A 60,948-nucleotide genomic window follows, 5' to 3' on the forward strand; every position below is an offset into this window, starting at 1 on the left:
AGTCCCTCCCTTGAATTCGGGGATCGTTGGTCCAGGTTCCTGCCAGAATCGCTGCTGGGAGAACCCTGGCCTACTGCGGCGGATGCTCGGCGTTGCTGCCGGGGAGAGAGGCTGGCCTTGCTCCCTGCTGACAGCAGAGCCGTGAAACCACCTTCCCGACACCAGTTCGCAGACAGCCCCAAGAAGAAGGTGCGTGAATGCTGGAAACTCTGATTTTCTTCTGTCTTATCAACAGGGAGGGGGAGAGGGACCTTCAGATACCTGGCATCTCTAAACATCTGGTCTAGCCTCCCCTGGGTACCGCAGTACTGCACCTACATCTGCCAGGTGCCCTGAAGCACCTTCAGGTGCACCCTAATGCACATCAATTGCCCTGACCAGCCTCACCTGGGACCCCACCCACACCCCTGCCCATGGACCCTGGGCTCTATTTAAGCTCAGCCCCAGGGCCCTCCTTTCCTACTTAGGCTGGGCTGGAAGGATGTCTCTTGCTCTGGGTTGATCTTGGCCATGTGCCAAAGGCCATCTCCAGTCCTCTTTGTGGCTAGTTTTGCTCCTGACTGGGCTCCCTGGATAGACCTTGGGCATGGCTCGTCGCTCCCTGGGGCTCTCAGTGCACCCTGTTACCAGCACCCAGCTCTTCCTGCTGTGTTTGGTGCCTGCAGGGTTAGACCCCATCAGTGCGGGTACCCCCTGTGCTGCCATCACCCTTGGCTCCTGGCTCATCCTCCACCCCAGTCCTGCTCTTGCTACTCCCTGACAACGGCATGGCTTCTTCCCTGATTGCTCATCTTGCTCCTGGATTTCACTCCTGGTAGGACAAGAGCTAATATTTTCTTTACTGTTGTGGTTTTTGCTGAAAACTATAATGTAAGTACAAATGAGCAGCAGTATTAGTGATAAAGTGGTACCCCTTAGCATTAAGGTTCCTGTCTACTTAAAGATGGGGTCAGATGTAGGACCAACCTTCTCTAAAGCTCGAGTTGGCATCCAAGTTTTGGAATCCTATCTTTGTTAGTGCAGCAGATCTTCTCCTGCTTCCCAAAAGGAAGCTCCAAAATGGACAGCAGACAGGTACCACACTGGTTAGGATTGTGTGTTGGAGTGATAACGCTGATGTGAGGAGTAAGCTATGCCTGTGCATTAGGGCATATGCTGGACTTGCTGGGCAGGTGTTGCGAGGCCACAGAAGATATAGTCTTGTGCTCTCAGGAGGTGTCTGACTCCCTGCATGGTGCCTTCAGCACATGGCTAAGATGGCTGGGAACACCAGACCCTCAGCAATGTTGGCCCCTTCACCCCAGCAGCATCCCCAGGAACATAAAGGCCATATAAACATGGCCATGGGATAACCCAGTGTTTGTGGGAATGAGCCCCACACCCAGCGCAGAGAGTCACTGCAGGCAGCCCTTCCAAAACCCTGCCCCAAGCCTGCCCAGGACATGTGGGAGGGAGCCAGCCTGGCACAAGTAGCACCTAAAGTCCCAGTGATCACACCTCAAACCCATCTGAGATGGGCACCATTACTTATTCAGAACAAGGGGCAGCAAATCAATGATGGACTTTCTTATGTGGACAAACACTTAAACCTCAGTGCATCTGCACTGAAAGGTCAGCAAGATGCTGCCAGGGAGCGAGGAATTCCCTCTTAACACCTCTGAAGAGCCTAGCAGGGAAGGCAGAGGGCCAAGCCAGCTTCTCAGCAGTGCTGGTAGGATGATCATGACTGCCAAAGCAATGGTCTGGCTACCTTATAGGACCTCCCTTTCCAAGGCATGGAAGGGAGCATGCATCAAAGTACCTTAGCCCTTGGGAGCGGGTGTGGGATTAAAACAAGGGCAGGAGGATCTGGCAGGCTGAGATTACTCCAGGAAAGCCAGTGGCTTTCTGGGTACTAAAATGAGCTGTGAAAGGAGAGCTGCCTGCCAGCCTTTGGGGAGGGCTGGGGTGCAGATGGGGAGCAGACAAGGAAGCGCTCTTGCTTGCATTACATCTCTGGGGCTGCTGTGAGCCCCTAGGTAAATAAACAGCTCCAGCTTCCTGCCAGGTCTTAAACCTTTGCAATAAGAAACTTTTTAAAATAAGCAAATACAGGGAATTCCTGCTGTTTGCTGTCTTACTGTGGGAAACGCTTGGCATAGGAAGGAGCAGTAACTGGTGCCAGGCCAAACGCTGCTGCAGCACGCATCTGGAGCTGCTCTGTTGAAAGGGCTGATGTTACTGCAGGGCAAAGGAGCTCACCACCTGGCTGCCATGCTCTGCTCTGCTTGTGTACAAGGTTTTAGACCCCAGGATTTCTCTCTTGTGCAAGCAGGAGGCCAGAAAGCAGAGGAGCAGAAGTATCTGACCCCAGCAGCCATCCAGCTGAACCTGCAGAGATGGGTTCCTGTGTTGGGACAGAAAGGAGCTTAAATGGGCTTTGGCCCAGCACCTCGCATCAATTCTCCCACTTGGAGCAATTTGATCTTGACCCACCACCGCAGATATGCTATAAAATTAGAGTGAGGGTGGAGGACAGCATCCCCTGAGCCCCACAGCATTTTCCTTCCAGAGCACAAACTCAGTTTGCCTTATTAGAGCTGGGGCTCTGAAAAATCAGTGGGAATAAGTCTGACCGACCTGCTGAGAGCCCAGCACCGCACCGGAGGAGCAGGAGCAAGCCCTCTTGGGACTGTGGGAACCTCTGTCCTGAGGCCAGTCTGATGGGGCATGGTGGTTTTTCTGCCCTTCAGAAACTGTCACCACTTAGGGCAACAGCCCAGTAAATGTCTCTTCTCACACAAGCCCCTTGGGGCACTAGCAGATTTGGATGGGGAGGGGGGGTCCTTGGGTTCTTGTTGGTTTTCATTGAGCTTGGTCAACTCGCACATGAGACAAGCAGCCCCGTGCAGCTGGAGTAACCCTGTTGATTTACATGAATTCTTCCAGACACACTGGGGTTTATGCTCTACTGGCATTTGCATTTCTACAGTCTGGACTCGGGCTGGGAACATTCATTGGGTGGATTCTAGCAAAACAGAAGGCAAGGAATAAAAATAACTCTTTTTCTGGGCTGGGTTGATTGCTCTTACACCGGCATAAATCCAGGCCAGCGCTATTGATTTTTAAGGAGTAACTGGGTTTATGCTGGTGTAACTATGTCCCCAGAGCTGCATGAAATGTTCACAATAAAACCTGAAATTATGTGGAACTAGCAGAGCTTCACTGTTTTGGGGTTTCATTATAAATTTGAATCTCAGACCGAGCTTGTCAAAAGATTCCTTAAGGTTCATGAACCTTTCAGTCAAGCCTTGGCCTAGAGTCAAGCCAAGCCTGAGCTGATTTATAGCTTTGCATGGAAATAATGTGAAATCAGTGGGTTTTGTTTGGTCTTGAAGCCGAAGCTCGATGCTTGCAGCCGAGCTTGGCTTTCGAGAGGTCAATTCTCTTTGAAAGTCGAGCTCAAACCTGAATCTGCAGTGGGAGCTGTAGGAGATGCTGTCTAGATTAAAAATACAGGCCAGATCTGCAAGGGTAATGAGGGTGGTGATTTTTTGCACAGCCCTCTGAGTATGAAAGCAGCAAGGTCTGAGCTGTGCTGCTGCTCCATGCTTGAGGAGCTGGGTGAAAAATCAGATGCGATTCATTAGGACATAAGGGCATGTAAGGATCATTTGATTCAGCTGGCTGCTGAAATGAGCTAAGTACTATTAGTCCTAATCTCTGACAGACCCTGTGACTGCCTCTCGGAGAGGCAGGAGATAGCAGTGTTCCTCTGATGTTCCACTTCGCACTTCAAAGATGGTGTAGTTCCTGCTGGTTCTATATTGCCTGTGGGATTAAGATTCACAGGCAGCAGCAAAGCAGTTGACAATGTGGTTTGGCAGCACTGAGCCGGCAGCACATGCCTCCTCCCTGGCCAGCGCCGAATGCAAAGCACTCGCGGCAGCCCCGGGAGGAGAGGGATATAAAGCTCCCTTAGTTGTGTGGGGCCATGCTTGGAGCTAGCCCAGTCTGCCTGGCTTGTTTCTTTTCGTGGCCAGTTTGGGGTGAAGAAGGCCAGGAGTGGTACCTTCCCCATCGTCCATAGCATTGATGTAGAAATGGCCACGGCTTGGTGGTATCTGGGTCCATGAAGTGCAGCGTGACCCGTGGCATGGGCCAAATCCTGCTGTGGCATGGCTCCACAGGAGCAAGGGCTTTGCCTGGGCTTGTGTTTGACCATCTGCATGAGAAGACCTGTGGTCTTTTGGCAGCAAGTGAAAGAGCCTGGTATGGGGCAGGGGAAGGAGGCATTTCTGCACCAGGAGGAGGACAACAGCAGCCCTGGACTCCATGCCACCATGCACCCCTTTCCTCAAAGGCTTGTGGGATGGGGAACACAGCGTCTCCTCTGAGAACCTCCCAGTCAGGTGGCTGGGTTTTCAGTGTGGTGTTGCTGTTATTTTAATGCGCCGGTGATGCCTGGAGCATCCAGATGCAACCAGAGCCTTGCATGTCCCAGCCCTTGCCAGAAAGAGCTGGCCTGGCTGTGTCCCTGAGCTTGCCACCACGGAGGCACTTCTCAAACTGACAATAAACCATGAGCTGAGGTCTGCTGGGAGGCCCTGCAGAAAGTACTGCAATACCCCAGGCAGGGTCTGAGGACCCCCCAGACAAGGGGCTGTAGTTGCAGAGCTGGGCCGTCCTTGCCTGCTCATGGAGCTATGACCTTAGCAACTGTCCTGCAGTGATGGAAAAGATCCCCAGAAATGGGACCCAACCTTAGGGCACTAAACCCAAACCCTCCAATTCCCCAATCTTGTTTGAGCAGCATCACTAGCCTTCTTCCTGCAGGGCTACTTAGTTGAACTTCTTGGATGGCTGGATAAGTGCTCAATAACAGCTTGTCAGGCTCTTTCTTTGAATAATGTGATCACCGTGTCCTGGCTGCTTAACGGCAGTCTTGTTCGAGCGTTTTGGGGACTGAGATTCACTGGCAAAACTGTGCTTATCTAATCTGAGACTAGAGAGCAACATGTAATCTTCCTGGGCAATCGCAGCTAATGAGTGCAGTTCAAATGTTAACTTTTGGCCAGCCATGCACAGAGTAAACAAGCCAAAATGAGATTAATTGAAAATCAATTGAAGGGACTTGACATGTGCTCACAGAGATGGCCCAAGCAAAACTAGAGGCTAAATTCAATGGATAAATAACTCATTGTGAGTTATTTGTTCGGCTCTACTTAAGTGGTTGATTATGTGGGTCTTTGGTTAATTGACTTATTGAGTGGCTGGCGTGGGTTTTTGGCTGCTCGCTCACTCCCTGCACGTTTTTGCTATTAACTCAGCTGTTTGATGGAACAAGTAGTCTATTGTCTATTTCTTGCTGGCTAGGTTGGTGTTTGGTTGGATATTGGCTCTTGGGCTAATTGAACACATCTGCTGCTGGCTGTACGGTGGCTTGCCGGGTTCATCACTGGCTCTTTGTTTCATTGCCTGTCTGATGTGTCAGTTGCCCAGTTTGTCACGGATCAGATGCTTGCCCACCTAATTGCCTACCTAATTTCTTGCTCCTTTGCACTTACAAACCAGGTTCTCACTTTTCTCAGTTGCCATTGCCTCTTCCATGATGCTTGGGCTACCGAGCTGCAGCGAGGACTCCTCCTCCTTGGCAAGCTGCGTGGGGTGTATCATCTCTAGGACACCTGAGGATTGTCACCAGGAAGGATGGACATTTTCTGGAAGTCCATTCCCAGCTGTAGCTGTGTTCTGCAGCCCTGGCATGGCTCCATCCTGACCTTTTTCCATTCAATTCTTCATCGCTTCTGCTGGGAAATGTGGCACAGGAGCTTTTGGGTTAGAAGCAGGTGGGATGCTGGCTCAGAGGGAGGCTTCAACTTGAGTGGGGAAAGGGGAGGGAAACAAGGGGAGTAGGGGAGAAGAGACCTGGGCAGGAAATGATCTCTGGAAGTCTATTAAAAAGCTCAGTTCATTTTGACAAGTGCTCTTCATGCTCCTTTGTTTGCTTTTGGCCCTGATCTAACTTTAATTTTGGGGTGAAGGAATACTTTTCCACTGTGGTAAGAACCATTCCTTAGAAACGCATGCTGGATAGCCTAGAAATCAGCATCATGCAGTGAAATGTATGTTTGAGAGCAGAGTCAGGAGCCAGCTGAGGTGACTTCATGAGGGACAAGGGTGGGAAGGAGGGAGAGCCTTCCCTGTGCTCTTCCTCCATGCCTTGCTGGAGCACCTGAAAGCCATTAGCACACTGGTCCCTCAGGGCAGCCTGGCTGGGCTCTGGCTGATGTGAGAGGTGTTGACTGGAGCTGAAGCTGACTTGACAAGGCCCCAGGGAGACACTCAGATTAGCTTGTTTACAGCTCTCCTGCTCTTTCATTTCATCTGCCATGCTTGTAAAACCCTCTCACAGAGGAGATGGCAGTGTGTGTGTCCTGCTGTGCTTCCCGCTTGTCTGGGGGAGCCCAGCAGGATGCTTGGCAGTGCTGGGCAGCTGTGGCATGTGCAGGCAATGCAGGTGTCCCCCACAGCCCCTCTGAGTGCCTTTGAGTGACCCTTTTGCAGTGTACCCTGTCCCTCAGGCTGAGCACAGGGAATGAATTGGCTCCTGCTGTATGAGTCCTCCAGGTCAAGGTTAAAGTCATGGCCAGGGTGAGAATGCAATACAATCTGCTCTGCGAGCATCTGTCCCTCAGATAGCCCTGCCCTGGACTTTGCACCCCTCGGAGACCTCATCCCCAGACAGACCAGCCATGACTCAGTGAACCATCCTGAGGGATGCTTGTTGCTCCTCTGACACATCATGAAACCATGGTGTCCTGGGCATTTTCTGTTGCCCCAGCCTCCTTCTGCAATGCCACATAGAAGATATCCTTTGACTTTTTTATCCTGTGCTCCAAATATGGGATTTTCCTGGTGAGCTGCAGCAGTGGTGCTGCAGAAGGAGCAGTCCTCTCTGTGCAGCACTGCTCTCTGGCTCAGTGACAGGAGACAAGTTTTTTGTCCTGTAATATCCAGGCCTGGTTCCCCAAAGGGGAGAAGAATGTCTGTGCCCTTGGGCAATTCCTTGGCAATGTGATGGAGGAAAGGGGTGGGATAATGAGGTACCACTGAGGTCAAGCCTTCTGTTTCAGACCTCGTCTTGGATATCTCCAGTGGCCGAAACCTCCTAAGTGAATACAGTGAATGCAAACCTAAAACTTAGGAGTCCCCTTGAGCAGCCAGACTCCCTTAGCAGCTGTGCATGCCCAAAGAGCAACAACTTGTGGCCCTGGAGAGTGTGAAGCTTCTGGCTTCCACTACAGACTTGTCAATAATGCTCGTCTTGGTGCATCTCTGCAGAGCCCTGGGCCAGGCAGGGTGGGAGCAGGGATGAGGAGCACACTTGGCACTGAAAGATCTTGCTCCAGCCATTTGGTTGCACAAGGAACGTGCATGGAAATAATTCTGACATTAGCAGTCAGCTCATCTTTTTCTCCCCACCTGTCTCATTCTTTCTCTTTTTCCATTTCTGTGGCTTGTTCCCCAGCAGACAGCCTGGGCTGGGCTGGCAGGAGCTGTCCTGGGGCACGCCGGGGAGCAAGGGAAGATGCTGCCTGTCTAAAGCTCCCTGAAGGTCACCAAAAGGTAAGGGAACAGAATAGGCCAAATTCTACACATTTTTGTTGCTGTCTGAAGTTTTTCCTGTCTTGGAAAACGCCTGCAGGGCCATCTTGCTGGAATCTGGCAGAAAAACATGGGGTTTTGGGAGGGCAGATGAAATGAAGGTGGTTCAGGGGGTTTGGATTTGTTTGTTTAGCTTCTTGGAGAGGCAGTGAGGAAGAAAAAGGTGAGTGATGGGGTGATTCCCACTTAATGTCAGCTAAAACAAGGGAGAGAAAGACAGGAGTAGAGAAAATGGGAAGAGGCTGGACCAGCAAGGGATTATGTGCCCCAGTCTCTGGACTTCAGTGGGCCAGAGATGCTTCCTGCAGACCTGGTCCTTGGCTCCCACTTGTAACCATGAGATGCAGCAGTACAGCATCCCCATAGGCTGCCCCATCGCTGTGATGTGAGAATAAGTCCTGGGAGTGATGCCCTTAGAAGAAAGCCCAGCCTGGGACTCAGGCCAATGCATGCCCATACCCTGTGGGACACCCAGCAGCTGCAGCAGGTTCTCCCTGCCCTTGCTGCGTGCCCTGGTCCTGCTGAGTTTGATGCAGATGCAATCCCTGCCATGTCCTGTCCCTTGCTGAGCTCACAGCTTGTTTTAGCCCCTCCATGGTAGCACTGGAAGAGGGGAAGGGAGTCTTCACCAGTCTGTTTTCCAAGCCAGGGGAGAAATATTTCATCTGCCAGCAAGGCTGCTGGTGGATTTTTGTCTCTCGGCAGCATGGGCTGGGGTGGCAGGTGAGGGTGGCTGTGCAGGTGCTGAAAGGCAAGAGGGTTCATGTACCGGCACCATTAATAGTTTAGATACTGAAGCAGTAAAACAGTGATGCTTGTCACGGATGCTACATCTGCGCTGGCCATGATGTGTCTATATTTATGCAGCCAGTTTCCTGGGGAGTACGTGGGTAACACAGAGCCTTCTGAAATGCTGCTGCAAGGGCTGGATTAGCTCCTCCTGGGCAGGTTTACTGTGATGGCTTGTGCAGATCAAATGACCAGTGATTAAAATCAGACAGGATCTGCCCAGAGAAAGGGCTTGAATTCACATTGCCAAGCCAGCACCCCAACCACTGGGCCAGCTGATATGCAGCAGCTGGATCAGCTCCACCATGCTTCTGCAAGCTGGTGGCACACAAGTTCCTCTGATGCTGGCACCTCTGTTCTTCCCTGGCTCCTGGCAGCCCCTGCCAGGATGTTTTCTTTAGCTGTTTCCCCAGCACAGCCAGCAGCATGTGGCTCTGCTCTACTGCAGACTGGCTGGACTGGTCTGAATTAAGCAGTGAGCTTCTTTACAAAGCTAAGAGCCATCCAGACAGATACTGTAAGGATGGGGATGCAGGAGGAGACCAAAGGAGCTCTGAGGTGTCCTGGAGCCAGCAGGGTTTGTGAGTGCTCAGCCGGCACAAATATCAGTTACCCTGGGCCTCCAAACTGAGCTTTTTAGCCCCAGTGAAGTGAGGACAAGTATTAATGTATGGATTCTTGTTCTATAGCAAGGAAGAATTTTCTGGATGAAAGCTTTAATTAGATTTGTTTGGACCATGTTCACATGCCTCCTGGGTTCGCTTTCTGTGAATACTTTAAATAAGAGTTCTATTGGCAGGAACATTTGTGCAAACTGCAAATTTGGGGTCAGCATCTCAGCTGATATAAATCAGTACGGGCCTCTCCAAGGCAGTGGAGGTACACCAATTTACACCCACAGAAAGGCAGACTCCCTAAATGAATATTGAGAAATTAGTCTTGGAACATAAACTTGGAGTGAAAACCTCTGAGTGTTTGTACTGGAAACCTTATCCTGAGGCTGCAGCAGCTTTCAAATTGCAGCAGTGAGCATCAACCACTGGTCGCAGGGATCCTGGCATCCTCCAGCATCTCCTCACCTCCTCTGTCTCCCAAGATTGCAGTGCTCTGCTCCCAGCCAGCCCTTCCCATACTGGTTACCCTCTTCTTACCACCATGCAGAGTGAGCTCCATGGTCTGGACTGGCTGCCCCAGGTGCATGCAGAGCCCTCGCCCTTCTGGGGCTTGATCCAGCCCAGCTCCTGGTGGGGGCTTTGGGGGTGTTGAGTTTGGAGGCCTTGAGGGATGGAAACTAGGGGGGATGGGGCTGAGCCTGGAGATGGCAGGAGAAAAAGGAGGTGAGGGGCCCTCTGATTGCTGTCTCCTGGAGGAACTGGAGCATGCCCAGAAACAATAAATGTCCAGCAATGATTTGATGTGAGTTAGGATGGAAAAGCATCACAGAGGGTGCATCTGAGACAAGCTCTCACTTGAAACTTCAGTGAACTCTTGAACAAATTCTTGTGCCTTTGCAAAGCTGTGCTCCATATGGGCCAGGGCTCCTTGGAGAGGGGGTTGTTCCCTCCCTGGGGATGCAGAACCTGCTCAGGACACCTTTGGCCAGTGCTGCAGATGGGGAGAGGTGAGGTCAGGGATAGCTGGGCTGATGCAGGAGCACAGGAGGGAGCAGAGGTGCTAGATGCTGTGCAGAGAGGATGTGCTGCCTCAGCTCCCTGTTATTCTGGGGGGCACTCAGGACCACACCTGGCAGGGAGCAGGTCCAGGCCTGGCATTGCTGGCAGGATGCTTCACTGAGTGCAACAGTCTTTGCACCCTAAATGTTCCCCAGAACATCTGTCTTGCATGACGAAGGCTGCAATATATTGTAAGAATGAGCTTTAAACCTAGAAGAAGAGGCAAAAAGCTACTCCCAGGTTACCACAGGTTAAACTGGAGACACCAACCATGTTCCAGGTCTTTGTGGACTCACCATCCATCACTTCTTTGGTCCCAGGCAGTGACGGGGACAGAGCTCCCTGTCCCAGCTGGCACAGCACAGGCTATGAGCAGGACTGGAAGGGGGCTCGGGTGGGATTTGGGGCACCTCCTGGGAGCATCAGCACTCGCAGCCTTTCAAAGTCCTGTTTGATTTCAGCACCCTTGGCTTGGCTGTGGGGCTGAGCCCTCCTGGGAAGCTCCAGCTCCCTCATGGATGGACAGCAGTGTGGCTTTGCCTGCGCAGAAGCAGACAGAGAAGTGGGGCCAGCTGGGACTGGAGCCCCTCGGCGCTATGCCTCCGTCTTAGGGGCATCACGGCTCACCAGTTCTCTCAGTCCTTTTTAGGCAAATGCTGCATGTCTGCCTGGAGCCCCCGGCTCCAAAACCCCCTCTGTGGGGCTGCAGGTGGACAGCTCAAAAGACCGAGAGAGGGTTTTAATCCTTCACTGACCTAAGCAGATTATTCTTGCTTCCCAAGCCAAGCATCTCGGAAAGGAAGGATGACATCGGGTGTGCAAAGCAGGCTGTGCGTGGTTGCAGGGCTCAGTGCACAGATGGATGGTGGCTCCTCAGCAGCGAGAGGAGCAGGAGGTGAGGACTGAAAGAATAACAGCAAAGCAGGAAAACCTCCTATGAAAATACATTTCCCAATGTCTGCATGGGTCAGACCTGGTGATTCCCTGCCTTGCCTGGCCCATTCAAGGCAGTAGTGGGGAAGGAGTTGGGGAGATGCTCTGAATTCCCATTCCCTGATCCACTGGACATCCCAAATACTTTCCAACCCAGCAAGTCTCACTCAGCCCAGTCATTTTTGGGGGCTAGAGACTGCTGGTCCCGAGGTGCTGGTGGGATAGGGCAAGATGTGCAGAGCATGCCTGGAGAACACAGGTCTTTGTGGAGGTGTTTGCACTGCTGGGGAGCCTCTGCCCCATCACAGATGTAGCAGCATGCAAAAAGCACCAGGGAGAACCGCTGGCATCTCAGGGCCTGACCTCCCCTGTGTTTGAGCCACCAGCACCACCCAGGGATTTTCTATCTTGGCACAAAAGTGCAGGGCTAAGCTGGGAGCCCTGATCCTACCTGCTCTCAGCAAACGGCGCAGGTGGCAGCCAGCTCTGGGCACAGAGTAGTGCTAAAATCAGCAAAATACCCCTATGCCCATAAATACCACCCAAACCAACTAATTACCTTGCTGATCACTGCTGCTCTGCACGTGGGGCCAAGGGGAGCTGCTCCCTGCCTCCCCCAGGCATCCAGAAACACAGGGAGTTATCTGGAGGAGGGAAACCCCCTCTTTTGCCGGGGGCTGGGGTGCAGGGGGACTGAGTGGGGCACTGGGAATCCAGGCCAGGACTTGCCTGTTGCTATCCATCCCCAGAGCATGGGAGCTGAGCCCCAGGGTCAGGCAGGTAAAGGGCTTGGGGTCTGCGCAGTCACCTGGAATAAGAGGGGGAGGAATGTGCAGGGACTGCGGCCTCGCTGGGGGGGTTTGGGGTGATGGGGGTTAAGAGAGGAGGGTGAGAGTACCTCCAGGGGCTTTATGGGGAGCAGTGCTCCTCTGGGAATGGGGTGTCAGTCCTCAAAATAATGATGCAGTGGAGGGAAGAAGCAGTATCCCTTTCCTCTGAGGCTTGCTCGACCTCGGGGCTCAGCGGGCAGCCCCTGATCAGCCCCAAAGTCACCTCACAGAGCAATTTTGCTCTTTCTCCTGTGGTTTCCATGCGAGATTGCCGCAGCACCGGGGGAGTGGGGGGGTCCTACACACAAGTATCTGTGTGCAGATGGTCCCTGCATGCACAGTGAAAAGTATCCTAAACAAACAGCACAAGCTCTCCAAATCCACTCCGGCATCGTTTTGGGGAGGGAGCGGAGGAAGGCCGGATGCGGGTAGCCCTGCCCTCACACCCAATAAAGTGTAGCTGTGTCTGGTTTGTATCTAAAGGGGAAAAGAGAGAGAGAGGAAAAAAGCCTCTCCGAAATGAGATTCCTTACATGACAGCGTGCTGACATGCTCTGGAGTGATTTTGGCAAGAAATGGGAAAGCTAAGCAGGAGCTGGGGTTTGCAGGATTGTGCAGGCACCCGGGGGGTTGGGGGGGGGTCTGCAGGGCTGCTGTGCTCCCTGGCCCCGCACCCTCCTGCCACCCCTTGCCCTGAAGCTGCCACGCGTCCTCGGTGCTGACCTTGCCGGGCACTGCCCTGCCGAAAAGGGAACTCTCTGTAATGCAGGTTTTTGGGGTTTTATTTTTTTCCCCCTCTCTCTCACCACTGTCCCTCCATCCCTGGCTAAGCCATCAGTGAGGGGGTGTCCAGCAGCCTGGAGCTTTGCAGATTTGATGCATGCTGGCGGTGCAGGTGTGTGTCCCCAGCTGGCGACAGCTTGAGCGGGCATGCGGGATCAGTAACTCTGCCTCTGTGGGGGAAAGGGAGCAGGGAAACATCAGCCTCCCCTGCAAAAAGCCTTCCTCTAACCCCATCACCCCCTGGGCTCTGGGGAACCCCTTGGGTTTCGCCCTCGGACAGCAGACTGGGAGGGAGCAGGCAGTGCATCACATCCCAGCGTGCTTGGGGAAGCAAGCGCACACAAAACCCCGATTCCCAGGGAGCAGCTGCATCCCCATCGCTCTCCGGGGATGTCCCTCCGGAGCCAGCCCTATGGTTTAGGGCATCAGTTCCCAGCCTGCACCCCTAAAGCTGTTTTGCATCACGTGCCTGGTACCTGCACACCGGGGGAGTGTGTTTTGGCGCAGGGCTTGTTTACAAGCTGTTGGCTTTGGCCGTGGGCTCTCTCCCGTGTGTTAGCCGTGGGGCTGGATCCCGGCGGGACAGGGCCAGGGGCTGCAGGCACTGCTCCTGCTGACACACGAGGGGCCGAGGGGATACGCAGGTGCTTTTTTCAAGCATCTGGCGATCGAATATTTATGAAGTAGGAAAGCAAACCAAACACTGGGAATCAAAGGAAACCGAACCTGATACTTGCAGTTGCTAAGAGTCAGGAACCAGTTTCTTCCCACTGGCTGCGGGGCAGGAGCAGTGTGTCCCTTGGGACAGCGGGGTGGGAGGCAGCAGACAAACTCATCAGCCAGCTCTGTCCCAGCAGGGCCAAGCCAGGCTGGTGTAACCTGGAGCGGCTGCACGGCAGCCACGCTGATTTATGCCCCCGCTGCTGCTCCAGCCCCAAAATATTCATCTCCTTCAGCAGGATCCTGCTCCTAAGGTCTTTTTGGAAAATTCAATGCTGTGCCTGCATGGGTCTGGTGCAAAAAAATAGCTGTTGCTCCCCTGCCTGCAGATGGCTGGAGCTTGGGAAGAGCTGCAGCCGCTGCTGCCAGGGGCATAGGTAAATCCCTGCCGTCCCGATCCAGCCAGGAGAGGAGGAAAATGCCGGGTGACTGTTCCCAAATGGGCTCAGCATTTCAGAAATGCTGGGAGCTCTGTGCTGCAGCCCCGGCTGCCTTGCCAGCAGCATCGGCACAGGCAGTGCAGGAGGCCAGGGCTCGTGCAGCCGGAGTTTATTTCTTCAGTCTCTCTGCATTTATTTATTTTGTTTTATTTTAATTATTTTTAATAGTTTCTCTGAGTGCTCCCTGGGGCCTTTTTTCTTATTTAGGGACTTGAGGAAAGCTGGAGCAGAAGGGAAATATTATCAGCCAAGCTGGGATTTCTACCACATGCGGGAGTTTTGTGGCAGGTCCTCCCCCGTGCCCGTCACCACCCTCCACCCACGCTCATACACTGCCAAAGCCAAGAAAAGGGTTTTCTCCAGTCACTCAGCCCTGGGGAGCACAGCAGCCCATCCTTTCCCTGGCCTGGCTGCTATCTCTGCGTGACCACCAAAGCTTTGCCAGTGACTTGCCCGTGTCCCTGCTCTGGGACCACCAAGAGGACACCGGTAAGGACCTGCCCACCCGTTGCAGGAGGCAGTGCAATGGGCATTACTGACTTTATTCTTTTCTACAACAGAGAGAGGACCTCAAGCTCAAATATCCCATATTTACTGGTGCTGTGGTGTCCTCCAGGCTTCTCCATGCTGATGACTTCAGACCCATCCTGCTAATGCCCTGCTATCCCCGAGGCTGACAAGCCTCACCTCCCAGTGATACAGCATCACTGTTGCCTTTGGACACAGAGCCCACGCTAAACCATCGCTGTCCGCCTCCCCTGCTTGCTGAGCAGGGCTTTCCAAAAGGCTTTTGGAGTCACTTAGGGATGCGCCAGAAAATCTCACCCTTGGGGATTTCATTACTGAAAAGTGCTGTAGTAGCAGGGAATATCTATTAACGTGCCTTGTCTCTGGCAGCATGGAGGATGGAGAGAAGCCTGGAGCCGCTCGGCAGTGGTACCCATGGCCCCAGCATGGCTGGGTGCTGGGCTCAGCTGGGATGCTGCATCTCAGCAGCTGCCGCTCCCAGAGTTTCAGTGGATCCAGCACGAACCCCAGCATTACCTCTTGGTGGGCTTTCCAGCTCCAAAGCCTCGGGATTTCCAGCCCATCTGGGGAGCATTTTGCTGGGACAAGTTTCCAACAGCGCCTGTGAGCCTGCCCAGCCGCAGATATTCCCCGTGCTGGGGGCACAGCTTTAGGCTGCTTGCACCATCACTGAAGAAAGCAATACCAAGAGTTTTGTGTGGCTCATCGTACCAGATATATGGGAAACATCTTCAGGCCTGGGGCGTGGGATACATCCCCAGGCAGCTGCCGGGGGCTGCCTGCAGCGGGGTCTTCCCTGGGGCCCAGGGGTGGCCGAGCTGGAGGTGCTGCTTTTGGGGCGAGCAGCTCCCAGCAGCTTTTCTCCCGTGGGCTTGCAGAGGCAGGACTTGCCATTCCATTTCCCCCTGCTTTCTATCTAAACAAGCTGTCAAGTGTTCAGCAGCCGCCTCTGCATGGGGCCAGTCCCACACGGGCGATGTGAGAGAAATGAGTCCCCCCCTTCCTGGGGGCCAGGTGGGGCAGGGCCACCCCATCCCCAAGCCCCATGGACAGGAATACCTCCAGAGCCACCCGGAGAGATGAGCTCTGGATAACCGGGAACATTTTGCAGACACGGCACCCTGGACCAAGGAGGTGGGGGGACCTGTGCCACCCCGCATGGCACCCCCCATGGTTAGGGTTCCCCCCCACCCCATCACTCCCTGGGGACCTCCAAAAGGCAAGGCTCCAATATAACCTGAGGGAGATGCCATGCTGGTGTATGCTGAGGAGCCCTCCATATCTACCTGCACTTGTCCATCCCCCCCCAACGCCAATGCCTCCCCAACCTCCAAGGCAAAGCCTGGCCATACTGGGGTCCCCACGCCACTCCCCATGGGAGCTGGGGCTTGCACAGACCCCCCGAGGCTGCAACAGGCTGAAGTGCCACAGAGGAGGAGGCGAGGAGGAGGCTCTGCCAGCTCCCCAGGGCGGCTCACCCCCCTCCAGCACAGCTCAAAGCCCAGGTGATGTTAAGGGGTAAAACACCCTGGTCCGAGCAGCCGCTGTGCTGCCAGTGGGGATGGGCACAGGCTAAGGCTGGGCAAATGCAGGGGGAAACCTGGGGGAGCATCTCCCAGGCAGGCAGGGTCCCCCGCTGCCCCCTCCCAGCCGCCTCCACCCACCCAGTGCCTCTGGATGGGTCGGGACACATTTTCCCTTCGATCACTCTAGACCCCCAGTTAGGTGGGGTTTACTGCTGGCTCCTTCAGCTGGGTTTTTATGAGCCCCCCCACCCTAGTGGGGTCTGCAGGGGGCTAAAGCCATCAGGAAAACGCCTGCTCTTGGCAAGCCGGAGCCAACGGGCGCTGGGAAAAGCAGCGGGTCGAGCAGCAGCATTTCACCTGTCTGCCTCATCCCATCTCTCATGCGATGGAGAGAGAGGTGTACAACCGCATGGGGTGTCCCGGCCAGATCCCTCCTTTTCCCCATGGCCTCCACTCCCACTCCCACCTCCTCTGCTCCATCTCCCTCTCCACAGCAGAGGGAATCTGGCTGAGGAGCCCAGATCTGACATCATCCCATGAAAACAGGAGAGTTTCAACATGTACGATGGGAATGGTGCAAACGCAACCCATCTGTTGGAGCCTTTCAATGAGTTCCCATCCCACTCCCAGCTCCCCATCCATCCTTCTGCCCAGGGCTGGGCAGTGCCGGAATGCGGGTCATATCGCTGGGGCAGCATGGAGCCGGGAGGGTCAGTAAATCACTTCGCTAACAGGAGACGATACTTCAGGGGCTCACATGGAGGCCATGCCCCGGAGATGCTGTCAGGAGGGTGTGGGATGCTGGAGGCACTGCCAGCCCCAGCCCCTGCCAGCTGCCTGCCAGTGTAGGGACTGGGCTAACTGGGAGAGCCCCACAGCGGGCAGTGCTGCCGGTGATGGGGTGCCCAGGGAGCCCACAGGTGTGACACCCAGTGGGAAGGGCCGGGTTAGGGTCCAGACAGGCTGGCAGCCCTTCATCCCCTCCTGCCAGGGAGTGGGTTGGGGAGGGGAGGATGAACGGCACTACAGAAAAATACATACCAACAATTTAATAAGACCCCAAAAAAATGTCTCCCAGCTGGGATTCATCAGGGAGAGCTTTCCGGGAGTAATAAGGAAAGCAGACCCCAGCCAGCGCAGTAATACCTTCGTGCTGGCCAGGGCGAGGTGTGCTCCTGGGAAAGCAGGTTGAGCAGCCGAGCTCCCGCAGAGCGGGGACCAGCGGTGCCTCTCCAGCGAGGCAGGAGCTGCCGGGGCAGGGAGCGCCCTGAAGAAGGGCTGTCTTGAAAAGCCATTTGCAGGCAGCCGGAGCACGGGCTGTAGCCCTGCAGGCAGCCCCTCCGCTCAGAGCCGCCCCGGCAGGCCTGGGGGCTGGGGAACGGGCTCCCGTTCCTTCCCAGGACTGGTGGTATTAAGCCTAAAAAAGGAATTGTTGGAGTCTTTACCAAAGAAGGAAGGCCGGCTGTGACGCCGGCAGGCAGAGCCAGGGGGAGAGACGCCACGGCACAGCCCACAGGTTTGGGGGCTCGCTCCCCTGCTTGCCCTGGGCTCCCCTTGAAATCACGGGGGCCAGATCCAGCCCAGAGGTGCTGCAGAGGCTGGTGCTGTGCACTGCCCTCCTCGGGGCTGCTGCAGGGACTAAGCCACACGGATCCTGTGCACTGCGTGCAGCGGGTGCGGGGAGGCAGTGGGGGACGAGACCTGCAGTCCCCCCCCGTAAATTCACCCCATTCCTTCCCTGCCTGCACCTGCACATGTTTAAGCAAGGCTCCCACAGGGGGAGAAGGAGCCATACCCCAGCTTCCCGATCCTCCCAGGGCCTTCCTCCATCCTCCACCTTCCATCCTCCATCTTCCATCCTCCATCCTCCACTCTCCATCCTTTGTCTTCCACTCTCCCTCATCCACACTCCATCCTCTGTCCTCCACCCTTCATTCTCCATCCTCCACCCTCCCTCCTCCAAGCCCCTTGGCACCAGGCAGGGCAGCAGAGGAGAGCTCTGCCCTGGGGCATGCAGACACCTTCCGCTGCCCTGCACCCCACGGACGGGTCCTGGCCCCTCTCCCCAAGCTGGCAGATTTATTTCACACCTCCTCATCCCTCTATCCTTGTCACCATCACCAACCAACAGAAGCTCAAATAGAGACAGGCAAAGCATCCTGTGGCTGGAGAGCTGCGCCACGAGGCCAAGTCCTGCCCCGAACAGCGAGTGCCTCTGCCGTGCAAAGACCCCAGCAAGGACCAGCCAGAGGCTCTGCCTGGGGCGAGGGCTCCCGAGCTATTTTGTAACGAGGGGTTGCAGCTCTTGATGGGCTACAGGTCAAATGCACGGTTATTAGAACTTAGTAAATGTGGTTTTAACAACCATCTGGCACTTCTTTTATATGCAATAACCATCCCATTACATCGAAATAAAATCCACATTTAAGGCACTTAATTGCACAAGTGGCCTTTAGCTTTTTCTCTCTCATCTCATAAAAAAAAAAAACCTTCCCATTTCCATCTGTCACAGCAGAAGAGCCTGGCTGCAGGTCTCCAGCTTCTTCTCGAAGCTGGGCTGATGCATGTGGGGTGTTTCAGCCCTGGAGGAAGGCTCCAGAGCTGGCCGGGCTCCCCGCGGCCCCCAAGAGGAGCCCAGCCAGCTCCGGCGCCTTCCCCTGGGGCAGTGGTGGGGTCCCCAGCATCCCTGGGGATTGCGTGGTCATCTCCTGATATGGACTAGAGCAGGGCTACGGCAAGGTCAGAGACTCATCTGATAGCTTGAATAGAAGAGAAATGCCATCTCACAAGGGATTTTGAGATCATCTGAGTTTGGCTTCGCTCCGGTCTCGGGCAAAAAATCTTCCCCTCAGCTCAGTTTCTCTCCAGGAAGGGCAATGGGATGGGAAATGCCATCGCAGCTGGCTGAAATGTGTCATTTGGTTACTGCAAAATGTAAGGTGATGCAAACCCAACTTGACAAAACAAAAGCCCTTTCTGGGACAGAATAACAAAATCAGACGCTCTGATGCAGAACATTTTTTCCTTCCCCCAGGAAAGCTACAGCGACAGGATTTTGTAACACACTTCAGAGGAGCTACATCTCCCAAGGGAAAAAGGGAGAGGAGTAACCCAGTGCAAGGGGGCATCCTCAGCATGGGAGATGCTCATGGCACAGAAGGGTGCCTGCATCCTCATCCCATCATGCCCATCCATGATGGATGGGTGCCTGTATTCTCATATGGGTACCCATCCGTGCCGTGAGCATCTGCCATGCTGAGGCGGTCAAACATGTTCAGGCTCAATAATTGGGGGATTTAGGTGAGATTGGTGGCTCGGCACTGTTGAAACAGAGCTGACGGGCAGCACATCTCGGCTGGGCTTTATAAGCCACCAGTGAAACCGTCCCAACCACACCTTGGTGTCACCCAAAGAGGAGCCGACATCACGTCACGGCTCCAGCGCAGAGGGAGAAGCAAGGGCATCTAGGCAGAGCGGGGAGCAGGCTGCCTTCTCGGTGGTGGCTTTCCACATTAAGCAGCTCCATGGCTCCTTGCTTTCCCCCAGCGAGGCCAAGAGCCTTGTCCACGTGACACGAAATGCCCCAAAACCCGGGGAGAGCAGAGGCGGAGGGGGAGTGGGACCGGTGTGTAAGCGGGAGCTGCACCGGCTCCAGGGGATCTTCCCTGGAAAGCAAAAAGCACAAGTTCCCAGTGCCCTCTGCAGGAGGAAGCACAGCCCTTTTCCCCAAATTTTTGGGCCTTCCAGGAGGGCAGTGAGCAGCGGGACGGGCGTCTGTCACACACGGCTTGCTGTGTCCCCTGTGGGACAGCTGAGCGTGGCGCAGGGACCCGGAGGCCCACCTGCCCGTCCCCAGGGGCTCGGGGGAAGAAGCCATTTTGCACATTGATGTGTGCGTTGCTTCGCTGCAGGAACTTGGGGTCCCCGATAGCATGGCCGTGGCTGTTCCCAAGAGTCACCTGCAATAATCAACATGCGGCAAATAGACGGTGCTATTTATTCCTGGGGGAAATCCAGCTTGGTTAACTGAGAGGTTTGGGTTTTGCACAGCAGAGCTGGGGCTTAACCTTACACTTGCTTTTTTGTCTCTGTTTTTATTTGGTGCTCAGGGAAAAACAAGGGGAAAAAAATGAAGAGATGGAAAACAAGGCTCCCCTAAAGCAGGGATCGCTGAAATGATCCCTTAAACCTCGCACGCCTCCATTGAGGAATCTGAGCAAGCAGCGTTGCACAGATGTACTTGTTCACTCACAAACGCCCTCCCTGAAGCCTCGCTGCTGGCCCGGGGAGCTCCCTCCCTCACCACGAACCCCACGCCAGGAACGAGGGCTCCGGTCCCGGGGTCTCGCTGATGAAGCTCACGAGAAATGCCCACTCCAGGCTGTCGGAGGTCGCCCACCCCCCTGGGGAAGCACGCAGCAAGGCACTGCCCCTTCTGCCCCTGCTTTGCTGGGAAGAGAAAGCTTTTTGGCAAGCAGCAGCCAAGGAGCCGGTGGCTTTGCCAGAAGCTGGCTGTGGCGGTCAGCTGTAATTAAGAGCAGGACGTTACTGCGGGGGGTGACGGGAGAGGCCGACACCCGCGGCCGGTCACTCAGGGGTGGCAGAGGTAACCGCATCCCGGGTGTATTAGCAGCCCCGCATTGCTCGGTGGCTGTTGAGTCCCGGGGCGTTTGGAGGTTTGCTGATGCCACGGGGGACCGCTGCCCTTCCCTCGGGGGTGTGAGCGCCTTCCCACCACGGCTGCAGGGAAGATGCTGGGACACGTGGAGCTGGTGGGACAGCGGGGAGATGGTGCACTGGGGCTCTGCCAGCAGTGGCGTGGGGAGCTCCCAAAGGCATGGGCTGGCATGGCACGACACGGCACTGCACGGCACGCGGCCCGTGGCACGGTATGGCACGGTATGGCACAGCAGGCACGGCACGGCGCAGCAACGTGAAACAGCATGGCGGGATGTCGCATGGCACGCCATGGCGTGGTGGGGCACAGCACCATGCAGCGTGACATGGTGTGACACAGCACGCTATGGCGTGGCACAGCTTGGCATGGCAGTATACGGCGTGATATAAAATGCCACGGCACGGCACGGCACGGCACGGCACGGCACGGCACGGCACGGCACGGCACGGGCACAGCACCCGGCGCGCCTTTACGCCGCTTCCCCTTTAAGGCGCCACGGCGCGCTGAGCGCCGCGGACGGCTCGGCCAATCAGCGCAGCCCACATCCTCGCCAGGGGCCGCCCCCGCCCGCCGCCGAAGGCCGCCGGGAGGCCCGTACCACTCTCGCCGCCCAGGGGAGCTGCTGCTGCCGCTTCTGGGCCAGCCGCGCCGCCGCCCGTTCCCCTCCGGTCTCCCGCCCGCCCCCCGCGGTTTGGTCCTCTTCACAGTTTCGCGGTGTCCGCAGCGGGCGCCCGTGGGGCTGAGGCCCCCTCGCAAAATACGCCGTCCCTCCCGCCTCCCCTGTGGCGCGGGCGCGATGGTGCGGACCGGGCCGGGGCGGGGCGCGGGGCGGAAGCGGCGCCGTGGCCCAGGCGGCGGGCGGCATCATGGCGGCGCCGGGTGAGGCGCGGGCCGCGGTGGGGAGGGGGCTGGGGGAGGGCGGCGCGGCGGGCGCGGCCCTCGGTACCGCGGGGAAGGGCCGCGAGTAACTCGCTTGTTTCTTCGCAGGCCCGCGGCTGCGTCTGGCGGCGGCCCTCAGCCTCCTCCTCCTCGCCGGTGCCCAGGCCCTGGCCCCCAGCCACCGCCTCACCGCCCGCGACCTGGCCCGGCTGAGGGCGGCGCTGGAGCGGCCCTTCGCCGACCTGCAGGCCGCTTTCTACTCCATCGTGGGACTCGGCAGCCTGGGGGTGCGGGTGGCGGACGAAAAGGTGAGCGGTTGAGGGCCCGGCGCGGCCGCGGGCGCTGCCGCTCCCCCAGCCCTCGCCCCGCGCTCCTCCGCCGCCGGGTGTCCTGCGCGCCCGAGGCCGTGCGGCTCCGCGCAAGGGCGCTTCGCTGGCCGAGGAGCTGTAGGCGCAGCACCGTAGCAAAAGATGAGGCATAATGAGTTTATCTAGCGAGGTCTGCCTTGACAAAACCGTGAGGAAAATGGAAAGCATACGTGCGTTCTGTGCTTAGCAAGTAGCGGAGCAAATCACTGCTAATTACTGACAGTCTTTCAAGTGTGCTGTTTGAATAAATTGTATCTTCGTCTGGGTAGTAACGTGCCACGGGCTCTCTTGCGCTTACTGCCTCTAAATGGTGGTTTCAGGGCTCGCTCCTCCGTAGCCTGTTGTGATATTACTGTAGCTGTCAATTTGTTTCACTGTTTTGTGAAAAGGAATTCTGCCCGTGGCATGTTTGCTTTGCTGTCCTGTTAAATAGAGCTCTCATTATTTCGTTTCAACACTGAGTTTAGCCAGGTCACATGATGTTGCTATTTTTGTATATAAAATATTGTCCCTTGTGTGCAGACTAGAAACAAAGGCTTGTGGTATCAGCGTGGTGCTTACTGACTGTCGTGGTTTAACCCCAGCTGGCAACTAAGCACCATGCAGCCGCTCGCTCACTCCCCTCCCCCCAGTGGGATGGGGGAGAGAATTGGAATAAAAAACCTCGTGGGCTGAGATAAAGACAGTTTAATAGGACAGAAAGGAATGAAAAAAAAAAATAATAATAATATGACAATAGTAATACTAAAAGCATTAGACCATACAAAGCAAGTGATGCACAATGCAATTGCTCACCACTTGCCGACCAATGCCCAGTTAGTTCCCGAGCTGCAATCCACCCCTCCCGGCCAACTCCCCCCAGTTTATATACTGGGCATGATGTCATATGGTATGGAGTATTCCTTTGGCCGGTTTGGGTCAGCTGTCCTGGCTGTGTCCCCTCTCAACTTCTTGTGCCCCTCCAGCCTTCTCGCTGGCTGGGCATGAGAAGCTGAAAAATCCTTGACTTAGTATAAGCACTACTTAGCAACAACTAAAAACATCAGTGTGTTATCAACATTATTCTCATACTAAATCCAAAACACAGCACTATACCAGCTACTAGGAAGAAAATTGACTCTGTCCTAGCCGAAACCAGGACACTGCCCTTTCATGTCTTTAAGCATTTCTAGTTTAAATGTTGCAGGTTGTCCTTGTGACAGCCTGCTTACATAGGCCTGCCTGCTTATGTGTGCACTTACCTATGCACCTGAGCTGTAAACATAAGTTTGTTCTTTCCTCAAACTCAGCTAGTTCAGTGGTTCTAAACCATTTGGACTTAGTTTCTCTTCGAGTGTTGTGTATTTGCACCACAAACTCTTAACTGTGAGGCTCCCACAGGTGTTGCGGTTCACCACACCACACACCTTGTTGTGGCTGGTTACTGGTCATCTGCGGGTTAGGCTGAGAATTGCTGCTTTCGTTTATGTCAGTGCGGCTGGGTTTTTTAATAGTTCCTAGTTTTGCAATGATAATACAGCCTTTGCTTCTGAAGGTAAACAGTAATTATTTATTTGTTCCTTGAGGTTTGTGATGAGACTTTTTTCTGGACAGTCTACCTCTTCACGGGGTGAGACTATTTAAAAGGTAGAAGTAGTAAAAATAATAGCTAGGCAAAACACTTGAACATGTATCAGTATTCCTAGGTAACTGTAGCATGAAAATCCTGTACTACTTGTAAAAGTCTATGCTCCACATACTCAAAAAACAGTGATTTATGTATGAGCAGTTAAATTCTTGGTTATTTTCTGCTTAAAATGGAATCTTAATGATCCATCTATCTAGTTGTCAGTTAATAATAAGCTGGCTACAGATTAATGAGCAGTCTCATTGCTTGGATTTATACTGTAGCTGCTTACCTGACTTTTCTTTCTGTATGCTTTGAAATTCTATATTCTGCATCCATTAATGATTGTGTGTGATACACAGCTGGGAAGGAAGCTCGCCCACAGAATTTCTGTTCATCTGTTCTCTGTCCTGGCAGATTTTCCCTACTAAATATACCCATGGGACTTATATTTTGATAGGTTTTATAATTATACTCAATTTAAAGTTGAATTCTGGTTGCAGTAGAGTTTATGTGAAAATCACTCATCTCTTTTAGCAGGAACCACCTTTGTTTCTGTGCAGCACTTAGCAGAGTAGGATCCGGGGGGTTCTAGGCTCTGCTGCATCACAAGTGTTACTAGGGATTTTGTTTGCCTTTTTTCAGTATAAAAATGCACAGCAACATACATGAAATTGTCATAGAGTATCATTTAAATCTCCTCTTGGTGGCTTAAGTCAAGACTGTTGCTGTAAGTTAACTTCTCTTTCTTCAAAGGCTGCATGCAATTTCATCAAATCTCATGTGGACTCCAGCAGTGTGGATTCCCTCTTCTATGCTGCACAGTCCATCCGGGTCCTGTCTGGCTGTGAGGTGAGTTTGGAGCCCTGAGCTCTGAAGACAGATGGACAGGCAAGAAGACAGACAAAGAAATATTTACCTTGATCTTTTTCTCGGTTTTATTTTATGCATAACTTTTACTTTCTTTTAGTGGGTTGTACTCTGTTGTGTCTTAGGTAAATAACTTATGAAGTGTCTGGGAGTACTCTATACAAGGCAAAGTGTAAAGATAGAAAGCAAGTATTTGGTCCAGAGTAATTCTGAGGGGATGTTTCTTGATTAAACATTGGTGGCTAAGAAAAAAGGAGCCAGCACATTTTAATAGAATTCACAGCAGCTGTGTCAATTAAAAACTCTTTGGGTGGATGAGAAGCTGTAAATCCTGTGTTGAAACACTGCAACGATACAAATGCAGGCCACCCTTGCTGAATTGTGGGTGGGTTATCCAAGCTCCATTTTTCATCAGTACCACTGGCTGCTGCACAATGATGTGATGGCAGATGAAAAGCAGTAGCAGGTTACCAGGATAAATCTGAATCGTGGATTATCCTGACTCATTGATAGTTGACAGCAAAACTTAGGGATTTAATTAATTAAACTAAAAGGTAATGAATGATAAAGGACTTTTTCCCAAAAGCTTATAGTAGTTCACCAATCAAGTGTGTTGCTCCAGGAAGAAATCAGTCGTGACTAGAAGGCCTTGTTTTTTCAAGTGTGAATCAGTGTGTTCCCTGTGTTCTTCCTCAGGTCACCATTTCAAATGAGACCAGGGAGCTGCTGCTTGCAGCTGTCAGTGAGGATTCCTCAATCACCCAGATCTTCCACGCTGTTGGGGCCCTGAGTGGCTTTGGCCTTCCTTTAGCATCTCAGGAAGCACTTAGTGCTCTTACTGCTCGTCTTAGCAAAGAAGAAAATGTGCTGGCGTAAGTCTTTCAGATGGAAATGATTCACTGTGGCATGTTTATCCTCTAGGCAGTTGGATTTTGGAGTAAAGGGCGTTTTAACGCTTAATTTTTGTGATATAGATGTAGCAGAGTAGGTACTGTGTTTTCATTTGATGTATTTGTCCAGTTCATTATTGTCCCTCGGGGGAATGAAAAATATGGTTTTGGGCTATTTTCTCTGTGATTTTGCAAATGAGCTTATGTATTTGGTTTAGTTCAAGAATAATGGTCAGTAAAGAGGACATATCCCAAAGAAGCCTCCTCTTTTGGAAAGATTCACAGCAAACTTTTGACTGAATACCCAGCCAAGGTTTTGTGTCATTTATGCTTGCAGTAGACTTGATGCTCTTCCTCAGCCCTGCTGTTTGTAGGTTGGGATGCCTGTACTGTGAGGTGGAAAAAACGTGCCAGTAACCATTATCACCAAAGAATTAAGTAATTTTACTGTGAAACGAGAGAATAGAGCTTTCCTTAAAAGCTGGGGAAGAAAGGGAGACTAAAATTTGCTGCTTTGACAAAAAAAATGGATTCCTGGAAGCCTCAGTAGCAAGTCTGGGGATCTGTGCTGTGCAGGGATCAAAGTTTGGTTTCTTCTCTGCCTTTGAATCTATGAGTTTATTGCAGCGCTGATGCAGCTAACGTGGCGTTCTGTAATGAATTCTAAGTTTCCACTAAATCACTTCAGATTCATTGTCTTGAGTCAGCTGAACGCAGTAACAGCTGTTTTACACTTCATTCAGAACAGAAACTGTAGTTGCTTTGATTTAAATGATGTTTGGCTTTTAAGGAAGGAAAAACCATACAGTTTGGTTTTGTTTGTTCTTGTTTAAGAACCATCCAGGCTTTGGAGACGGCATCTTACTTGTCCCAGCAGGCAGATCTAAGTGGCATTGTTGAGGAGATAGAGGTAGGAACACGCTATGCTCTCTAATTATTCAGGAATTTGTCAGACCTCTGTAGTACTAAAAGATGTATTAATGTGAAACACAAAATTAAAAACCAACCTGGCTAATTCCTTGCCTGCATGATGTGGGTTGGCTTGGCTCTTCCTTTCAAGCAGATATTTCTTCTGGACTTTTAACTGTTTCACAGTGGACTGAAACACAGAAAGTCATGACTTTTAAATATAATTAAATCCACTAAAGGCTGAAGGTTTCTTCTTCCTGTTTCTAAATGACTATTACAAAATACATCGGTGATCCCATACAGATACTCTTGATTACAGGCCTAACAGTAGAGTTAACTTCTGTGGATCTACTAGAATGCAATTTAAATTTTAATAACTCTTTCTGTCAGGATCTTGTTGCTCGCCTGGATGACTTGGGTGGAGTTTATCTACAGTTTGAAGAAGGAATTGAGACTACTGCACTGTTTGTTGCTGCTGCCTATAAGCTGTCGGACCACGTGGGTACGGAGCCAGCCATGAAGGAGGTCTGTATCTGTCTTTTCCTCCCTTGCACACTGTAGCTCACAAAAAGGATCTGCCTAGTCCCTGCTGTGCAGTGCAAGAGGCCGGTATAACTGGGTAGAATTTCTACTGGAAAAAACAGCACACTCAGTGAAAAGGGACATCTCGGAGGGAATGCTAAGTAACAGAATCTAGGAGGAAATTCCACCTTCAAGATCACAGGCTGAATTTGGTTTGTTTTCTTCTTTTTCAAATGTACAGAAGGAAATTGCAAGTGAGGCCTAGTTTTTCTTTGTTTACTGAGACAAGCTGTTGAAAAAAACCCTCTTGTTTCAGACTTTATTCTGGTATTTGGCACTTGTCTGGCACTTGTCTAGCACTTTCCAGCATTTCAAAGTGTTTTGCAAATGTTACTTACCCGTGAGGAAATGCAGGCACCCTAGTTTGGGGTGCCCAAAGGGGAGACAACATTAGTACCATACGCCTACAGGAATCCAGATGCAAAAACTTGTTGTCTAAAATGAAAGACTGTTGGAAATTCCTTTTGCACTTGATTAAGCTAGAAATCATTACTGCAAGCTATCCACTTAGTAATTTTTTTCCACAACAAGTTAACTGAGTTAGATGTACTTTTGATTGAGAATGGCAGCTCCCTAAAGCACAAGCCAAAGTGGCAGGGTTGAGACAGAAGCCAGTGTAAGACATCTGAGTTCATTCCTGGCTCTCTTCCATGCTGCTGCCAAACAGACTAATGCAAAGTAATTTTGATGTCATTTTTGAGGTGGTGATTCTGCTACACACAATTCAAACTGTCAGCATCCAAACAATGTTTAAAAAAAAGGACCAATTAAGGAAAATTGTTTAGTGTTGTTTCAGAATTGTGCTGTCAGAAGTGCTATTGTTGGGGCTTAAAGCTTTATCTCTTGTGAATGGTGAGAGTGCCTCCAGAATGCCACAAAACTCTCTTTAAAAACTAACATGTAGTATTTGAAAAAATAGCTCCCTTTTTTCTCCCACAGTTTAAATGAGTGTGTCAGTTGCTGATTAGGGTCTGGAGCTATGCCATGCCCTCCATATAAATGAAAAACACTGCAGGATTTGCACTGTGCAGGAGTTTTGTAGCATCTGTCTGGATGCTTTATCTAGTTGTGATGTACGTTGGTGTTCATTAATACAAGTAGGAGGGTGAAAATTTGAGATGCAGTGGATTTCATTTAAAAGTGTTCTTTGTAGGTTACTAAGTTGTATGCCTATTGCTTTATTTGGGATTCTCTTTGATTATTCTCATTTCTGATCAGAATTTAGCCCACAATACTTTGCTTGGATCAAATCCCTCTGTTTTCCAGACTAGCAGGGAGTGATGGAAGAATCTGAATAATATGGCATACCCTGCGGAGTGTGGCGCAGACGCACTAACCCTACAAAGTCAGACTGCAAAACCAGCTGGGGGATGCAGTCCCGCTCCTACTTTGGAGAGAACAAATTAGCTTTGGCACATCCCAGAGCCAGAGCTGGCTCTGTGCTCCCGGTGGTGCTGCTTTAAAGCTAATCCTCTTAGTTTGAGGACACTGCTGAGCCTAAGAGGATAAGCCTGCGTGGGCCTGGACTGGCTCCTTCCAGAGCCATTAGGATGCTTTGCATCACTGCTCTGTGGCCTTCCCAGCTTGGCAGGTAGCCAGGACATCTAGCCTAGTCTTCCTCCACTGTATGAAGACAGTTGTATGGCTCCTGGAGCCAAATTGTCTTTTTGCAGCTGCACGCAGTCTGGATAGTTGAGCTGACGGCGTCTTCCATTCTGAAACACATAGTTTGAAGAGGTAGATCCAAATTCTGGTTTTGCAAGTTTTTAGCACAATTACGGTGATTGTGGTTGGAACCTTGCAGCCAAGAATAAGAATGCTAATGTGACATTCAAAAGGTAGCTAATTTTGGGTTACCTCATAACTTGAGTTATTTTTAAAGCAAATGGGAAATTAAACAGTCTTTATGAATGATGTTTTTATTAATAACATTATACTGAGCCAGTTTGCAGTGTTGTGGTAAGCTGCTGGTGCTAATATGTGATTTGCTTTTCCTCTTTCAGGATCAAATTACCCAGCTGATGAATGCAATTTTTAGCAAGAAAAACTTTGAGACACTCTCAGAGGCCTTCAGCATTGCTTGTGCCGCAGGTTCTTTATCCCGGAACCGCTACCACTTGCCTGTCATTATTGTCCCCGATGGGCCTGCAGCTGTGTCTCACCATCAGCCCATACTCAGGGTGAGTCCTTAGCCCCAAATCTTAACGCATCTCTTGGCTCAGTCTTTAGTATTGTAGGTCTGGGCTGACTGAATGTGTAAGGTAATGTCTTTCATTTTTAGTTCCAGGACTCAGGTTCCAGTAGGTCTGGGGTTTTAGTGCTTTTATGAAGTGATTCTTGGGAACCTCTGCATACCCAGGGCTTACCAGACACTACCTCGAGAAGGCTAGGTGTGGAAGTCAGCTCTGCTGATCACAAACTTCAGCTTTCCCGGTTATGTTAGAAAGAACTAGGTGAATCTGGGATGCCGGGCAGGGGAGAATTCTGGGTGTATAATACAGAGGGGTAGTGAGTTGTCTGTGCTCCTGCATTCCTTGTGGGACAACGGATTTCATGGAAATTTTTTCTCTTGCAGCTACAAGTAACCGATGTTATGTCTCAGCCACTGACTCAAGCTTCTGTAAAGCTCGACTATGCCAAGTCTGCATCTAGCAAAGCCACTGTCCTTCAACAGACAGCATTTGCTCTGTCAGGGTAAGAAAATAATCTTATTTTTACAGTTTGTAAGGCAAGCAGGTGTTATTTAAACAGTGTTGGACTTACTTTCCTTATGTGTTCTTCCACCAGCGAAGTGTTTGTGTGATGGAAAACTCAAAATGCTGTAGTTGTGTTTTGTTGATAATGAGTGACTGAGCACATTTGGTAGTGATGGTGAATTTCTGTTGCTTTTTCTTTTGATTGGGAGTGAGAAATTGCAGTGTTCTTCTGACTTTAGGGGAACTTTGAAGAATTCTTTTCCTGCTGCACTTAGCAATGTTAGTTTTGTGCTGCGTTTGTCTGTTTGCCTGCTTAATCTAGCATATTTGGAGACTTCTTAGTAGCAAGATGTTATCTATTTGTAGGCTGCTGTTAGTGTCCTAGAGGATACTTAACACCTTGCTTTTTTTGTTATAGAGATGTCTTTGAGCTGAACTTCATGAATGTGAAACCTGCAAGTGGATATTATGATTTCTCTATCAGTGTTGATGGAGATAAGAGATTTATTGCTAACAAAGTTGAGGTGGGTGTGCTTTTTGATGGCATTTTAATTCTGTGCCTATTTGCTGAAATAGCTTTTTATTTATACTTGTTAAGGATGTTGCCAGTTGTATGGCATTTTTATCACATGTTTTTCTGTAATGCATTGGATTTTGACTCAGGATTATGACCAGTAACCAGATTAATATATGATCAAAAGAGATTTGTGTAAATTTCAAAACTGACTTACCACTTAGATGCTGATCTGACAGCATATGAACAAAGGCTAACAGTAGAAGTGTTTATCTAGCAGCCCAAAGTAGCTATGCAAAAACGATTACTAAGAATGTTAGTTCTTCAGAGCATTTAAGATTTGAGTCTGTATATCTCAAGAGTTTGCTAGCAGTTGTCTGGTGATTGCCTGATGTATGGAAGCTGAGCATTTGTTGTTGTCTGTATAAGTTCTAGAGCCCTAGAAAAGAGTCAAGGGGGTCTTTTGGCATATCCTAACTGTGTATGTGGTGATGCTTTTGTAGTGGAGAAACAGTGACCAAAGCAAATGCAAATGAAATCTTCATTTCATGCATACATACCCCCTTTTTGGTGGCAAAAGCTGTTATACCACACCTTTCTGAAGAGTTTTTATAGAAACACTCAGAGTTTTACTTTCCTCAAGTTTGTTACAGTGAGAAGAATGTGACCTCTGTGACTATTCATGTAGTCACCTGGGTGTCAACAGCTGAGACTGCTCTTCTCCAGTGATGTCTGTTCCCAGGGTTAGTTTTTGCCCTCAGTTGCCTGTTTAAGGAAAAGATTAGCTTTTAAAGTCTTCCAACATAGTCAGCTTGGAGTGGAGGAAGATGCTTATGTACAACTGCTGACCTTTACTCTGTGTATCAAATTGATGTTGTCATTGTAGTAATGGCACTTAGGAGTGTCAAAAGGGGATTGATTGGTCCTGCTTAAGCTTGCTGCTGGCACACAGAGGTACCGGTAGGAATGTATTAACGCTGGGGCGGCTTTGTGTGAACCGCTTCTAATAAGACACATTGTTATGGGGGAGGACTGCTGGGGGAACTGCTTTTTTTCCTTACTGTTATTAGCATTAATTGTCCTTAATGCACCATCGTTTTGACAGTAATGAGCTAAACCAGTGGGTTATTACTGCGGCAGAGACTACATTTCCTGGCATTAAAATATTTGAGAGATGTTTGTGTACTGTTCAGTTGGAGGGGCTGTGTGCAGCAGCTCTGAGTTGCCTTCACATAACTTTTTTAAAATTAATATTTCATTAGTCCATCTTTCTTTGCTTCCATCTTGGAACAAACTAAGGCTTTACTAAAGTTAGCCTGAATAGTCTACATGTCAATGGATCCATTTTCAGGGGTAACTTCTATCTTAAATTACGCTTTTTGTTGTAAAGGAACTGCCAAGATTGTTGTGTTTGAAGTCTGACCTGAATAGTTTGGTTAATGTTTTTACATATTTTTCCCACAGGTTCCCTGTGAATTATTTTTCAGAATGAGGGTGTGGGACTGTAATAACAAATTGTAGTTTATGATGAAAAATATCTTGGCAATGAAACTTTAATTCTCCAGGGGAGCATTTGTAAGCTGTGAGAACAAATGTGCTAATTAAAAACTACAGACTGCAGTAACTGCTTATGTTTGAGAGAAGGATTGAAATCAGTCAAACCCACCGAGGTTCGCTGCCTAGATCGTCTGTGGTTTGGGACTGGGGAGAGGGCAGGAAGTAATTTCTCTGCTTGGGGTTTATACTGCACTTAGCACAAAGGAGTGTGATAAATGGCAGGGCCTTATTGGCTGCCCTGCACTAAGTGATGAATGCTGTGACTCCGACGGAAAGCTTGCTGAACAAAGTGCAGGTCTGCAGGAATGCTTTGGCTTTTGCCTGCTGCTAATAAAATCAGCAGAAGCCTGTTAGGCTTTAGGAGCCAGCAAAGGCGTAATTGGTTGCTGTCCGGAGACCTCTCTCATCTCAAATTGCTATCCAGTAAGCAGAAGTACATATGCACGTGCGGTTTTAAGTTGCATTCTATGTGATGTAATCTTTAATAGCTAGTTTCTGCTAGTTCAAAAGCAAAACTAGTTGGATCTGGATAGTTGGACCGTTTCACTAAAAACGGTTCTCCAAAGGGCAGCTAAGTCCAGCATGACTGAGAAGCTCATGTCTTCAGAGCTGGCTGCTTGTGCAGGGAGGAAGGGGATGGGTTAGGGTTAGTGACTGATGCAGGAGCTTTGCCAGAAGGTAAATTGCTGTCGATCCTTCTGTTCAGGTTAGGTTCTGTCTTTGGCTTAGTGTAAGACCCTCTTTGGGGAAGGGGACAGAAGAGCTAAAGCTTCTGCGGTGAACTTGACCATAATTAGTATATGTAGAGTGCTCTGAGTAATTTTCTATTGTGTTTTGTTGCAGCTGAAAGTAAAAGTTTCCACGGAAGTTGGGATTACTAATGTAGATCTTTCTACTGTGGATAAAGATCAGAGCATTGCACCAAAAACAACCAGGTAAAACGACTCAGTGTGTGATCCTTTAAGGGGCAACTCTGGCTCTAGACTGGAGGTCTTCTGAGCTCTACCTACTTCAGCTAAACCAGAGGAATCTTGTATTGGAATAACTACAGAGTTATACCCATGCTGTTTCTCTTAAACCTGTGAGTTCATTGGGAGAATACTGATTATTTTTATAGGTGGTTTTCCATAATACTGAAGTAAGTACTAACAGAAGCCAGGCAACCTGAGTCTTCTGTTCCTTTGTTGGCACCTCTCCATAGCGAAAGCAAGTTAAAAGAATTGTGTTAATGTTTCTGGCATTATTGGGCTTCGGTAGAGATGCTCTAAAGCAACATGTACACTGTATTTGGGGGTGTGGCTGTACCATTGCTAGGTGTACTTGAACTTAATGTAATCGGTTTTTTAACTGACATCAGTTAGAATGTAATGTATGGAATTTAACTTAGGTTGCACAGCCTCACTGAGGCCCCTCTGTGTGTGTTGATACAGCCTTCCTGTGCTGAAGTTTGAGTGTCTGTTTTTTCTGTTCTGCTGCCATTACACCTTTGGTTGTAGCATAGCGTTGGCTAAATGGAATGTGGGGTGTAGTATTAGCAAAACCTTCTTCTGGTGTTCCTTTGAACCTTACAACAAACAATGGTTTTACCTGAAAATGGGCAAGGTGTGTAGCTCACAAAAATCCTACTAAAAAAATTCCATTTGTTGCTTTTCATTAAATTTATGGTGGAAGAGAAAGACATGTTAGTTGACCTGACTTTTTGATAAAATAGCTCATCTATGCTGAGTAGACTGCAGTACTGCTAGACAAGCTTGCGTGCCTCAGTTTCTTGGAACGCTAGGCCTTCTCGTGGAAAATCACGTCAATTCTGTTTGGTTTTTTTTTCCTCCTAGGGTAGCTTACCCAGCCAAAGCCAAGGGCTCATTCACTGCTGACAGCCATCAGAATTTTGCTTTATCCTTCCAGCTGATAGATGTGAACAGTGGAGCTGAACTCATCCCTCACCAGGTTAGGACAAATTTTTGTCATTGCTGTGTCACCGAGATGTTCCATCTTGAAGCATCTGAGGTGACAGTTGCTCTTGAAACGATTTGATAGGTTTTGAGAAGCCTTATGTTTATGACATGAACTGTGAAAGATCACTGATCTTGGGAGATGGGAAGTGGATTCAGTTCATTTGTTTTGGCTGTATGTTAAATGAAGCCTCTTCTGGCTCTGGTACTGTGTCTTATTTAACTCAACAAAATGAGTGCAGGTAGCCTGCACTGTAAAAGCACTCTTCTGATTTTTTAATATTGTTTGCTGAAAAAGTCCTTGAATGTCGACTTTTATTAAAATTTTATTTTTTCTTTATAAAATAGAAAAAAAGGGAAGAAAAACCCAACGAAAACCATGTATGCATACATCCCTGTTGTGTGCTGTTGATATACCCTGTCGAGTAACATTCAGTATATTGCCCTGTACCCCAAGTGGGCCACTGGACTGTCTTGGTCCTGTGTTAATGTAGTTACTTGAAGAGACACAGAACTTCACTGATTTGCAGGGATCTAGACACCCAGACTCCCAGTTTGTACTCCAACTTTTGTTAATGTTGCACTTTTTGATTTGGGGGTAAATCTCTCATTTTGCTGGCATTCGTAAATGCAGTATGAGATATTCCAGAAATGTTAACAATCTTTCCTTTCAGACTTTTGTCCGACTTCACAACCAAAAGACTGGCCAGGAGGTAGTGTTTGTTGCAGAACCAGATAGCAAGAACGTATACAAGTTTGAACTGGATACCTCTGAAAGAAAGACTGAATTTGACTCTGCCTCTGGTACCTATACTCTTTACCTGATAATTGGAGACGCCACTCTGGAAAATCCAATCCTGTGGAATGTGGTATGTAGCTGGAAGTGCGGTGATGTGGTTTTGAGATTACTGGCAGTCTAACAGGAGGGCATGGTACAGGCTTGGAAGAAAAAAGCTCAAATGTTTTGTTCTTTGTAGTGAACCAGAATCCTTTTGGCCATTTATGGGCTCTGAGGTTTGCCGCTCGTTTTGAGTTTTTAAGTAAGCATCAAAGCAAGACAGAGATGAGCATTCAGTTCATCATGTGGTGGAATAGAAACTTCAGAACTTTTATGGGTTTGCTTGTGATTTCACAGCAAGCATTTCAAGGTTTAGCCTTTCTGTGCTTGCTATGCTGGAAATAAGTCCAGTTCTTAGTGATGGGTGAATGGCATTACTGCCTCTGTTTAGGAGAAATTGCTTCTTAAAAAATCTGGTGGTTTTTTCTTAGTTTCCTTTAAAAATCATGTCAATCGTAGATTGACAAGTAAGGAAATAGGCCACAGTAATGGAATAGGCTTTATAAAACTTGTAATACATTAAGATCAAACTTCATGAAGCTGCATGATTTCATTTCAGGCTGATGTTGTGATCAAATTCCCAGAAGAGGATGCGCCATCCACAGTCCAGTCCAAGAACCTCTTTGTTCCCAAACCTGAAATCCAGGTACAGTCAAAAATAAAAATTATGTGCGGAGATGGGGGGCTAGTCCTACTAGTATTATTTGTTCTTATCGTAATTTATTTTTGAAAAGTCATCTCTCACTAAAAAAAATTAATACTGTGTAAGTAATGTAATTAAAGGAAGACCAGAGTTACTGCTTGATGGAAAGAAATTTGTTGCAGTCCTCTGGAGTATGAATAAATAAGCTGTGTGTTCTACCTGTGAGAGAGCAACTGGTGTCACTGAGAAGATTCAAACATGAAAATTTGACTAGGTGAGCACCACAGAAAGCTCTCTGCTCCTGAAGATTTCTCTTGCTTCGTTCCAGCCATCTGTGCTGATGACAAGCTAACAAGTGCTTCTGTGAGTGCAAGGAAAAGTTAACTGTGCAAGAGATCAAATGTGCAGAGACTGGAATAGACGCTATTTTAAAGAGTCAGTCTTTGCCTTAAGAGGAATGCTTATCATCCAACGGAACGTCTGGGAACAGCACCAGGGCTGCAGCTGGTCCTCTGGGGAGCCGAGAAGCTGCTCTGTTGGAATACTCTTACTTACGAGTTGGTTTTGTTTGTTTGCAGCACCTCTTTAGGGAACCTGAGAAGAGGCCTCCCACTGTGGTATCTAACACTTTCACAGCATTGATTCTCTCCCCCCTGCTTTTGCTGCTCATTCTGGTGAGTGAACTAGGCCACAGAAGAAGAAAAATTTTCCCATCCGGTCCAAAGTCACTTAGGAGGTTGGCCAGCTAAACTTCCTATTAAAACTCTTGGTTAATCATGACTGGCACAGCAGTGCTGGAGCCATAGCTAGCAAATGTCAGTGCAGAGCGTTGGTCTGGTATTCTCTCTTTCCTAAACTGTTTTTTTTGAGTTTAGAGTCAAAACAGAAAAACAGTGCTGCCAAGTAGAAGTAGGTGGGGTGAGTTTCTCCAGTGTGCGTCTGCTAGGGATGTTGAATAACAGTGGGCAGATTAAGTTATAACTAACATTAGACTTCCACAGGAAAAAAGCAGTGATTCTGCCTCGCACTTAATATATCCATCTGTCATGGTTTGACCCCAGCCAGCAGCTAAGCACCACGCTGCCGCTCACCCCTCCCCACTCCCAGTGGGATGGGGAGGAGGATTGGGGAAAGAAAGTAAAACTCGTGGGTTGAGAGAAGAGCAGTTTAATAGCTAAAGTAAAATAAAATATAGTACTGACTAATAATAATAAAAATATTATAGTAATAATTGTAATGAAAAGGAATATAACAAAAAAAGAGAGAAATAAAGCCCAAGAAAAGACAAGTGATGCCCAATGCAATTGCTCACCACCCGCTGACCGATGCCCCAGCAGCGATCCTCCCCTCCTGGCCAACTCCCCCCAGTTTATATACTGAGCATGATGTTCTATGGTATGGAATATCCCCTGGGCTAGTTGGGGTCAGCTGCCCTGGCCGTGCTCCCTCCCAGCTTCTTGCACGCCTGCTTGCTGGCAGAGCATGGGAAACTGAAAAGTCCTTAACTTAGGATAAGCGCTGCTTAGCAACAACTAAACCATCAGCGTGTTATCAACATTATTCTCTCACTAAATCCAAAACACGCACTGTACCAGCTACTAAGAAGAAAATTAACTCTATCCCAGCTGAAACCAGGACAGCATCACAAAATCTGCGTTACTTAATCCTATCAGATTGATTCCCATTTATGGACATAATTAGTATTTGTGTGTCTGTAGTTGAAACATCTACTGCAACTCACTGTATCATCAGATCAGTGTTTTGAACTTAATGCAATACAAAATCTCATATAGTCAAGTTAAATTACTCCTTATTCAGAGGATGAAACTGATCCCGTATTTGCTTGGCAGTAATTTCCCATTAGCTAGTCTCACTGAAAGCTGGCATTCAGATAGTCATGTGCACTGGTCTCTGGAGTTCACAATATACACGTTGATGACACTTTAATGAAAAATTTCATTGCTACTGCTCCTGTTTCCCATCCTTCATGCCTTTCTCTTTTGTATTCTAAAAACTGAAGTTGTTTTTATGAGCAAACATCTTGTATCTATAGCTGCTCTTTTCCTGAGTCCAAAACTAGAACCTTACCTTTTTTTGTCTTTTAATTGAAATTAATTCAGCTGGATAGAAATAGCAATGTTTATTTTTCTGGAAAATGTAGATTTGGAGCAATACCCTCTCATCAGTTTAAGAAAGATAATTGAACTGCATTTGGGCAGTCACAAGCAGCAGGAGAAATTTTCACTAAAGGAGCTCAACAGTGCTGTCTTTAGCAAAATTACCACTCTGTCCTCTTGTAGTAGTAAACAAGTGCTTCTGTAGAGAATACACTGTATTCATTGAAGAACTTAAACAGGCTTGAAAGATACTGAAGTTTAAAATAAAAGCTTGTGTTTACAAGGCTGTTGTAACTCAGGTTTTGTTTCTTTTCCTTTTAGTGGATAAAGATAGGTGCCAACATCTCCAACTTCAGCTTTGCTCCCAGCACCATTGTTTTTCACATGGGACATGCTGGTAAGTGTCAGAGGCTTTCTGCTTTGTTTGACCTTCTCACCTGGGAGTTACAGATGAGAGCCCTGGTGGTTAATGGGCTCGCGGTCTATTAACTGTAATGACATAATAGCATAACATTTGTTCTCTTGTTTTCATCTGCCTTCCTGCTTTTCATGATTGTTAATATGGTGATAAACCTGTTTTGGCCATCAGCTTATAACAGCCGTCATTATCCGGGCTCCTCTCTCTCACCATTTATCTGTACTTAACAGAACTTCTTATTTCCAGAGGTCACACTTTCTTTATTGCATGTTTATCCTTTGTAAGCAGGGAGTTTCTGTGGGGATTGAAACCTGCGGGACTGCCATCTGCAGTGAAAGACTATATCTTTTCTTTAAAGCTCTTCCTGTGAAAGCTGCTCTTGTTCTTTTGCTGGACCAATTTTTTTCATCAATTTTATTGTGCCCTTGGTTGCACAGTTATTTACTGTCTTGGTAGAATTTCAAAAACATAGCAGGTTGGGAGAACATTGGATCTACTGTTTCCCAAATGACAGTGTGTTGCTTAATCCAAGCCAGTTTCCTTGGAAGCTTTATAAAGCTGTAAGCTCCTACAGATGTGCAAAGGTTAATATCCTCTATTGAAATCCAGAGTATCCTCCTCCTTTTAATAGCCTTTAATGTCTACAATATGTCCATAATTCTGCCACAAGAGGGTTGGTTGCAAGCAGTCGGTGTCACATTTTTCTCCAGTATGGAGACCCAGATGCCTTCTTCCCCTGGCAATAATGTATAGTCTTTAGATCTGCCATTTCAGAGCTTCAGAGATGAGATAGAAACCAAATGCTTAGGCCTGGCAGTACAACATAACAATTGTTCTGAGGATAACGAGTGGTTGGTCTTTGAATTGCAATTTCAGCCATGGGCTCTGTCTTTTTTTCACAGCAATGTTGGGACTCATGTATGTCTACTGGACTCAGCTCAACATGTTCCAGACTCTGAAGTACTTGGCCATTTTGGGTGGCGTCACGTTCCTGGCAGGCAACAGGATGCTGGCTCAGAAAGCAGTAAAACGGTAAGCAAGGGACAGATGCATTGGTGGGAGCTGCTTTTCAAATCAGTGGGGAGGAGATCACATTGATGCTATCGTGTGTCAGTAACTGATACAGTAATGAACGCTGCTTTTGGTTCTTGGATCTTGTGTGTAGGGATAGGCTGCTCGGTCCCACTTTCATGCCTGTTTTCAGAGTAAGGGCTTGAACTGACTAGGGCAGTGAGCTGCTCTCACTCAGATACAGCTAACTGCTCCTTCAGAGAGAGCAGTCCACGTGGCCACTTGGTGAAGCAGTCAGACACATGGGGAAAGTAAAGGGTGGAAGTATGTGCCCTTTGACAGGGGGAAACCCACATTTGGCGAGATGCATTCACTGACAATTTGTTTTACTACATGGTATATCAAGATCTTACAATATTGTTAGATAATGAAAGCCACTATAAATGCAGAAGAGGCCCAACTCTTCTGTAGCTGTGCTTGTAACATAAGTTTTAAGAGGAGGAAGGTAAGGTGGGGGTATCTTAACTGCTGTCTTCCCCTACCTAAAGGGGGATTATAGAGAAGAGGGAAGCAGATGCTTATCGGAGGTGTGCAGCAACAGACAAAGGGCAACACATGCAAACAAAACCAGGGGAAATTCTGGTAAATGTTAGCGATACAACATTCATTTCTGTACTGGCATTGGACTGATTCTTCACACTTGTGTCTTCTGCCACGCAGTGTCTTGTGAATGTGCCATGGCTTAGGCAGCCTGCAGGCAGTTTGCTGACCCAAGCTGCCAATACAATGCATTAATTAGAGGTCGAACCATTCCCTCTCCTTCACTTCTGCCACATGGGGTTTCCATGTGAGACTTAAGTTTTAGCCCTTTTGTACGAATGCAGAGTTTGGCTTTGAAGATGATCTTATTGACCTGCTGTGCCATCTAACCTGTGCTTTTCTTACTTTCCCCTTTTTGAGCCACTAGGAGCTGTTTATCCTTGCATACCTCTTTGCATAGATATCCCTGGGTCCTCACTTTTTTGATTACACTGTATTAAAACCAGGACAAGAGCTGTAAAAAACCACAAGAATATAATTTCCAGGGGTTTTGCATTGATTTGTTGTCTTTAAAACTTCTCTACTTGCATGGCTGTAGCAGGGAGGATGATTATTGTAATCAACCCTTTCCATACCATCCTCCCAGCTTTCTCAGCTTTGCTCCCTTGGATGTCCAGCCCTCTCCACTGTGGCACTTTCTCTTGTTAGCATAACAGTTCCTACTGGGATTTTGTTGCCAACAGGGCTATGTTATGTCATTTAATAATGTTTCCTTTTTAATTTAAAGAGTAATGATAAAATCATTATTAATTACAGATTGCCTAGGATACAGGTTTGGGGAAAAAGAATACAATGAAGCTTACTTCTAAGTGTCTTTGCTCAACCAGGGCTTCTGTTAGCACATAAATGCGGGTGGTTGGTTCCTACTTCAAAACACTGCAGGGGGTGTCTGTATGCTTTTTCACTGTAAATGACATGAAGCTGCAACTACAATGGCAAATTTGAAAGTAAAACTTCTACCTTAGGCTAAAGTTAAACCCTTTGTACATGACTTTAAAGTTCAAAAAGACATCTTTTTGTTAACGCGCTGCTAGCCTGTCTCAGATGTTGAAGTGCAGTGATAATTAACTAGATTGCACTTTGAGGCAAAGCTGCTGTTCCATAATGGAGACCGCTGGCGGGCGTGGGAAGGGGACTGTACAAACCATCTTTTTACAGAAGTTACCAGAAGGCCTGGTTTTGCTTTTTGCATTTCTGTCACTGGCTCTGGTTCCTGGAGCAGGGCTGCTTTCCTCCTTCCTATCTTCTCTGAATCTTTCTTCCTCTCTCCTTTTGGCAGGATCGCTGCAGAGCAGAGCAGTAGGTTGGCAAAGTATAGAACGTTGCGGTAAAAGGGGGTTTTGCTAGTGACCAGCTCTTCTAGAAGTAAGGGCCTTTTTGGAATTTGCCTTTCCTGGGCATGCTGCCTGTTTCATTTCACTTCATCACTCACTCCTTGTACAAAAAGATCTGAGCTGAAGCTGCTTCCTTCCAGCATCGCTTATTTGGCTTTAAATCAGTCCTTGGGTGTCCTTGGCTACAGCTGGGTTTGCATATTAGCAGTACGTGTCCTCTGAGACTAAATTGCCTTTGTGTGATTTTCTTAATCATCTGAAGTCTGTATGGTAATATGTGCACACGTGAATATGCTGTCGTGGACACCAAGCAGCTATCAGGTGATGAAATAAACCTAGTTTAAGCAGTGTTGTTCCTGTGAATAAATTATTAGTAATGTCGGCTGGAGGAGAACATGATGAAAATGGCTGATATCTGGGCTGTTCCCATCCTGCTGTTGGTACTCCCTATCCCCATCTGCAGTATTCTGGTTATTCAGCTGCCAGGCACTCTGACTGCTGAATTATGTCCTCCCTTGGGGTGGCGAGAGCTCTGTGTGCAGCAGAGCCAGGTCAGCACCACCTCATTCAGCTGAGAACACAACCCAGTCCAGGGTTCACCCTCCTATTAGGCTGAACTGGTCATGATGGCTCAGTCAGCGGCAGCAGCAGTAGCCAGCCCCCTCTATTCAATACAATCATCTGATAGGTCTCCATGATCATTTACCAGTGCAAAGCCCTTCGTTTCCTTTCATTCTGAGCAGGTAAGGTCCCAGTTTGCTATATCCACAGTGGCATAGGAGGCAGGACTGCCTGCCGCTCTGCATGCTGCCCAATTCTGAATGTGCTTGTGTGGCTTCATTTCTTGTTCAGTGCACTGTTTTGTTTTGGGGAAGGGAGAGAGCATCTGGGACAAGTCCTGTGATAAGACTGAAATCACTGTACAACGTGCTGCACTGATACATCTCATGAACGTCTGCTTTCTCTCATGTTCATGGTCGGTGCTCCAGGCACACACACACACACAGTGCGTTGAATGGAGCTCAGTTTTTGTGGTGCGCACCAAAACCAGCGTGGGTGGCTGTGTCACAGAAACCATGTGCACTGTGGTATAAGCTCCTGTCTGCAGATCAGATAGTATGGAGGGTGGTTTCATGAAAATTACCTATGGAGAATTTGGCATCGTGTCCCATAGAAAAACACCCTGTTACTATCTCTTCTCTCCCTGGAGTGTTTTGAGGTATTTGGGCACAGAACAAGCTATGACAAGTAACTGGAGAGGAACAGGAGATGGCTGTCGCTTGTTCTAGTAGATGAATTCCGGCTGCATCCCGGCCGTGTTTGCTGGTGCTGTTCTGGTCCCTGGACACTTCTTTTTACCATAGCTTTGGGCCAGTGTTTTTCAGCTTTTTAGTGGCTTGTTACCAAATGCCTCACGAGTGTGTTCTCCACAGCTTGCATGTTTTCTGTTTCTCAGCCTGGTATTTTAACTGCTTAATTCCCTGTGGGCTGTGAGTAATCCTGGAAGATCTTGCAAATAACTTATTATCCACAAACGATAAGTTAGGTTTTGCTGCCATGTGCAGTCACAAGCATTTGTCCTTATTGCTGGGTTTTCTCATGCCCCGATAAGTCAGTTAAGACTGTATTGTTACCAACTTTTAGGGCTGGACTGTCACGTGCTCAGCATCCATAGCTATGCCTGTGTCTGGCATCTTGTAAGGGAAAAGGACCCCAAAAAGACGAGTCTGCTATGCCCACATTAGACTACTCCATCTTCTTGGGACATGAAGATCTTTTCTTTGTGTTTACATAGACCAGCTGATTCCAAGTGGATAGATTGGCCCTTTTTAAAGTAGAAGAGCAGTTAAGGTACCTGCGGGCTTTGCATTCAGCCCTGCTTTTTTGTTCAGTTCTGTAATTTACAAGGCTTATTCATCCCTTTTGCACCAGAAATTAACCTTCATTTTGTCTGACCATTTCCATCCTCCTTGAATTCAGTCCTCCGTTCCACTGCAGTACTGGTTTTATCACTCCAATAAGCTTCCTTTGAGGAGCTTATCTGACAAGCTTCCTTTGAGAGAGAATGAGGGATCTGGGGACACTTTTACTGTGCAAGGAAGTGCTTTGTTGCCTGGAAGAGTTAATTTTTTGGATTTTTCTTTCCAGGACACACTAGTACCAGAAGAATGGAAGAAATGGGGAAAAACAAAGCAAATGCCTTCAGAACAGAAGTGAATAACTGAAAGATCAGAAGAAGGAAGGCAGAAGCAGATTTTTTTATATATTAAGTCAAAAGGGTGCCAGTTTTACTTTTTTAAAAACCTGATTTTCGTCGTTGTGTTCATGCTACTTGAGTGCTTTTCATATGAATCTGGAAAATCCTTTCTTCCCTGGATCCTCCCCGCCTTTTTCTCCCAGGACGTTTGAATTTCCTTTAGAAAAAGAGGAAAAAGAAAATACAATTCTGCCTTTCCCCAGGTGCCCTCTCCTCATCCTAAACAATTTGTGAATAAAGAGGAAAGAATGGTCCTGAATTTTGTTTTTTGGCTCTCAGAGGCTGTGATTGGAAGTTGGGCTCACATGAGAATGAAAAGAGCTTTTTCTGGTGGGTAATTCTGTGTATGAGTCATTGCTGTGTGAAGCTTCCTGTTCTTTCATGTCCTTTCCCAGAGGGACACGTTTATTGGGGAGAACGTCCCACTCCTGCCAGTCCCTCGTGTGACGCTGTCATCTGCATTTCTCCGCTAACGGCTGTTCTCTCTGACTCCAGGATGGCGCCGGGCTGGGCTGTGCTGAGTTGCTGTGGGCCCTCGGGGCTCAGGCAGGAGGAGTCCTCAGGGCCTGGCCCTTGCGGGGAGCCAGCTGCGGTGCTGGTGTGCCTGGCTGTGTCTGACCCTGGCAGGTTTGGTGGGTCCCTTGAGTGGGTTCCCTTTCTTTCCAGCCTCTGGAAGTAACCTTCTCACTCCAAATACGAGTTTGATTGAGGTTATTGCCTCTGCTCTTCTGTGAAACCGAATGCCAGGAATCTGCTGGTTGCCATGTGGCCACGTTTGAGTTACTTGAGCTCTAACTTCTCAATTAATTACTACCTTCAAGACCACTAAGCAGTGTTGAGGCAGCAGACTTGGGCTTTATCAAAGGACACACTGATAGTAATAATCAAAGGCCAAAATCTCTTCCTGATGAGCAACTTCCACATGGGAAACTTAGCGGTTGCTCCCTCCCCTGCATCTATGTGTTGGCTCCTGTTTGTCCCGTGTCAGACTAGTTTCTTTAAAGGTCTTTTGGCAAAGGAACTTTATCAAATGTCTTTTGGAGGTCCAAGAAAATTGTATCAACCAGCAAGCATGTGGACAAAGGGTGTGGAGCTGAATCCTCCAAAGAACTTCACATGTGTGAGACATGACTCCACTTTATAAAAGCCATCTTGCCTCTTCCCCACTGCAGTTGTTCACACTTAGCTCACTGTTTCTGTTCTTTGTAATAGTTCCTACCCATTTGTTCCTTGTGAACATTATACTGGACGCCATAGAGGTTTAATGAACTATTCCTCTGACCTCCTGCACTCCTTCAAAAACCTGATCTCATGCTGCATTCAAGTCCTCTGGGACTAAAGGAGTGTTAAGCAAGAAATAGTTAAGCTACTATTTGTAGCGTGTTACCCTGGAATTTCTTTTCACCCTGGTGAGTTCTTTTTGAGCCTCGTATTTTGTTACTGCTCACTTACCAGCTTTGTTTTATAACTAGTTTTTTCTACTGATGCTTCATGCTAGGACAGTACTTTCCCTGTGCCTGTAGAGCTCTGGCACGTTATCCAAGGAGAGCAGAGATGCAAAAAGAAAACCATGGAGTGCTGCTGTGGTGTATCTTCTCTAAACTGTGTGCGTTGCTATTGATTTTTCTACCTCCTTGGCTATGCATTAGGAAAGGTTGTTTTTATTCTTTTGGCCTTTCATTCCTCAGATGTTTTCTGGTTTGCTTTATTTGTTTTTATATTTAACCTCCCAGAGTTTGAGCATTTGTTTCCTCATTTTGATGCAAACTGAACTTTCAAAGGAGTCCCTTTTATTCCAAATAGCTGCACTCACCCAGCTGTTTAATCATGCAGACTTAGGTCTTTCCAAAGTGTTTTTGATAGGTCTTTTGATTTTATTGGGAGTATCCAATCTAGAGTTTGCATATAGCTTTTATGCCACTTAACAGAATTTTAATTTTTTTTGCTACCATGTTTACTTACTACTTTAGGAAGCTGCTTTGTTTTTTATAATTCATTTCCTCGGAGCGAGTAAGTCCTAATGGCTTCAAGTGTGTTAGTTGTTACAGAACAGGTTTACAAACACATTTTGAACCAGGCCTACTCAGGTTCTTTTTTCTTTTGCGGGCTCTCTGTCCAGCTGTACTGTGAAGCAGAAGGATGGCTTATCTCTCACTGTGACAGCTGCCGGCCTGCGGAAGGGTAACAGATTACCCATTAGTGCTCTTGCTGCTCTCACAGCTTCACTGATCTCCCTCAACATCCCCTCGTTGCTTCCCATCCTGCCGGGCAGTTAGTAATATTTTCATAGTGCTGGAATTGTAAAACCTGAACAGGGAGAATGTAATTTGCAGGGATTCGGTGCAAGTGCGAACTGATTTCCATGCATACTGAAGCCTACTGTCCTAAAACGTGGTCACCTGAGGAAAAATGAGATAGTATCTACTGCAGACTATCAAGGAATTGTTCGGGCACAAGGAGGGATGATTTCAGAGGTCTTAATATATGTTTGCATGCCACTGTATTTCCAACCTGGTATTGAGTTATTGGTTCTGGACCTGGTGCCTTCGTTAGCACAGCTCTGAGTCATCCTCGGTGCGCTTGACTGCTGTCTTTGAGTGACATCTTCCATTCTGGGCCCAGAACCAAGAAACTAACGTCTCAACAGACAAAGAGCCATCTTGACCTGCTGTTGCACAGGTTTATTTAGAACAACTTTTATTTCCTGCTAATGATGGGAAAGCAGACCCCATCCTGATGTTATTTACATTTCTGAAGACATAATTATTACACAAACAATAGGAGAATTGGGGTGACAGGGAAGGAAGTAGCTGTATGAGATCACTAGATTAATAACTTCTTTGAAAACATTTGCAGTTGTAACTCTAGCCACAGTAGAGTTCAGAGCCACTGGATGGCACGTTGAATTAAAACATGGTGACAGCCCAATCTGATGCACAGTATCTCCTTTAACTCTTGCAGAGCAGAGCTGTAGCTTCGGTTTGAACACCTCAAGGCTGAGCAGTAACTGTAGCTGAGCTTTTTAGAGTTCAGTTTTGCTGCCAGGGCTCTGTATCAAGGAGCTAGACAGCAAGAGCCCACAGCAGTGTTTCTAATGGGTGGTAGACGTGTGGATTCATGTCTTGCCTCGCCCTGATCCGAGCTGAATGTGTGGTTGTGCCATCAGCATCTATTTAGAGGAGGCTGTAATCAATTTACTAAGTTGCCTAAAGGTGCCTTTTGGTGGCCTCATGTTTATTAATCAGGCCCTCAAACAGAATGATGACTTGGCAGAAATTTTGCTACACTTTGTGATTTGAAAGCCTTAATTAGTAGACAATATGTCCCCAGGATTACAAGTGTACTGCTTGTTTTAGTCTTTGTATGTAAAGCAGCCTGAGGTTAAACCACGAAGGTATTTTTTTTCTGATTCAGTACACAGACCAGTATTTAGAGAGGGGAGTTAAATTGTAAAGACTAAAGTAAATTAAGTAGTGCATCAGAACTGCATTCCTTTGAACAGATCTGAGGAGTGTATGCATCAGTTTCCAGCTGGTCATATCCGGGCATGTCTTCATTGCTGTGAAAGGCTTACTGTACAGTTAGATCCATGAGCTCTGAATTATTCTAGGCAGAAGCAGGAGGAAAAGAGAATTATGAGAAAACTTTGTGAGCACACGCAGAAGTTTTTTCATTCTTTGGAGGCTTTTCCTGGCTGACCTTCTTTGTGGAAAGGTAACCAAGTCAAGCACGGCAAGAGACATGCTGAAATGCCATGCTCTCTCAGCTGAATCCATAGGCACGATTTATGTGAAGTTCTGATCTTCCCCTCCCTCCCCAGCCCCCTTTTTGTTTAGTATGCACGCAGGTCTCTCCACACCCCTTTATATTGTGCTGGCTAGGGTTGGACAGGCTTCATATCTATGGGACAGAGGAGTAAGATGAGGTTGTTTCAAACAGGACAACTGGTGTTTGTACGAGTGAAGGTATTGCCAAGGATGGACTGTGTGCTGGCTCTCAGTCCCCCAGGGCTGGCAGTATTTAGAGTGTAATTCAAGTTCCAGGTGTCTACTTTCAGGAGTGAGGGGTACAGAAAACAGTAAGACTTCCTCTCCTGTTCAGTGTGGAGAAAACCTGAAATGTCCCAGGGATCTAGAGGCAGGTTCTGCTCCTGGGGGACAACTTTTGTCTGCCTTTAGCCTAGCTTAGACACTCGGGCACACAGTCTCAGACGGCTTTACAAGGCTGCTTTTGGTTGCTGCAAGCCTGTTCCCAGACATCCACATGCAGCTTCACAACACTCGTGGTCTATTTGTTCAGACTAACAGGACTTTAGGTACTTGACAAAATTGATCGGAGTTTTTTCCTCTTAAATTGCAGCAAGCACCCTTTTTCATGGACAGTAGTGGGAGTTGGTTTCGCTGAAGGAGAGCCTTCAAACTGCTTGAGCAGTGCAGAAGCAGTGTTGTGTACAGAATTGAGCAGGGAATGGTACTCACCAGAGCATGGGGAGATGAAGAAGGGAGAAGTATTTACATGAGCTTAGCCAGGGTGCTGGGAAAGCTTTCTAACCGACTGCTGTTGTCCTGAGGCCTGTGAAAGAAGAGAATAGGACAGTGATGGCATAATTGTCATTGAGAAAGAAATTATTCTTTTCCACTGCTATTTTACTGAATTATGGGGTTGAGAAGACAGTACAGTGATGTGCTACTGTGTGTGGTGCGGCTGGCTCAGGGCAGGCTGTTCCTTATCTGCACCTTACTTGCCCACGTAAGGGAAGGGCTGGGTTATGGGGTCAGGTAAGAGCTTTATTCTTCCTTGAGTGTACCTGAAAGATGATACTTAATCCAGTAGCTTCACATCTGGAAGCCAGACAGCAATAAGGACCTTGTCTTATTTCTGTGGTGAGCAGATAATGAACTGATTCCCACTTACCTTTGATTCTGCAGAATGGCTCCCAGGAAGTCCCTTAGTACCATCTGTTGGTGGTAGCGGCTGTCCATCAGGATGCTGTCAGACTGGCGCCTTGTCAGAAATCCATGCACCGCTTCTCCTGGGCTGCTCTCGCTGCTTCTGTTATGCCAAGATGAGAAACATCTTTGTTTCAGAGATGCTTTTTAGTCCCTTGCTCACAGTTTGGCTCAGGCTGAGCAGCACAGCAAGGGAACCCGCTGGGTCTGAGCCTAGGGCCATTCTGCTTAATTTCAGTAAGAAATTGGTTGGCTGTATTTGCTCCTGTGTTAGAAGAGGGATTGGAGCTGGCTCACGTCTGACTAGTTGGTCTTATTTAGGGGCAGTCACTGATCTATCTAGCCAAAGCTACACGAGTGGTAGTGGAGAGGCTGTTTTCTGTGTTCAAACCAGGCCAGGGATAACTGTTTCCTACCAGTGAATGATCATCCCAACTATTATTTGCAAATATTACTGCTTGTTGATATTATGGTAGAGCTGACACAGCCTTGGAGAAAAGGATTAATTAGGCTGCTTAATGATAGTTGTGATTAGGGGGATCCGAGACATAGGGATGCAGGATGCCCTTTGGGATGTGGAACAGCAGGAGAGATTGCTTCTGTTGCAGTGGAAGGCAGCTATTTCTGCTACGTGGATGAAAGAAACTGCCCAGTGTAACAGGCAAAACATTAGCCCTAGGAGAGCAAAACGCTGTGGCTTACCCAAGCCGCTTGCCAATGATGGTCTGTAAGAATTTGCGGGCGGAAATCTGTCCCAGGAATTTCCGGTAGTTGTCGGTGAATATGGCATCAGCATGGCGCTGCATCCTAGGGGCGAAAGACAAGCACAAGATGTGCTCTTGGAGCTAGCAGTGAACCTTCTAGGTGAGAAATGGGTGTTTCAGATGACAAAATACATCATCTGTAACACTGCTGGTGTCAGGGGCAGGTAACCATAGCAAACACCTTTTGGTATTGGACTGCGTTAGTGTTGGAGGGTAAAAGGATTTGAGAGAGCTCAGTCCTGACGCGGAGGCAGCAGGCAAAATAAAATGTCTGTTAATCAGTATCCACACTAAAACAAGTAAGGAGAAGTGCCTGCAAACCAAAGGTGAGGTCAGAGAACCAGTGGAAAGGAGGAGGAGAACCACAGGCTGGGAGAGGGCAGAGCTGGGGCCGGGACAGGGTGACAGGAGCCTCCAGCAGGTCTCTAGCCTGTCGTTGGGCACAGGCTCCTGAAAATCCACGGGTGAGGGAAGCAGAAGCCACTTGCCTGGTCCCACCGTTGTAAGGATGAGTCCTCTGTGCTTCAGACAGAAATAGCCATCCTCCATCTCCCGGCAGGGCTGGAAAGGAGAGGCTATAACAACCGTGCAGATGGATTCCCAGAGCTCGGTGGAAAATTATGTTCCCTGCAGGAGGCCTGGGCCTGTGACCCTGCCCCTGTCAGTACGTCCCTGCTGCTGGGGGACAGCAGGACGTGGCTCTAGACATGGGTGATGGTGAGAGCCGGCACGGTCCCAGCCTTCTGCTCTGATTGCAGGGCTTAGCTGGGTTCTCCCCCTGGAGCCTGGACTTTGTGGTGCTGGTGGGACTAAGTGACCTGCTGGTCTGCTCCTGGGCTGGGGGAAGATCACAGCCAGTGTACTCTTGCTGCGACAGGGCTGAGAGGTGAGGTACAAACCTTTTCTCAGTGGAGTCCGTTAACAAACCCTCCTCGTCCTCCTGTTCCTCTGCCGAGGGGTTATGACTCTGCAGTGGGCTGCTGTGCTGTAGCTGGAAGTTCACGGCTTTGCCAGCAACCGGCCCTGGACTGTACCTGCAAGACAAACCCAAGGCATACTGTGAGACGTGCTCAATTGCCAGTCGGGGATCAGTCTTCTTGACCACTGCTCCCTCTTCTCCTGCTTTTTCTTTCTCCTTTTGCCATCCCCATCTCATCAGTAACGCAAGTGTTGTCCGTCACTCTCCCCAGCTAGAAACTGCCCTGAAGCTATTATCAGCAGTGAAAAGATGGTTGATAGAGCTGCCTCAAACACACTTACCCCTCGCTGAGCTCCCAGCATCCTGAAGGAAAATTCCAGTGATTCTGGTATCGTTATGCCGTGGCTTTGGCACAAGGCTAAAGCATTTTCTATGGGACGTTGCAAATCCACATTATAGAACCCAATGCTCAATTTTGTGCTTCCATCAATTTGTAGTGGTAGGAAGTAATATTACAACTTCTAACAGTTGACAAGGAAATACTTGAAATATTAATAGGCAGCTGTTAAGTTCATGTACTAGAGTATCTGCAATTCTGACTTCAATGCAGGTGGCCTGCAGGCACAAATTTTCATCAGTGATGGAGCTGGAGGTGCTGCCTGCTCTGGAGATTGCCAGATTGTCCTTTATAGAACCCAGTATCCAATTTTAAAACCAACTGTTTGGGCTGAAATATTCCATCAGGTGCCTGCCTTCTTTGGAAACCACCCCTAGGCTAGCAGCGTACCCCAAAAATTAAGCCAGGGCAAAGAAATATGCTCACCAATGCACATACAGTTCATCTGGCTTTCAGAAGCGCTGGCAACCTTAACTTGGCACGTGCTTATTTTGCACAAGGTCAGAGATGAGGCAGGGAGTTACACCGTGGATAAAACACTCAGGAGCTTACCTGAGAGCTGGGTAGAGAGGAGAGGAGATGGAGCATGCGACTAAATGCAGGAACAGGAGCAGGGTGGCCTTATCCAGCATCTTCCACCCTTTGGAGTCACCTGAAACGCAGAACAGTCTGAGTCAGCGGCAGTGAGATGCTCAGGGCCAGGAGGGGAGGCCAAGTGCCACCTTTGTGTTCTCGGTCCCCCTGCTCGCTTACCGGCATGAAGGGACTGGAAACGTGCCTGCGTGGTTATGGTGTTTGCCAATGCAGGGATGTCTTGATGTGGCAAAGTCCTCCCCAGGGAGTGTGCTTCCTGGAGGCAGTGGCTGTGTGTGACCCCTCAGGGAGCTGGTGTCTCCCTTGGGCCGGGAGGCAGGGCTGATCAGCAGGGTTTCACGCTGTGGGACCCCTTATTGACCTGTCCCGCCGCTGTGGTTGAAGGAGAGCTCGCAGACTGGGGTGAGCACCAGGGAGCACTGCACGAGCTGTAAAAGCAGCTGATGCTGGAGGGCAGTACTTAGCAGGGGCTGCCAAAAGCAACCTCACTGCCTGCACAGGACCATCTGCGACCAGCCCATGGGACCTCTCCTGCCCTCCGCTCTCCCAGGGACGTGTGTCTGTTCACATGGCTGTATGGCACAGGTCCGTGCATAACAGCTGATTGGGCTGCCTCGCTGGCTGTCCAGAGATTGGGGAGAAACAGGGGAATCCAAATAAAATCCAGGGCAGAGGGGTAACACTGGCCCGGAGGTAACCCTGGCAAACCCATTTATCGAAGGCAACAGTGCTGAGCTTGGTTAGCCAAACAAAACGCAGACTGTTTCTTCAGTTGTCATGCTTGGGGAGAGGGGGGGCTGGACCGAAATACGTCCCTTCGGGAGAGCTGAACTGCTGCTGTGTCGAGAGGAGCCCCCTCCGCTGCTCAGCAAGGCGCCGACGCGGCTCTGAGCACCGGCTTCAGTGGCAGGTGAGATGGACTTGTGCCGTGTGTGTCTGCCCTCCGACAGACGCTGCGGTGCTTCGCGTCCTGGGGCTGACAAAGTGCTGCGAATGACTCAGGACAGAGTCGTCTGAGGTCGCACACCCTCGGGAGCCGAATGCAATGCTTTTGTCATTGGAAGCGAGGGACAGTAGGAAGGTATTTCAGTGAATGCTCTTCCTGAGTTTTGATTGAAAGCGATTGATCTTTTGCTCAAAAAAGATTCTTTAAGAATGTGGATAGAAATCTTTAAAATATCAAGTTTCCCTGTTCCCTGTCTTATTTTACACAAGAAAAGAGCAGAAAGATGTTTGATCTCCATAAGAGGAAAAAAACCCTTCCAAATGTATAACAGTACTTTCTTGCAAAAAGAGCAGTTTCCAGATGGAAAGGGTTTGGTTGGGCTTGTAATTGCCCAAGCGAACTTGCCAAGCAGTGGGTTTTACTGACGGTGGTGGTAGGAGGGGGCCCTTTCTGGTGGAAAACATCAGCAGTGAGCTCTGTTTTACTGCTTGGACGTAGCTGCCCGCTCTCCTGATTGCAGATCAACATAGTGAGGGGAAGGCTAATTAAGGACCGGTGGTCTTGCAAGTGGGTCCGATCTTGATACCATGAAAGTTAATAACAGAATTAGTGGCAGTGTCAGAAGAGCATGGACAGACATGGGAAAAAGCGGTGCACTAAGAAATGGGGTTTCTTATCACAAACTCATTCTCAGCCCAGTCCCTGTTTCCAGCTGCTCGTGTTCCCAGCCAAGGGACCAGCAGCTTCCCCATCTGTTCCCCTGGGAGCAGCGCCGTTGCTCCTGGCTCCAGCAGAGCTTCTTGTGAACTCATGGGTGGCATCCCTTACCTCCGATACCTGGTGTCTTACGGAATTGCTCTGGCCCCTCAGAGAGCCAAGGAATGCTCAGAAGAAGCAAAAAAGTGACTTTGAGAGACTTACAGGGCTTCTGGTTTTAGAGCAAATTTCTTGCTTGCCTTTCTTTTTCCCTTTTTCGTTTGAACTTGAAAAAGCATGCTCTTTTGTGCCTCCTCCTAAATATCTCCAAGAGAAATCTCAAATCAGATCTTTCTAGATGGAGGAAATGATCTAAAGCATCTGTCAGGGGGTACCAGGAGACTGTGGCACCAGCATCTATAGAAAGTGCCAACCAGGAGATTTAATCAGTACCAGGAAAGCTGCTATGTGAGCTGAGATGTTAAGTATCAATGTAAATTAAAACCTAGCCCAATGTTGTCTGCTTCCCTTTTTTCTTCCTAGGATACAGCCCTGATTACCACTTTCTTTCTGTGTCTGGTTTTTCTTCTTTGAATGCTGGGTTTTTCTCCAGAATCACTTTTTGTCCCTTTGAGATTTTTTTTTTTCTTTCTCTACTATTAGTTTCTTTGCAATATTTTTTTGTTTGTTTCTGGCTTTGCCTTTCTTCCCCTGTCTTGCTTTGTCTTCTCTCCCTTAACTACAATCTGCTTCTCATCCCAGCTTTTTGGGTATTTCTGTCTCCCTTTTTCCCTCGGGAAGGAGTCCAAAATGAAAGTCCTACACCCCTTCCCAGAAGTGTCTGCTATTTCAGAGGAGAAGCTGGGGAATTGAAGTGTCACCCTGCATACAGGCAGCCTGACAGCTCTGCAAAACCTTGTCACCTTTGAAATTCTCCTGAGGTGAGGGACACCTTACTTTCCATTCTGGCAGCATGTGAAAAAATGATTATAATAAATTCCCCTCAAGATGAAGAGCTTTTAGCACCATTCCAGCAGGTAAAGCGTAATAGCTTCATTCCATCCTGTGCAACGCTAACAGCAGCATTGTGAAAATGATGTTGGAGAGATGGGGTAACTATCTCTTACTGTTTCTGAAACCTTAACCTGATCAGTCTTAAAAACATGTAGATGAAAAGAGGCTTTTACCATGCCTGCTGTTTTATAAAGTTCAGACTTTACATTATGAAATACTACATTAGAAAAGCAGAAATCCTTTTAAGTGCCTTACTCTGCCTCGTTGTAGCTGGCTTCGCGTTATCTGTAACACACCGTTGCATTTCTCGTCGCACTTTGGTTTGGCTCAAACCCAGTTTTATTGACGCGTGAGTAAAACAGCGTTCATTTTCCAGGGTAAAAGGAACCCACAGCAGTATAGCAAAAGAGGAAAACTTTGCTACAGCTAGTAAACGTCTAACATGTTTTTACAAGGCTCATCTATATTATAATTCTATTGATTTGCATTTATCCTATGTTCAATTATTGTTTCATTCTATAACGTGGTACAAAAAAAGCTTGTATGGTACAAAGGATATTATACCTGGCAAAGCTAATTACTGATGGCAGCTTTGATTGCATTTCATTGTAATTTAATTGTCTCCAGTTTCCGAATATACGTTACCTTGTTAAATGCACATACAGAGACTCACACTTACCGTTCCCTTAGAAAACAAGCGCTTCCTAGATCGGCTCCTGCCCAGGTGTTTCCTTCCCCTGTTGCGAACACAACTTCTTCTCTGGAGCTGCTTCTGTGAGCCCTGCTGGGTCCGTCCCCTCCGCGCGGTGCCTGGGCAGGAGCCGGGATGCGTGCTGAGCAGGGAGGACTCTCTCGGATCTCCCCCCAGCTGTCCTCTGGCTGCCAGGGAGGTGCATCTCCTCTTTTTATACCTGTGCTCCCTCAGGAGTCCTGTGGGCTTCTACACGTCAGAGAATCAATTATCCTCCTGAATTTCAAAGGCTGTGTTTAGCATCCTCTTTTTTTTGTGTGTGCAAGGACGCAGGCAGGGAGGTTGCGGCGAAAGGGTTATGCCTGTAGTCGAGGGTCATTTGCATGCTTTCTCTTTATTGTTCAAAGAGTGAAGAGCAAATAATAACAACGATAATCTGGCAGAGTGAATGACAAATTTGCTTTGCAAGGTAAACTTCTCTTTCCCTTTGCAATTGCATTTTTTCCTTCTACTCCACAATGAGAGTGAGTTAACCATTAATACTTTCTCACACTGCCTGCTCAGGAGGGTTTATCTTTTTGCTATTTTCTTTTTCTTTGATTATCAGCCTTTTCCTCCTCCTTTGTTACTCACACCTGCTAGCATTAGCGGGGCAGTACATGCTTCAGTCCCTCGCAAACATCACAGCTTCACATCAAGCACACAAAGCAGCTGGAGACCCCTGCTCTGTTCATGTGCTCTGGAAAAAGGCAAGGGTCTTCCCTGGGGTGCTGCATGCGCTGGCAGCTGTTTTCATTCCTGGAACAAGGTTTATGAAAGCCCCATTAAAAAGAACACATAGCCTTGGTGCCAAGAAGACCAGGACAGTTCAGAGGAGTTAAAAATGAGGTGCCAGCATGAGCTCCACCTGCCAGATTTTTTGTATTGACTTTATAATGCCCAGAATTGCTGGGGACCCAGACCTTCCTGTCTCGGAGCCTGTGTGACTCGATGCTGGGAAGAAGTTTCAGCAGGTGAGATGACTCATATCTGTCTGCTGCTGAATACCTTCACCTTGCACCAGAGTGCTTGTCGCAGCTATCGGTGGCAGAGATGGATTGTAGGGAAGGATGGTGTGTCTGGTGTGCACGTGGGTGCCTGTGTGTGCAGGGGGTCAAAAGCATTCAGCGCTGGTCTAACTCTGCCATTGCCCCTTTGCTTCTTGCCAAGGTGGGAAATCAGCTCTGTGATTATGGCTCACTTCTTAGTGAAGCAATATCCTCCTTCCAAACCGTAGGCTCTCAGTAAGCAGTAACCCAGCAGTCAGAAAGGCTTGAGTGAGCTCAGCACGCCAGATGACTCTGGTGTTAAATAACAGTCGCTCTATACCTAGACAGATGTGCACCGACGCCTTTGGGCTCTCCCTGCTTGGAGTGCTCTAAGGGCTCACATTCCCTTTGGTATCAAGTCAGGACCAGGCCACTTCACAGAGAAATCATGAAAAAGGATTGAACGAACCAAAGCAGGAGCTCGAGCTGACCCTGAACTGAGCAGCTGACCAGGGCCCTTCTAGTGGAATCCAGAAACAGAACAACAACGTGAAGAGAAGCAAGAACTACTGCCTTCCTCCAGTTGTAAAAAGAAATGGCACCAGCCTCTTCACGGGGAGAGGATCTGCCGTGCAAATCAGGCAGGTACATCATTTGTATCACCTACTCGTGAACACTGGAGAAGGGGATTTCTGGGTAGCACAGAGCACATTTTCCAAAATCCCTGTACTGGTGCACACAGCTGCACGCTGTCTCTGCAAACTGGAAAGGGATTTTTGTTTGCTTTTTTGAAATAATCTGTTCATGTTCTCTCATGTGTGAGGCCGGTTGCACCAATTTTTCAGCATGACTTATTTTTCTTCCACTGTCTTGGTGCTACACTGGCTGAACAGATGAATCGGACTGCGTTGTTAAACCAGTCAGGGGCCAACGCTATTTCAAGGTATTATCCTATAACGTGGTTTTGAGCTAATTCTCTATCCGCCTGGCCCATTGCCTTACACAGAGCTGCTGTAAGATACTGGGCGATATCTCTCAGATCAAGGAGAATCAGTCTGTAATTGTCTTGTTTATAGCTGCCTGCTGCCTAGCTTGGATTGGGAGGGCTGTGATCCGCATTCATATCTCAAGTGAGCTGCTTTCAAAGAAGGCTGTATAAAACTCCATCGTCCTAGGGGTTTCCTTGCGCTGCCTGGGTTGGGTTCCTGTCATGCACAGCTGGACCCAGCAAGACTCACACAACAACAAGCTCTCTTTATGACTTCAGATTAATTGTGGGAGGCAGCAGAAATTTCTAAAACCCCTCCAGGCTCTGTCGGGTGTATCCAGCTTAGGAGTTCTGAAGCAGCATAAATAGAGCAGCTTTTCTGTCCCCGGGATTTCCTGTCCTGGCTTTAGTCAAAACCTTCGTATCTTCCCAGGGCCCAGAAGGGTCATTTGTGGAGCTCCTCCGCCAGACTCCTTGAGCTCTCCCTCTGGCTAGCGAGGCTACTTCTGGTGCAGCAGAAATGGCTGTGATCCCCACTGCTGCCCGCAGTTCAGCCTTGGCTTGAGTCCCGCAATGTGTGCTCTGCCTGCTAACGTCTCTGGATGAAGATGCTACAGACTGTGATAGGATCCAGTGTTCTTTGGAGCCAGTTTTGCATCCATCCGTTTTGCAGTGTATATTTGAGCTGGCAACTATGGTCTTTGTTCTCATGGTCATTTTTTTAGTAGGGCAGTCACGCAGGTAGAGCTGGTACCCCCTGCACGCGCAGGAGGGTGGCTCTGGCTGCAGTTCTGCACTCCTCACAGCCCGAGAGCCGCTCTGTGCGTATCAGTGGCATTCAAAGTCTAAATGTACTAGTTGCCTGACAGCATTCCTCATGGGAGCTTCATTTTAGGAGTAGTATCAATAATAATTTGGCACAACAGATGACAAACTTGTTTTGCAAAATGAACAGCTTTTTCTCTTTAGAATGTCTCTCACTTTGTCCCTAGAACCTTCCCAGTTTCTTCCCACCTCTCCTCGCTATCGCAGCTAGTGTTGTCAGCATCCACTGGCTCCCAAAACATGAGGAATGTAACACTCAAATTACCTCCCACAGATCATCACTTCAGGTTAGCAACGTGCAGTGGGTAACTGTATATTTGCCCTCTAACCCCAAGCCTACACCAGTGCAAGCCTGATGGAGTCTATGGCCCGGTGCGAGCTGCCACAGGTACCTGCTGCAGCTGGAACTGCCGGATTTCGGAGTCACATCTGTGCAGACCTAACCTCTCTAGGGTCCTTGGGTGAAGCGCATGCCAGCTAGTTTTATTTCAGTGCCAATCCTTCGCTGATAAAGGACACAGTGTTAGGATCCTGCAGCAATTTCCCAGATATTGATTTCCTCTTAGCTTTACCTCCTCTGGTCTCCACGCCATGCTTTAAAAAATTGTCCCTGTCTATTCCAGGTGCACAACATACAGCTTCAGATAAGCTGAGCAGCATGTGAAATGGTCCTGCTCACCTTGTGAGGTTGAAACTAATGACAGTAAGAAGTAACTCATCAAATGGCAAAAAACCCATCCCGTATTCTCAGCTATCAAAAGCTTTTCTGCATTTCTCCAAAATGGCACAGGCGGTGGCTGTTGGTCCCCAGCTTCTCCAATCTCCACCACTCCTGAGAGCCCCCCCCCACAACTGTTCTCTGTGGTTTTCTTTTACTTGAGAAATGCGGTGATGACTAACTTACCACAAATGCCTTAATGGTAAATTAAACACAGAACTGCCCAAGATTAGAGGTTATATTTTTTGCCTAGGTTTGCCATCTTAGAGGTAGGATGGAACACATTTTGGTTCAAATGTCTTATCCCAAGTGGCAGAACTAAGGCACATTATAAGTAAGTTGATCATCAATCATTTAATTACATTGTCCATTAGTGGTGCATACACAGTAACTTTCATTCCTAAGTTCTTTGCAAAAATGCAATCATTTCTGTGTAAGGCAAGCAAACAAAAAACGAGATGAGAAAGACAAGATTTGGCCCGTGTTGCCAGTTTCTTCTAAGGAAGAAGAGAGGACCCAAAACTTAAACCCAGCAGGTGTGGTGAGACTTGCCATTAGAAAATCATATGAGACTTGGTTTCTCCACCTTGGAAGGATAAAGTGCTGGGATTTGGATCTTCAGATCCTCCAGACTCAATCCTTTGAACATCAATAGATTTCCCAGGGAGAATTTTCCCTTGAGGAATTCAGATTGGTAGGAAGCTGAATACAAACATTTATCAAAATAATCTCAAGGAAGGAGTCCCTCTGGATGAGAGCACAGTTTGCACTGAGAATGAGTCTGAAGCAAGGGATCAGATTAAAAACAGACAAAATAAATCAGTAATTCAAAATGTGCAAGAAGTGCTATCAGAAATGACTGTCTCATAGTGTTAAAAGCCTGCTTGAAAAGCCGACTTAATCTTCAAACATTAATGTATCACTGCAACTACAAGAGAACAAATGGCACCAGCCTGCGAGATGTGTATCTGTCAGGAGGCCTGATGAGCTCTGCGGGTGAGATCCATTTATAGAGCCTGTACCTGTCTGCCTCTGTTTATTTCCTAGCGAGCTGCTGGAGCGTTTCAGCATCACCCAAGTGAACTGCCAAGAGTTTCAGCCAGATGTCAGCATGTTACACTCAGCTGTAGGCTTGAGAGTTACTGGTTCCTGAATTTCTGGCTCTAAATACCATCTCCTTCCAGCCCCGGCAGACAGAGCTTGGATGCCAGCAGTGAATCTCAGTAATTAAGGAGTTCGTCTTTGGTCTTACCACTCTCATTTCAGTTTGGAAAGGAGCCTTGACTAGAAGGCTACACAGCACGTTACAGCCAGAATCAATGAACAGGGCTTCAGTCCTAACCCTGCCACAGACTCACAGTGACCAGGCTCACAAAGGTCCTGTGGCTGCCGATTCTTGGGTGCCGGTGCCCCCCTTGAGGACCCTGCTCTTGATTTTTGGAAGCACCGAGACCTTCATACTCTGGGATGGAGAGGCAGTGTAGGAAAGGGTCTGTGAACGCCCACCCTCTGCGCAGAGGGCTCTAGTGACTACCCCAACGACACCCCTTCCCATCAGGGCAGGCTGGGTGTTGGTCTATGTATTTTCTGTGACTTGGTTTCCCATCAGAATCCAAACGTTGCTATTACTGCTCACCTTGGGAAAGTGCTTTGAAAGCTTCTGATAAAAAATGGAATTTGAGTGAGATGTGTTACTGGTATCGAGAAAGTAAAACGTAGTTTACAGAGAGGGAGTGAAGAAGGCCACATTTCCAGTAAGGCCTGAAAAATGAAAGCAGTTATTACTAATTTTTTCCTGGCTGAATAATAATATGCAACCTGAGAAGACCTTGGTGCACAAGGGTATGGTACATGTACAATGAATGGTAATAAATAGGTCTCACTGCAAAGACATGCAGGAAATACTGCAATGCAAACCAAAGAAGAAATGTAGAAAGAACTAAAAAAGCGAAGGATGATTTGGAATTGGAGAAAGACTTCATGCCTGAGTGCTGTCTCTACTTAGAACTGGGCGCTGACAAAATTGCCATTTCCACTTGTTGAATCAATTTTAGCTTTGAAACCCACTCACATCTCGTAGGCTTTGGAAAAATCTTCCCTTTTTTTATAAATAGCTTCCTTTTTCATCATTTCACAGTCAGCTGAAAGGAATGGGTCAGTGCGGTGCTGGTGAAAGGCACGCAGCCAAAGCAGGCTAATGGCACCACCTGCTTGCGGTTGAAAGGCGGAGTGTCTCCTGTGCAGAGCCTGGCATTGCTGTAAAAGCGTTTGATGGTCCCGGGGGCGGGATAGCGGTAGAAGGAATGGGTAGGAGCTGTATAAAAGCTGCAAATTTCACCTGCCTATTTCTGCTTGGAGTAAGAAGTGCCATTTCTGTTGGGGGAGAGGAGGAGAAAGGAAGAAAACGTACAGTATTGGTTGCAGTCTAAGTGTGTATTTTCCCCTTCGCCTACAAACTTCAAACTGCGAGGATCAGAGCCCATGAAAAGGTGTGCGTGGATGGCACCACCACCAAATTCAGTGTACTGGTAGTGTTGGGAAGAATTTAATCTGGCCGCTTAATCCATGCTGACAGGATCTCTCCTGACATTCACAAGAATAATTCTGCCTCCTCAGTTTTTGTGTCCTAAATAGTCAGTGTTTGGGAGCTGACGGGGCAGAATTTACTGCCTTTCCTGAGCTCTGGGTTTATCCCTTAGCCGGTACAGCCACTCACCAGGGGCAGTGAAAGCTCTGGTAATTATTTAAGAGTAATTTTTTTCTTAGGATTTTTATGGTAGAAGAATTTATTTGTACAGGTGTCTCTGGCCTCTGCAACTCGCAGCCGCACGCGTTCTCTAGTTGTCTGTAAAGTCTTCTGCACTAAAAAAGATGAAAGGTTTTTAATCCAATTGCTCAAAACCTTTGAAATGGTTTTCATTAATACCCATTTAATTCAAATGCTTGGTAACAGCCTAGAAAATCCTTTTATTACAAATGCCATACCTTACTCCCTCAGTAGATGAGTAACCGATTAGGTTTTCTCCAAAGTATTTAGGCTCTCCGATAATAAAGCTCTGCAGCAAAACTAACCTGGCACTACTGATATTTTAGGGTTAGGAAAAGGGCAAAACAAATCAGATTCTTTAAATACCACAAATGAGCAAAACAGAGCACAAGGCATTTTTCCCTTTGTAGGTCATCTTATCGAGACATCTCCATTTCAGAGCTGGATACTGAATCAAGACATTAAAAATAAAATAAAAAAAAACGGCAAGAGCAAAGCCAGAAGCACGCGTCTTAATTGTTGCTGCCAGAGCACTTCAAGGGAGCAGATCAAAACCTCGCGGATAAAGAGAAACCCGCCAGGACTGAAAGGCCACGCTATTGATGGCGGGGATTAAAATGCTCGCACAGATTTAGGGGGCGAGTACATTAACTCTGAGGCGCAAAGGCCCGGGGTGCTTCGCTGCCAGAGGGGCCGACCCGGGCCTGGCCGTGGGGACCCACCGCGGGGTCGGCACCCACAGGCGCCCACAACCGAGGCGGGACCGGCGGCAGCGTGAAGCCCAGCGGCTTCAGGGGCCTTTCGGCAGGAATCCGGCGGCGGAGCCCGCCCGGCCCCACAGGGCTCCGAGCCGCCCGCAGGCCGCCCTTAGCAACGCGGCGCCCCGGGCGGTTGCTAGGGGCGGGGTGGGGTGCACTTCCTGCCAGGCAGGAATCACTTCCGGGGCGGCGAGGCCTGGCCGAGAGGGGCGGTGAGCGGGCCGGGCGGCCGTGGAGGGGAGGCCGGGGGGCTCTCGGGGGTCGGGCGCTGCAGGAGGGGTCTGGAGCGGCGCGGGGATCCGCTGG

At 48.5% G+C, this 60,948-nt stretch overlaps 2 protein-coding genes across 2 annotated transcripts; one reads left to right on the forward strand and one right to left on the reverse strand.

Annotated features, from left to right (window-relative positions):
• Nucleotides 1–21,394: 21,394 nt before the first annotated feature.
• On the forward strand, nt 21,395–42,845 carry RPN2 (ribophorin II). The gene is made up of 17 exons (XM_050907492.1): nt 21,395–21,426; nt 21,535–21,734; nt 24,157–24,252; nt 24,967–25,142; nt 25,995–26,070; nt 26,460–26,594; nt 28,655–28,831; nt 29,227–29,345; nt 29,766–29,871; nt 32,262–32,353; nt 33,251–33,365; nt 34,045–34,239; nt 34,768–34,854; nt 35,430–35,525; nt 37,290–37,365; nt 38,289–38,418; nt 42,480–42,845. The coding sequence occupies exons 1-17, from the start codon at nt 21,414–21,416 to the stop codon at nt 42,487–42,489; spliced, it is 1,899 nt and encodes a 632-aa protein (XP_050763449.1). The 5' UTR covers nt 21,395–21,413; the 3' UTR covers nt 42,490–42,845.
• A 4,254-nt stretch (nt 42,846–47,099) lies between these two features.
• Nucleotides 47,100–50,264, reverse strand: GHRH (growth hormone releasing hormone). Its single transcript, XM_050907578.1, has 5 exons — nt 50,170–50,264; nt 49,201–49,335; nt 48,240–48,344; nt 47,503–47,640; nt 47,100–47,160 (listed from the first exon to the last, which is right to left on the reverse strand). The coding sequence occupies exons 1-5, from the start codon at nt 50,247–50,249 to the stop codon at nt 47,100–47,102; spliced, it is 519 nt and encodes a 172-aa protein (XP_050763535.1). The 5' UTR covers nt 50,250–50,264.
• Nucleotides 50,265–60,948: the final 10,684 nt, after the last annotated feature.

This window comes from Gymnogyps californianus, chromosome 17 (genome assembly GCF_018139145.2).
Source record: "Gymnogyps californianus isolate 813 chromosome 17, ASM1813914v2, whole genome shotgun sequence".
NCBI lineage: Eukaryota > Metazoa > Chordata > Aves > Accipitriformes > Cathartidae > Gymnogyps > Gymnogyps californianus.

What these genes read in the sequence shown, in the direction of transcription:
- RPN2 (XM_050907492.1), top strand. An exon ending in CGGAGCCAGCCATGAAGGAG is followed by an intron (nt 26,595 to 28,654) that starts GTCTGTATCTGT and finishes TTCCTCTTTCAG; the next exon opens with GATCAAATTACCCAGCTGAT. An exon ending in ACCATCAGCCCATACTCAGG is followed by an intron (nt 28,832 to 29,226) that starts GTGAGTCCTTAG and finishes TTTCTCTTGCAG; the next exon opens with CTACAAGTAACCGATGTTAT.
- GHRH (XM_050907578.1), bottom strand. Translation starts at nt 50,249, where the DNA reads ATGCTGGATAAGGCCACCCTGCTCCTGTTCCTGCATTTAGTCGCATGC. An exon ending in ACGGACTCCACTGAGAAAAG is followed by an intron (nt 48,345 to 49,200) that starts GTTTGTACCTCA and finishes TTTCGCCCCTAG; the next exon opens with GATGCAGCGCCATGCTGATG. An exon ending in ATCATTGGCAAGCGGCTTGG is followed by an intron (nt 47,641 to 48,239) that starts GTAAGCCACAGC and finishes TTGGCATAACAG; the next exon opens with AAGCAGCGAGAGCAGCCCAG.